Source organism: Dromiciops gliroides, chromosome 1 (genome assembly GCF_019393635.1).
Source record: "Dromiciops gliroides isolate mDroGli1 chromosome 1, mDroGli1.pri, whole genome shotgun sequence".
Lineage (NCBI taxonomy): Eukaryota > Metazoa > Chordata > Mammalia > Microbiotheria > Microbiotheriidae > Dromiciops > Dromiciops gliroides.
This window is the reverse complement of record NC_057861.1, coordinates 580,384,151-580,456,239: the sequence shown is the minus strand read 5'-3', so window position 1 is coordinate 580,456,239 and position 72,089 is coordinate 580,384,151. Positions and strand designations below refer to the sequence as shown.

At 39.8% G+C, this 72,089-nt stretch overlaps 1 protein-coding gene across 1 annotated transcript; it reads left to right on the top strand.

Annotated features, from left to right (window-relative positions):
- The first annotated feature begins 46,679 nt into the window (after positions 1-46,679).
- On the top strand, positions 46,680-63,384 carry LOC122735652 (thioredoxin-like). The gene is made up of 5 exons (XM_043977375.1): positions 46,680-47,301; positions 56,013-56,117; positions 56,760-56,819; positions 62,443-62,508; positions 63,155-63,384. The coding sequence occupies exons 1-5, from the start codon at positions 47,278-47,280 to the stop codon at positions 63,215-63,217; spliced, it is 318 nt and encodes a 105-aa protein (XP_043833310.1). The 5' UTR covers positions 46,680-47,277; the 3' UTR covers positions 63,218-63,384.
- The last annotated feature ends 8,705 nt before the right edge of the window (positions 63,385-72,089 follow it).

Here is a 72,089-nt window from a genome sequence, read left to right as displayed (position 1 = left end):
CATCCTTTTTATATATGCTACCCATTTATTAGCTGGTGTAGTACCTAGAACATTAAAACTTTATCAGGGGGACAGCTAGGTGGCACAGTGGATAGAGCACTGGCCCTGGAGTCAGGAGTACCTGAGTTCAAATCTGGCCTCAGACACTTAACACTTACTAGCTGTGTGATCCTGGGCAAGTCACTTAACCCCAATTGCCTCACTAAAAACAAACAAACAAACAAACAAACAAAAACTTTATCAGGGCCTACAACTTCCACAAAGTTAACTAAGAAGAAAATCTGAGAAGGCAGAATTGTAATTGCACTAGCCATTTGCCCCCTCCCCCCATTATTATTGTTTCCATGTCCATTTAAGTTTGCTTCTTCTTCTTCTTCTTTTTTTTTTTTTCTGGGCAATGGGGGTTAAGTGACTTGCCCAGGGTCATATAGCTAGTAAGTGTCAAGTGTCTGAGGCCAGATTTGAACTCAGGTACTCCTGAATCCAGGGCCGGTGCTTTATCCACTTCACCACCTAGCTCCCCCAAGGTTACTTCTTCTAACCTCAACATATATATGTAGCAAAGTTTGATGATTAACAGGCACTTTATATGATTAGAGGGAGGAAAACAAGCATTAGAATGAGAAGCAATTAAGCAAGCATTTGGGCTCTCTCTATGTCCCAGGCATTAGACCTAGAATACTGAGGCACAAGTTCAAAAGTGGGAATCTTACCTTCTGCTAAGGGATTGAGCATGTTCACAGATGAGCAAATACAGATTATAGACTAAATAAATTCACAGTGATTGAGTCAGTTGCAGATAGCTAGGGGGAATCATGAAAGGCCTCTTGAAAGGAAGGGGCACCTGAACTGAGATTTTAGTGGAGTTAAGGGTTCCAACAGGCAGAAGGAGGTAGGGAGAGCTTTTCAGATTTGGGGGACCACCTGGGTAAAGTAAAGATAATGGAAGGTGAAATGGGCATGGAGAACATCAAATAAATTAGATTAACTAGAATTCAGAGTGTATGAAGGGAATTCACATGAACTCATCCTGGTAAAACAAGGTAGAGAAAGACTGGGAAAGGTTTTAAATGCCAAAAGAGAGGAGTTTGTGTTTTATTCTAGAGGCAATAGGAAATCATTGAATATTCTTGAGCAGAGAAGCGGCATGGTCAAACCTAGGCTTTAGGAATGACAATTTAGGGGGCAGCTAGATGGCACAGTGGATAAAGCAACAGCCCTGGATTCAGGAGGAACTGAGTTCAAATCTGGCCTTAGACACTTGACACTTACTAGCTGTGTGACCCTGGGCAAGTCATTTAATCCTCATTGCCCTGCCCCCCCCCCCAAAAAAAAAGGAATGACAATTTCAGCTGAGCAAAGGATGGATAGAAGAAGGGAGACCCTGGATGCAGTAAAACCAATTGGAAGGCTTCTGCAACAGTTGGGGCTGAGCTAGGGTTCATATGGTATGAATACAGAGAAAGGAGCAGATGCAAGATTTGTCAGATGTGAACATAATTTGGCAACTAATTAGATACAAGAGTTTAGTGATGGTGAAGAGTAGAATTCTGAGGATATGAAACTGGATAAATGGAAAAGCTAACATTTATATAGTACGTTAAAGCTTGCAAAGCACTTTTCTTATGTCATTTGATATTCATAACAACTCTATGAGGGAGGTCTTATTATGTCCTTTTACAGATGAGGAAACTGAGACAGACAGAGGCTTAGTGACTTGCCCAGGGTCATACAACTAGTCTAAGTACCTAAGGAAGGAGCTTGAACTTAGGACTTCCTGACTCCAAGTTCAGCACTCTATCCACTACACCATCTACTAGCTGCCTGGAAAGAATACTGGTGTTCCAGACAGAACTATGGAATATAGGAGAGAGGTGGTTTTAAGGGGAAAGCTGAGTTCGGTGTTTGAGAAAGCTATTACATTTTGCTTATTCTCCAGTTGCTCTCTCTTTGCAACCATCCACACCACCCTGAGTAAGGAAGTGGAGTCAGTCATAAGGCTAAATAACTTGCCCCACCCCTACTCCCACTGGAAAAACTTTGTAAGGGACTAAATACCAGCAAAACATAGGCCTTTCTCCAGCTCCAAGAACAAAGCATTCTCACAACTGTTACCAAGCCCAAGGGCAGGGCAGCATAGTGGGAACAGTATGGAACTAGGAAACAAGAGACATTGAGATCGTAACCCTAGCTCTGCTACCAACTAGCTATGTGACTTTGGGCAAGTCACTCAATCCCCCTGGTTTTCTCCTCTGAATTAAGTGATCTCTTAGAGCCTGTAAAAAGCCATTAGTTAAGACATTTATTTGTTAAAAGAAGTTGTAGCAGTTCACTGAATTCATAACTCACTTTATATAGTTAGGTGGTTCACAGAGCTAGCCATCACATTAAATACAGAAGGCTACCCAAAGCAAAGGAAAGCTCTTGTATGGGTTCACTTTCTCTTCTGCAATGACTCTATTTGCTTTGGCTTTTGTTGTCTGACCTTGACTTAAGGTGAATTATTTGCAAAACATTTTATTCTCCTTTCCTTGAGTAGCTTTTTACAAGAGTAGTGTAAGGATATTTGATAGTCCTTCAAAGAATTGTAGTGGATCTTAAAATCAATCAATGAACATTTATTAAATTCTTACAATGTGCCAGGCATTGAAGAAAATTTAAGGTTTTTGTTTTGTTATGTTGTTGTTTTAATGCCTAACTATAATTCAATCTCCAGCATGAAGAAAGTCAGAGGACCTGATTCATAGCTAAAAGAGAGCTTTCAAAATGAAGGAACTCTGTTCCTTTAGACTCTCTTCCCTTACCTATGTAGAATTAACTGGATCCTAATCCCAGGCATGTGGCAGCCAGGTGGCCCAGTGGATATCATGGAGGAGGCTAAAAAGGGTTAACAGATAACCTAAGACTTAATTAATAGTAATTAAAAGGGTTAACAGAGAAACTAAGGTTTGTGTTCTTATCAACAGTACTGTAACCAAGAGGGTTCAAGTCCTTATCAACCCTCACCATCAACAGAGACAATAACTAGGGACCATTAACAATTAATAGTCATTAATATTCCTAGATGACAGGACACCCAGAAACCAGATCTTAAGTAAAGAGATAGCATAAACACAGAGACCCTCTGACAAGTTTAAGCATGTCTTTAGGAACATGCGCAAAAAGGGCCAAATGTGTTCTTTGGGTTCACCTTATGATGAGTAAACCCAAAAAACACACCTCCAAGGAAAAAGTTGCCCACCTTGGGGGTTGTCTTAGGACCCCAGGAAGTCCAAATTAGAATAAGACCTCCCACGTGCCTTCTTAAGGAGGAGATTAAGATAATGAGGAGATAACCTACTTTTTCTCTATAAATATAACCATTTTCATCCCTCTATTGGAGATACCTATCTCCTTTGGGTGATTCTCCCTGTGACCTCACAGAAACTGAGTCACTTAGTCTTGTAATTCTTTGGGACGCCTCACAATAAATATGATCAATTAAATCCATCCCTACTTCATTTAGAGCACTAGGCCTGGAGTCTGGATAGACTTGAGTTCAAATCCAGCCTCAGATATTTAGTAGCTTTGCCACCTTGGGCAAGTCACTTAACCTCTATTTGCCTTAATCCACTGGAGAAGGAAATGGCAAACCATTCTAGTATCCTTGCCAAGAAAACTTCATGGATAGTATGAAACAGGGGGTCATAAAGAGTCAGACACACCTCAACAACAGCAATCCCATCCATACCCAAACAATAGGCATATACATTCTTGGTAAATATGCTATAGCTGTTTTATAAGTACAGCTTGCAGTTATTTGAATGAGTTTGAATTCTGTGCATTTAAATGAAGAAAAACTTGCAACTGAGAAACATGTGGCTGGCGACATGTACTTGATAAAGGTTACAATGTAGTCCTGTTGTGAGATGAGGGACCCCAACCTCGAAGAAATCCTTAAACTTTTGTCTCCAACCTCAGGAATGTGGTGTGGCCAAGCAAGACCCAGATACACTGATAAGCAATACCAAGATCTGAAAGATGATATGCAAGATATGGATGGGTGCAATATATCTTACTGATGCCCCATTATTCAAAAATTCCCTCCCAGTTGCTTTCTAATTCTATCCCCATTTTAGCTTTCTTTGTTTTGTAAACATACAAAAAAAAAAAGACCAAGGCCTTCTCTTACTCAGCAAGACAGTCTCCATGGTCATTCTGTCTCCTGCCCATATAGTCCTCTCTCCTAATAAATCTTTTTATTTTACAAGATTCGTGATGAGTCTCCAATTCTTTGGGTGAGCTAGCCCCCAATCCAGGTCACAAGTCCCCCCAACATTTCATTACGGTCTAGGATGACCTTTCTAAGTTTTGATTTAGTTTTGTTCTTGTCTTTTTCCCACTTGTTCAACTGCAGGGAAGACCCAAAAAGATCTTGAGGGATTGGGATAAGTTATAGAAGGGAGGCAGCCTAGTACAGCAGAAAGACTTTTGGATCTGGAATCAGAAGACCTGGGTTCAAATCCCACATTTCCTACCTTATTTATATGACCCTGAGTCATCTTTATCTTTCTAGGTTTCATTTTCCTTATCTGTGAGTTGGGGGTTAGACTAGAATATGAATCTATGGTTCTTTACCCACATAGCCCTTTGTAGTTTGTTGGTGTGAGGGAAAAATCCATCCTCTTCTCAATAATTCTCAGGAACTCAGCAGCGAGGTGACAAAGGCTTTATTTTCTTCTCATGAGAAGGAGGCATCCTAGTGTGCAGCTAATGGGTGCCCAGAAAGGGGGCTCGCAGGCCCTGTTTTATACCCTAGTCCCTAACGCGAATGGACCTTCCCCTTTTTCATCACTGGTCGGGGTTACAATCTACGTGGAAAAACTAGCTAATCGGAACGCAGTATTTCCACCCCTCTTCCTTGTATGGGCATAACTCAGGAGTGGACCTTATACTTCCTTATATGGACAGAACTCTGGAGAGGACCTAATTTAGACCAGGGCTCCTTGAACCATGTGACCTTGCTAACCTGAGGGGGAGGAGGGGATCTGAGACCTTTGTCCTACAAACAGGTCAGGGGAGTATGACTGACTGTTATATCCACATTGAGAGGAGACAATTACCCATTTCTCACAGTTGGGAAACAATGCAGGAAATTAGTTAAGATGTTTATCAATTGGTAATTAGGAATTAAAGGAGAGCTACAAGGGAGTTCTAACCCTAAGTCATCAAGTTGACTGGGAAAATGGACTGGGATTCAACTGAAGATAAGCAGTTTAAAAAGTAGAAATAATCTTAGCTATGGTGTTCTCCCCACCTTTTATTTGGCAGCTCTTAATTAGGTATAGGGGCTGTTAGGTGGTATAGTAAATAGAGCACTGAACCTAGGGTCAGTAAGACTGATCTTCCTGAGTTCAAATCTGGCTTCAGACACTTACTAGCTATGTGACCTTGAGCAAGTAACTTAATCCTGTTTGCCTCCTCAGGTACTAAATCTGTTTAAAAAAAAAAAAAAAAAACAGGGGCAGCTAGGTGGCGCAGTGGATAAAGCACTGGCCCTGGATTCAGGAGTACCTGAGTTCAAATCCGACCTCAGACACTTGACACTTACTAGCTGTGTGACCCTGGGCAAGTCACTTAACCCCCATTGCCCTGCAAAAAAAAAAAAAAAAAAACAACTGGAGAAGGAAATGGCAAACGACTCCCATATCTTTGACAAGAAAACCCAAAAGAGTCAATCACAACTGAACACAACTGAACAACAACAAAAGGTAGGTAGAGTGTCTCAGAGCCTCAGCCATGGACTAAAAGAGTTTTCAGTCTGTTTTTTTGTTTGTTTGTTTTTGTGGGGCGATGGGGGTTAAGTGACTTGCCCAGGGTCACACAGCTAGTAAGTGTCAAGTGTCTGAGGCTGGATTTGAACTCAGGTCCTCCTGAATCTAGGGCCGGTGCTTTATCCACCGCACCACCTAGCTGCTCCCTCAGTCTGTTTTTAAGAGCGAAAAGCTTTCTACTCACAGTACTTTAGCAGACAGGAAGCAAGAGGGCCACCATGTGACCCTGAAAAACTGAAGCTTAGTCTATGGACTCTGAACTAAAAAAACAATGGTCTACCTCCACCCCATCTTGTGGGGAAGAAATAGTACCTCAACCATGTACTAAAGCCTATCAGGTATCAGCAGTAAGAACAGCCCAGGAGAGGCAGATAGCATAAGACACATGATGCAACTCCCATGTGTGGGCCTAGAAGGGAGCAGCACCCAGTAAGGAGCAGGCCCAAAGAGACAATGTGAAAACATCAGCAGAAGAGAGTGGCAACCTGACACCATCAGAAATGGGAATTGCTTCTCCATGGGAGTCGCTGGGCAACATATGTTCCTTATGTGCTCTGATCATATGAATTCCATGACGTGCCCCTCCATCCATGTATGCTAGCCATGTTCCCTACATATATGAACGATGGGTTTGGCATTGGAGGTTCTTCACAGCCTTGCTCCACCCTATTTTTCCAGGCTTATTACAATATTATCCTCATCATGCATTTTATGGTCTCATCAAACTGATCTACTTGCTATTCATGTGTGACATTTCATCTCCTATTGATCTTCACTGAGGCCGTCCTACTTGCCTGGATTATGCTCCTTCCTCTCCTATGCCTCTAAAAATCCCTAGTTTCTATCTTTACATGTAATTGGGGGGAAAAATGCTATTTGCCCAAAAAAGAAAGAAAGAAAAGAAAATTAGCATCAGATTTTAGGAAATACAAGCAACAAGGTATTTCTTCCATTTTGATCAAAGGGTCTCTGGGCTTCATTTCAAGCCACTGAGACCAAGTGTGAAAATAAACTGAACTTTGGAACCTTCTACTTGCAGTGTCATAGTGTTAGACCAAGATTTTCAAAAATGTTCAATCACATTGCCTTCCCTAAAAATTATTATTAATGACGATATGTTGAATGTGGAAAAAAGGGATATGGGACCTTTAAGAATATAAAATTATTATTATTATTTTTTAAAAACCCTAGTTTCCTTCATTGCTCAGCTCAAACCCCACTTGCCACCTGAGGCCTTTCCTGATCTACCCTCTCTTCATTTGCTGGGGGTATGGAGAGTCAGGAAAGGTGTCTGCTTGAGTTCCAAGCAGTGTCTCTACCATTCACAAATGCTTTGGAAGGCCCACCAGGGTCACTGGGTCTGTACACAGGGTCTGATCTTCCAGCTCTGTCTGTGTCATTCATTTAGGTACTTAACAAAATACTATGTTGCTATTTAAATGTTACATCTGTTTAATGTCTAGGCTCCCTGGGTAAGCTTTAAACTCCTTGAGAACATGGCTACATATTTGGGTTTAGGATAGAAGGTGAATGTTATGAGTTAAAAATGCCCTATGGTTAAGCTGGTCCAGGCCTCTCATTTTATAAATAAAGAAACTGATACACAAAGAAAGTAAATGCTCCTGATTCCCAGGGCCAGTGCTTTTCCTGCTATGACATTTTATATTCCCGAAAGCCCTAATAAAGTATTGTGCACATAGTAGGGACTCGAAAATAGTTTTAAAAAGAAGCTCGTGGTTTTTTGGTTTTGGTGGGTTTTTTTTTTAAGCTGGAGTTTAAATATTCTTCAAAAACCTGACAATATTGCACTAAAAAATGTATGTAAGGAAGACATTTCCTGGGATCTAGTAATTAAGGCCTGATTCAATTTCACAAGCAACTATATTAATAAGCATCTGTGTTGTATAATTAATAATAATGATAAGTGAAAATTGATATAACTTTTTAGGTATGTAAAGTACTTTACATACATTATGTCATGGGGCGCAGAGCACCCCAGAATTTCTCTGGGGCACACCGAGGAATCTTCTCCTTGAGAAACTAAACCAGAGGACAGATAACGCCTAGAGGAACCAAATCGGACTGAGCTAGCTTGGGATTCCTACCCTTCATTCCGGTCTCCCTTACTCTGGAGAGATAAATTTGGGTGTGGCTTTGGCCTTTGTGTTCTGAAGAGGGATCCGTAGCCACCCCTCACCCAATTCCTTTAGTCACTACCAGTGGGGGATGGTCCTCCACTGCTCACCCAATTCCCCCAGCTACCACCAGTGGGGGATGGGTCCTTTCTCACTAAAGGAACTTTTCACGGGCAGATGGTCCACCCCCATCAGTCATCTATAAAAGTACCTTCCGGTCTCCTGTTCGAGGAGATTTGGTACCTCTGAGCCATGTGCTTTATGCCAAATCTCCCCATGAAAAGTCTAAGGATTTCTTTCATGGTTTCCCTCCCCCCACCCATCCCTTCCCTTGCTCCTAAATAAACTATCACCTCGTTCTAACTATGTTTTGTGTGCAAGAGGGTGTAATTCTTTAAAGAGGAATTCCCAAGAACCCCAACCCCAACCCATACCCCATTTTCCCACTATATCATCTATTTGATTTGAGCCTCACAATAATCCTAGAAGTTTGGTGCTATTATTTTTCCCATTTTATAGATGAAGGAAATAAGTCTCAAAGAAGTTAGATGACTTGTGCAGGGTAACATAGGCATTATGCAAGATACCAAGAAATTTAACACAGTCTATTCTTTAAAAAAAGCTCACAAAGCCCAGGAATAAAGATACCATTTGAGCACCAAACTGTTATTAGGGGTATTAGTAACTGTAAAGGGGAAAGCCCCCCCCCAAATAACCTGGGGTCCATGAACTTGTTTTTTAAAAATATTTTGCTAAATTTTGATATAATTGATTTCCTTTAAAATTCTGTCTTTTATTTATGTATTTAAAAGCTTTGTTCTGAGGTGTCAGTAGGCTTCACCAGACTGCCAAAGGAGCCTATGACTCATAAAAAGATTAAGAGCCCTGTTTTAAACTTTGTACATAAGGAACGAATTACTCATTTTAATTACTCTGGCCACACTAAATTCAGGAGAAAAAAAAATAGTAGAAAGAAGAGGCCACTTCTACAAAAGGCAAGGTATTAAAGTGATCTTGGATTTAGCACCTTATTGTTGGAAAGCCTTCTGTTAACATGGCTTTTATACTGAATCTTCCTTCTGAAATGTTCTATCAGGCTTAGGTTCCCTGTACCTACTGTCCTTCTGGGATTATAGATCTAGAATAAGGGTTCTTAAGAGGTCAGGGTCTGGATTTTTGCCTTTCTTTGTCTCCCCAACACATAGCACAATGCCAGGCACGTAGTAGGCACTTGGGGGGGTTTTTGTGGGTTTTTTTTTTTTAATTTTTATTTATTTATTTATTTTTAGTGAGGCAATTGGGGTTAAGTGACTTGCCCAGGGTCACACAGCTAGTAAGTGTTAAGTGTCTGAGGCTGGATTTGAACTCAGGTATTCCTGACTCCAGGGCCGGTGCTCTATCCACTGCACCACCTAGCTGCCCCCATAGTAGGCACTTGTAAATGCTTATTGACTGGCTGACTTCATCTTGGAACCACAAACTTTAGTCCATGACCTTTGATAGGGGAAAAAAATTGTATTTTTATTTTCACTAACTTCTAACTGAAATTTAGTGTTTCCTTCAAATACAAGCAAAAGCAACAAGTAACAAACAGTATTCTGAGAAGGAGGCCTTGTAGATTTTAACAAACTGCCAAAAGGGTCTGGGACACCCCCCCCCAAAAAGGTCAAAAACTCTGGGTACAGTTAATCAGAGCCAGAGGATGACAGATTTAGATGTTGAAGGGACCTCAAAGGTCATCTGTTCCGATCTTCTCATTTTATAGATGAGGAAACCGAGGCTGAAAGAGGTTGAATGACTTGTTCAGGGGCAGGATCTGAGCCTAGATCTTTCCGCCTCTAAGTACAGTATTCTATCCATTACACCATAGTACTTTTCCTCCCAGATTCAGGGTACATTTGCCTTTAGGTCAAAGAATTTTTCACCTTTTACTGATTTCAAAACCAAATTTCCTGAACCCTTCCTAGTGGCTGAGCCTACTTAACTCCCTGAGTTCAGATCAGAAGTATGTTGCATCCAGTCCTAATTACCTTTTGCCATATCTTGGCACTGTCAGCATAACCGAATGCCCATCTGCATTCTTCCCCCTTTTCCCTTTGCTATTAGATCTAGGGGTGCTCCACTATGGTTCAGTAATGCCTCCCTGGGTAATCTTATTCTGAATCAGAAATTAAACTCAGAGGTTCATGATTCAGAGAGACTGTCCTAGAGTACATCTGATCTTACAGCTTTTCATCGTCCTTGCTACCTATTGCAATATGTTGTGTTAAAAGGATTGGGAAGGGGGAATATAAACGACAGGTTCACAGCATAGTCCCCAAGTACAATCTCCATTTCTCACTCTATTCATCTGGCTCAGACTCAAAATGCATCTCAGATACTCTAGTTCTTAGTCTCATTCTCATCCACGGGCTGAAAAGATATACTAAAGCAACTACCCACTCTCCATTTATACTGCAGTGATAACAGATCTCTGGCAGACCTCCATGTTTAAATAAGCATTTCTAAATATTCATCCCAGCTCCCACCAGCTTTCCAGTGGCAGGTGAGAGGTCAGGGAATCTTCCCACAAAAATTTGGCCAACTTCAGTCTTCCCCTCTCAACTCTGCAGTATCCCCATTTCCTGAAACTTGGAGAATAAACTGGTTCCAGACACTAAGACTATATTACTATGGCTAATTTATTTATTTATTTGCCAATCGGTTGGCATTTTCATGAGGTGATTTTACAAGTGGGCTTTAGTAGAATCAAGCAATGCTTCCGGCATTAGATGCAATCCTGGCCCACAAGTCAGCACACTCCTTAGCAACAGGACCTGTGACGGCTGAACCTTTCATCTCGCCTTTATTGTTTACTATAACCCCTTCATTGTCTTCAAAGTATAGGAACACACCATCTTTTCTCCGATATGACTTCCGTTGCCTTATTACCACTGCTGGATGAACCTTCTTCCGGAGCTCTGGTTTCCCCTTTTTGACTGTGGCCATTACTATGTCACCCACACCAGCTGCAGGAAGCCTGTTCAATCTTCCCTCAATTCCCTTTCACAGAGGTACTCCTGAATCCAGGGCCGGTGCTTTATCCACTGAGCCACCAAGCTGCCCCTATTTTTCTTAAGTAATAAACATTTTTCTTTGTAGTTTTGAGTTCCGATTTTTATCCCTCTTTCCCTTCCACCTCCCTGAGGTGGCAAGCAATCAGATATGGGTTATATATGTATGATTATGTAAAACAATACTGTATTAGTCATTTTGTACAAGAAAACTTGAATAAAAGAAAAAATTTTAAATGAAAGAAAGTTAAAAATTACATGCTTCAGTCTGTGTTCCCTCAATATCAGTTCTTTCTTTGGAGGTGGCTAGTATGTTTTTTCAGTAGTCCTTTGGGATTGTTTTCCATCATTGTATTGTTGAGAACAGTTAAGTCATTCATAGTTCTCCATCAAACAATATTGCTGTCTCTGCACACAATGTTCTCTTGGTTCTGCTCACTTCACTATATATCAGTTAAAACAAGTCTTTCCAGGCCTCTCTGAAATCATCCTGCTTGCTTGTCATTTCTTATAGCACAACAATATTCCATCACCATTATATGCCACAGCTTGTTTAGCCATTTTGCAATTAATGGGTATTCCTTTGATTTCCAATTCTTAGCTACCACAGAAAAGAGCTGCTATAAATGTTTTTTTTTACAAAAAGGTCTTTTTCTATTTTGGGGGATGTCTTTGGGATATAAACCTAGCAATGGTTTTGCTGTATCAAAGGGTATGCACAGTTTTATGGCCCTTTGGGAATAGTTCCAAATTGTTCTCCAGAAGGGTTGGATCTTTTCACAATTCCACCAACAGTGGATTAGTGTCCCAGTTTTCTGACACCCCTCCAACATCCAATATTTCCCATTTTTGTTATATTTGATACTCTGATAGGTGTGAGGTGATACCTCAGAGTTATTTTAATTTGCATTTCTCTGATCAACAGTGATCTAGAGCATTTTTTCATGATTATGGATAGCTTTGATTTCTTTGTCTGAAAACTGTTCATGTCCTTTGATCATTTATCAATTGGGGAATGACATATTTTTATAAATTTGACTCAGTTTTCTATCCATTTGAGAAATGAGGCCTTTATCAGAGATATTTGTTTCAAAAATTAGAAGTGTATATATTTAGGGGCAGCTAGGTGGCGCAGTGGATAGAGCACTGGCCCTGGAGTCAGGAGTACCTGGGTTCAAATCCAGCCTCAGACACTTAACACTTACTAGCTGTGTGACCCTGGGCAAGTCACTTAACCCCAATTGCCTCACTAAAAAAAAAAAAAGAAGTGTATATATTTTTTAAAAATTCTGTCCCTGACTCAATGCTACCTCAGCTTTTTAGCCTATTCTTTATTTTACAAGATCCTTTAAAGATCAGAGGTATAGTACCAAAATATACCCACACAGATTTGAGTTCTTGTGCTAGATGTAGCTCATACTCAGTTTTCTAAAATTTCACTCTCAGTCAGGATGCTGGTACACACCCATATGTTTTATTTATTTATTTATTTTTTTGGTGGCAATGAGGGTTAAGTGGCTTGCCCAGGGTCATATATGTTTTACTTTAAGTCACTTAGCTGCCTAGGAAGCTCCTCTTTCTTCCTCCAAAGGAAGACAAAGGATCAAAGAAAAAGAAAACCTATCACATTCACTTAGCTTTTTTTAATCACCTCTATAACCCATGTTGGTTATAGACATACTATACCCAAACAGTATCATAAACTGAAAAATCATTTCTAGATATGACTTACCTACCAAATATCGAATCTCAGAACTGCCATGAAATTCTGGAGCAATTTCTACTACCATGTGTAATGTACTGTCAAACTTTGTCCCTGCTTCCTTCATTTCATGACCTCATTATATGTATTATATATTATATGTATTATTGTATGCTTTAATAATAATTGTAATAGCTGAATGTTTAGTCCAGGCCCTGATAAATGGACCTTTCTCATCTTCAATAACATACAGAGGGGTTTGGTTCTTTAAGACCTGAGTCCTTATTGGTCACTGACTAGGAAGAGCTAATGACTCAATGAATATTTAGAAGGGATGTAACCCCACCTTCTTCCCTTTTGTGGATCATGTCAAGACTATCTCTTTAACCATAAGGATATGTCAGGTAAAACACTTCTTGACAGTCTCTTAGGTGAACAAGTATCTATCCCAGCATGAAGATGTCCAGGCTTCAATGAAAACTTTTGAGTCCGAGAAGGCCAGTAGTCCGGGGTCCTTTCAATCAGAGCTGAATGGTAGCAAAGGGAGGAGTACTTGGCAACTATCCCAGTGCTACTAGAGAAGACAACTGCCACAACAAAAGGCTGGGACTCTAACCTGGGCCATTTTGCCAAGAGATGTGGATTTTCAGAGAGATAGTGCAGAGCTTAAGTGAAATAAATGGGAAATACTTCTTCCTCAGTCTAGCAAACTGCTTCAGGTTTAGATGGTTTTAAATATCAGCCTAGTGGCAGAGTTGTTAGTGCTTCCTTTTGTTTGTTTGTTTCTTTCAAATACATGCTTGTGAATGCTCCACAATTAACATTCCTTTTTTTGTTGTTTGTTTTAGTGAGGCAATTGGGGTCAAGTGACTTGCCCAGGGTCACACAGCTAGCTTACTGTCAAGTATCTGAGGCCGGATTTGAACTCAGGTACTCCTGACTCCAGGGCCGGTGCTCTATCCACTGCACCATCTAGCTGCCCCAATTAACATTCCTTTTGCAGGTCCAAAATAAAGACGTGTCCCAAACCTGAAATATACAATACAACATGTACTCTTTATGCCCCCTGCCCCTGCCAGTCATTTTTTTGAGGGAAATGGAAACATGACCTAAAGAGCTGAAGAGTATCAGAAAAGGGAAGTGCCTGAGCCTCAACAGACCTAAGTCCCAAGGGGACTGAATCCAGTTTGAGCTACAGGCGTGGGTCCAGAGCAAATACACCCCTCAGTGATGCCTTGATGTTATTTACCACAGCATACAATCAAAGAGCTATCCATCCATCACTCTCTGAATTTGTTGTCCAAAAGAACTTCCAGCCCAGCTTGGGAAAAACTTCCAGACCTGGCTTGGGAGGGTTAACTCACCCAAAGAATTGGAGGTTCATAGAAAATATTGTAAAATAAAGAAATTTATTAGGAGACAGGAATATATGGCTGGGAAATGGAATCACTATGGAGACTGTGTTGCTGAACAAGAGAAGAGTTGGTCTTTTATATGTTTACAAACAAAGCTGTAAAAACAACTGGGATGGGGGGGGCAGCCAGGTGACGCAGTGGATACAGCACCGGCCCTGGATTCAGGAGGACCTGAGTTCAAATCCAGCCTCAGACACTTGACACTTACTAGCTGTGTGACCTGGGCAAGTCACTTAACCCTCATTGGCCCACAAAAAAAAAAAAAGAAAAAGAAAAAAAAAACAACTGGGATGGGATTGAAACAACTGGGAGGGGCAAAACATCTGAGAAGGGAAACAACTGGGAAGGAGTGCCTGGAATATGAGTTGCACCTGTCCATATCAATATGTCTTCTTTCTTCCTTGCAGACGAGGGTTTTTGTGCTTAGCTGCACCACATTCCTGAGGTGGGAGGCAGAACTGCTTTTTCCTTGTGAAAGTTTAAGGATTCCTTGGGGATTAGGGTCTTTGGGTTTCTTGGGGTCCCATGTCCCACTACAAACTAGGAACAGATTTCTATCTTCTTTTCTGTAAAATCCAATCATGTGGGGCAGCTAGGGGGCGCAGTGGATAGAGCACCAGCCCTGGAGTCAGGAGGACCTGAGTTCAAATCCGGCCTCAGACACTTGACACTTACTAGCTGTGTGACCCTGGGCAAGTCACTTAACCCCAATGGCCTCACTAAAAAGAAAAAAAAAATCCAATCATGTTCTGCTGCCCTTCTTCTCTGATCTGCTGCTCCCTGTCCTTTGCCACTTACAGTCAGCAACAAAGCCTTGACAACACCAATTTTGAATCAGGACAGATTCCCTTCCTGCTAACTCAGACAAATTCCCCTTCCTCGCACTCACTCTCCAAAATGAACATGAATTTCCCTTTCTTCAATGAGACATATGTCTACAGAAGAGTGAGTAAAAGCTGTCTTTAGTTCACAGATGGAAGGAGAAGTTCTCTCAATCACTTAGACAGGTAATTTCTTCAGTTGAATAAGATGACTCACAGTCAGCAGATTTCCCATCCACCAGATGTCCCATCCAGCAGATGCAAATTTTGTCACACTTAAAAATGTTAACTGGGCTACCATGTACTGAAAGCTGTAGCACTCATTTCTTTCAACTTTTGGGTATATTTTTAGTGCCTTGAAGCATTTGTTTTAATACAACAAAAATATAAAATAATTTAGTCATTAAATTTGAATTTAAATTGTGAACTTAGACAACTTTTACTTATATATAATGCTGTGCTGTAAGGTATGGCTACCACAGAGATTCATACACCATTGGGCCTCTCTAAAGACTAAGGTTCTTTCTTTTTTTTTTTTTTAAGGGTTTTTTTTTTTTTTTAGTGAGGCAATTGGGGTTAAGTGACTTGCCCAGGGTCACACAGCTAGTAAATGTTAAGTGTCTGAGGCCAGATTTGAACTCAGGTCCTCCTGACTTCAGGGCCGGTGCTCTATCCACTGCGCCACCTAGCTGCCCCCAACTAAGGTTATTTCAATGTGCACTGGCTTGGATTCCAAGTCTAAAGCATTACACAACAGGATTCAGGTCTTTTGTCATATGACCTCCACCACAGAACTCCACAGTTCCTGTGCCTGCTAGATTGCTCAGATGAAAAATGACTTCAGAATGAAACAAGATGACTTTTTCAAAAGTGACTCATTGAAGTGATCATTGGGTTAGCTAGTTGGTTCCTCATACATGGCAATCTATTTCCCCAACTCTAATGCTTTTCCTTTGCTTGGCCCACATGGCTGAAATGCCTCTCCTCACATCTACCTCTTGGAATGCCTAATCTCCTTCAGGACTCAGGCCAAATGCTACCATCAACATGAGACCTTTCCTAATCCCCCTAACTTCCATTGTCCCCCCCCAAAAAAACCTATTTTGTGTACATGAGTGCATAGGATGTTATATAACATATATAAAAATATATAGTAGCTAACATTTATATAGTGCTTGCTATATGCCAGGCATTGTGCTAAGCATTTCACATTTATCTCATTTGATCCTCACAACAACCCTGGGAGGTAGGTGCTATTATTATCTGAACCTTATTGATGAGAAAACAGACAAAGAGATTAAGTGACTTTCCCAGGGTCATACAACTAGTGAGTGTCTGAGGCTGGATTTGAACTCAGGTCTTCCTGACCAGGCTCAGAACTCTATCCATATGCCATCTACATCTAGCTGCCAATATGCCCAATATATGCACACATGTATATCATGTGGAAATCTCAGAAACTATGCCTTACATAAACAGAACGAGATGCTCACAGCAAACAGAGCAAAGCACAGTTTAGGAAACCAGCACCATTTTATTTCTCTAACTAACAAAACAGGCATGCATGCAGAGTTTCTCCCAAAAGAGAGGAACTTGTTCTTCTTTGGGGAATGAAGGTATTTAAACCTTTCAGCCACAGTATTCATTAGGGGTAAGGGGGGTTGCAGTCCTTGGGTACCCAAATTTTAACTCTTTATTGGTAAATCAATCAAGTTCAGATTGATTAACTCCCTGCTTTCCGGTTTGTAACAGGATGTTCTGAATTCCAGTAACACTGTACAAATCAGTTCAAACCTTGAAAGCAAACAATATGACAAGGGAATATGAATCAGGAGGGCTCTTTATAGATAAGGATGTTTCTTGGAAGATCCATGACATCCCAGATGTTCCATGAATGTTGGGGAGGTGAGACAGAATGGCTCTGCCAGATTAAAAAGTGTTTACTGGGGACAGCTAAGTGGTACAGTGGATAAAGCAATGGCCTTGGATTCATGAGGACCTGAGTTCAAATCCGACCTCAGACACTTAACACTTACTAGCTGTGTGACCCTGGGCAAGTCACTTAACCCTCATTGCCCTGAAAAAAAAAAAAGTGTTTGCTGGAAGGGTTATAAATCACCAATTAACCTGGGGAGGGAAGTCTCCATATTTGCATCTGTTTATGAAGGTGTCTGTGACTGTCCCATAAAATTCCAAATGTTCTCAAGAGAAACTTCAATAGAGGAGAAAATAGTCCATAGATCCCAAATGTCTCTGGGTCAGCTTCGCACCTATTTGCATATCATCCAGGTTCAATCTCTCATGAAGTACCTTTGATTTGTTAGTCCAGGTTTTCACACAGCTCCTCTGGAAAGGAGGGGAGCTCCAACAAGTCCAAATGTATATTATTAATATACTCATTAATCATCTCATTGGTGCCTGAATTATTAATTTTTGCACAAGAACAATGATACAGTTTTTTACAACAGAATGAAAGTGTTATGGATCTGGTTACCTCATTTGAATGGCCCTAGGTACCTGGGGTATATCAAAGAACCTTCTCCTTGAGAAACTAAACCAAAGGACAGACACAACTAAAGAGATAAGTGGCACCAGATCAGGACTGAGCTAGCTCCAGTACCACCACCCTTCATTCCAGTCTCCCCAACTCCTGGGGAGATAAGATTAGGTGTGGCTTCTGCCTTTGTGGAGTGAGGAGGAGAAAGATGGCTTGAAAGATCTGAAGCCACCCTTCACCCAATTCCCCTAGGCACCAGTGGGGGATGGGCCTCCCCCAATAAGGGAACTTTCCACAGTCAGATGATCAGCTCCATCAGTCCTCTATAAAAGTATCTTCTTGTCTCCTGCTCAAGGAGATAGGTATCTCAGAGCCCTGACTCTATGCCATGCCTTCTCCCCATGAAAAGAAGTCCAAGGATTTCTCTCTTGGTCTCCTTTTCCTAGCACCCTAAATAAACTATTATTTTATTCTAATTGAATTTGTATGCAAGAGGGTGTAATTCTTTAAAGAGGAATTCCTAAGGACCCCTATCCCAAACCCCCACCTAATTTCCCCTATAACAAAACCTTCTAGAAGACAGGTCCTATTTCACTCCATATTTCTAGTTCCTAGCACAGTGCTGGGAACATATGTAGACACTTAATAAATGCTAATAACTGGCTTAGTTAATTGATTGGTGGCTAACTATGATTCATTCCTCAAGCAACTCAGCACCTTTTATTATGGGAATGCAGTGGGACCCCAATTAACCTAGAGATCCCAACCCCCAAGGCCAAGGGAAAAACAGCTCTCTCTCCCACCTGTTAAGGGCTAAAATTCTAGCTATTCTGTCTAAAATATCTAATGAGTGGTTGCCAATAAATTGTAAGCTCCAGCTTTAAGCATTTATTAAGGAGAATAAGAATTTGGTAAAGAGAGAAGAAAAGGCCTAGATTCCTATCTATTAAAGGGAGAGCACATTTCTAGCTCCGCTTTCCACCAGAGTCCAAAGGAAAGAGCCCTAGTCAGAGCGCCAGGTTCCTCCTTCTTCCTCCCCCAAGCAAATGTCACTTCCTGACGCCAAAGAAAAGACGCATGTTCTTCCCCTCAAAGACCTTCCTTTCATGGTGGAACTTTTCTACGGTAAGTCTCTAGCAGGTGGCATCATTCCTATCGTTACAACCTCAAGTATTGGGTGTGGCAGGATTAGACCCCAGTGTGCTGATAAGCAATATCAAGGGGCAGCTAGGTGGCATAGTAGATAAAGCACTGGCCCTGGATTCAGGAGGACCTGAGTTCAAATTTGGATTCAAACACCTGACACTTACTAGCTGTGTGACCCTGGGCAAGTCACTTAACCCTCATTGCCCCACAAAAAGAAAAAAAAGGCAATATTAAGGTCTTCAAGATGATATACAAGATATGGATGGGTGCTGCATATCTTACCAAAGCCCCATTATTTCAAAATCCCCTCCATACATTTCCCTCCCAGTTCTTTGTAATGTCCTTCCCTTCCCTTAGTTTTCTTTTCTTTCTTTCTTTTTTTTTTTTTTGGTGAGGTAATGAGGGTTAAGTGACTTGCCCAGGGTCACACAGCTAGTAAGTGTTAAGTGTCTGAGGCCCGATTTGAACTCAGGTCCTCCTGAATCCAGGGCCGGTGCTTTATCCACTGCACCATTTAGCTGCCCCCCTCCCTTTAGTTATGTAAAGATACAAAAAAGACCAGCCTTCTCTTACTCCAGTGGGACAGTCACCAATTATTTTTTTAGTATAGTTTTAGTATATTTAGTATGTAGTATTTTTTTTTTTTGGCGAGGCAGTTGGGGTTAAGTGACTTGCCCAAGATCACACAGCTAGTGAGTGTCAAGTGTCTAAGGTCAAATCTGAACTCAGGTCCTACTGAGTCCAGGGCCGGTGCTCTATCCACTGAGGCACCTAGCTGCCCTGGTCAAGTTGAATTTAAATGAAAAGAGTCAATACAGCAAAATGGAAGTCTTTAATTGAGGTAAGTGAGGGGCAACTTGGGTATCACACAGAAAGGGCTAGGGTACCCCTGGAGGGGGCTGGGAACAAGGTACTGAAGTGAGAGAATAACTAGGCTGCCGGTGGGAGGTGGGAGGGGTTAGGCATCTCACAGTTTTGAGAGGTAAGTTGTTTTGCATAACAAGCAAAAGTCCTGAAAGAAACCTAGGGAATTTCCTGGGGGGAGAATTTGAAAGATTTACAAAATAATCAGAGGCTGGAAATGATTTTGTCTGGTCAGCCCCAAGCAATTAATTGGTTTAGGAATGGAGACCAGGTCAGTTTTAGTCAATTCCTAGGGTGTAGTTCAGCTCAACCTAATGGAGAGTAAATATTTTGAGATTAGGAATGCAAGGATATTACTGCAATCCTGACATTGATCATTTATGGGAATGTAAGGTTAATGTTACGTTTGGAATTTACAGTTTTCTGTTATTAAATTAACATTTTTTTCTGTCACCTATCTGTTTTGTTTGGGGCATTTGTTTTGTTCAATATTGAATGTTTTCTTAGCCTGAGTACTTCAAAGTGAAGCCTAGGAACTGAAATTTCCAGGATTTTCCCAGGTGTTGCAGGCATAACCCAGAAAGGTTTTGTGAAAGGCAACCCCCACCAAATTGTGCATTGATCCTCATGTTGGAATGCTCTAACACCACAGTTATATTGGAGAATATGGTGGTTCATCCAAGATGATTTTGGGGGGATTGGGGGTTCTCTACACTAGCAAAGGCCAAGGTCAGATGGCATTTTAGAAAGCACCAATGCAGAAGGTAAGCATAGTTAGCAAAATTGGCTCACAGAGCATTCGTCTAAAAGCGAAATATTCCCCTTACTGCCACATCCAACTTAATGTTAGTGCCTAGGAATCATTGTACCATTACTCATTATTGAATGTGTTTGAGAGTGAGTGACCACCATGACTGCCCAGTTATTAGAAAATACTCAGTTATGCAACTGGACTATCACCCAGGCTAATAATTTGAGGATAGTCTCCGAATTGTGACAAGGACATCACTGAAAAGAATTCACATATTGCTGTGACTTCTTTGGTGTGTGTGTGTGTTCTCACACAAGCTCATGTGTGTATGTATGAATATACATATTGTGAGAAAATGGGTAGTTGTCTCCTCTCAATGTGGATATAAGTCATACTCCTCCTGACCTGTTTGTAGGACAAAGGTCTCAGATCCCCTCCTCCCCTTCAGGTTAGCAAGGTCATGTGACCATGTGGTTCTAGGAGCCCTGGTCTCAATAAGATCAGCTCCAGAGTTGTGTCCATATAAGGAAGTATAAGGTCCACTCCTGAGTTATGGCCATAAGGAAGAGGGGTGGGAATACTGCATTCTGATTAACTAGTTTTTGCGAATAGATTGTAACCCTTGAGTTATTGAACCAGTGATGAAAAAGGGGAGGGTCCATTTGCGTTAGGGACTAGGGTATAAAACAGGGCCTGTGAGACCCTTTCTTTGTACCCACTAGCTGCACACTAGGGTGCCTCCTTCTCACGAGAAGGAAATAAAGAGTTTTTGTCACCTCACTGCTGAGTTCCCAAGAATTATTGAGAAGAGGATAGATTTTTCCCTCACACATATAAAGTATGCAGAAGTAAGGACAATATAGTCATTGCCTTGTAATAACAGCCTAAAATTACAGCCTTACTGGCTGAGTCCCTAAAGAGAGAGGCAGAAAAGGCGGTAGTTGTGTTATGGGAATACTATGTGACCCCAAGAAACCTAAAGATCCCAACCTCCAAGACCAAGGGAAAAACAGATAATATACAAGATATGGATGGGTGCTACATATCTTACTGATGCCCCATTATTCTAAAATCCCCTCCCTGTTGTTTCATTTCCCTCCCAGTTCTCTGTAATGCCCTTCCCTCCCTTTTGTTTAGTAAAGATACAAAAGACCATCTTACTCTAGCGGGACAGTCACCAAGATGATCTGTTCCCTGGCCATATATTCCTCTCCTAATAAATTTCTTTTTATTTTACAAGATTTGTGAGCCTCCAATTCTTTAGGTGAGCTAACTCCCCAATCCAGGTCACAAGTCCCCCCAAATAGTTGGAGACTAGTAAATAAACCCTCAACTTCTGGCAAGGATTTGCCAAGCAAACTGAGGTTTCTCAGAGGAGGAATTTACTGCTGAAGGTATGAAGGGATAGGAGGTGAAAGACATGTCCTCTCTGGCCAGAAACCTGCTATCGACAGAAGTATGGGCCTAGATCCTAGTACAGGCCATCAGTGGAGCAATATAGCATGGAAGGGACCCCCTAAAGATGAGTAGTTATTTGCAGGGAGAGCATACCTTCCTATATAGGAAGTCTATGAACCATGCTTAGAAGATGGCAGGAGAGACTGCTGGAATGGAAAATGCCTGATACATAGAAATGTAATTTCTCCTTGCTGAAGCTGTGAAGCTAATAATAATGACACCTGGAATTACTCTAAAGTTCTACCTTATATCTATCAGATTGATAGATGACTGAAGAAGAAAAAAGCAATTGTTGAAGGAGCTACAGGTGATGGACACACTAATATTGGAACTATGAATTGGTCCAAATGATTCTGGGAAACAATTTGGAACTCTCCCCTCCCCATCCCTGCCCCAAATTACTAAGATATATACACCCTTTGGGCCAATGTTACCAGTTATGGGCCCTTATGGACAGTTAGGTGACACAGTAAATAGAGCATTGGACCTGGAGTTAGGAAGACCTGAGTTCAAATCCAGTCTCAGACACTGTGTGACCCTGGGCAAGTCACTTAAACCTCTGTTTGATTCAGTTTCCTCCTCTGTAAAATGGGGATAATAATAGCATATACCTTTCAAGGTTGTGGGGATCAAATGGGATACTAATAAACACTTAACATAGAACATGGCACATGATAGACACTGTATGAATATTATCATCATCATCATCATACCCTAAAGGGGTCAAAGACAGAAAGAATCCACATGTACAAAAATGTTTATAGCAGTATTTTTTTTTGGGGGGGTAGCAAAGAAATGGAAGCAAAGTGGATGCCCATCTGTCAGGTAATAGCTGAACAAATGTAATGAAATACTATTTTTGGACCATAAGAATAACAAATAGGAAGGATTCTGAGAAACTTGGGAACACTCATATGAATTGTAAATACTAAAGTAAGCAGAACTAATCAAGTGATCTGTATAACCACAATGATGTAAAAGAAGATGATTGAAAGATTTTAAAAATCTGGTCAATTCAGTAACCAACTGTGATTTCATGAGAATTATGTTGAAACATGCCTCCTGGCAAAGAGATATTGAACTGGAGGTGCATAATAGAATTTAATTTTTCACACATAGTCAATGTGGTGACAGTTTTGCTTGACTAAACTTACCTGTTACAATGGAGGGCTTCTATTTGGGGTGGGAGATGTGGAGTGATAGGTAGTAAAAGAGAAATAAGAAAGAAAAGAATATCAGTATTTTAAAAACACAACAGAAGAGTAGGAGACAAAAACTGACAAGATGATTTTATTATTACTTTGTCAAATTAAAAATCACTTGTAAAATTAAAAAAACCGCTAATGCAGGATAGAAATCAAAGTTCTCATTTTACTCTTAGGACTGCTCCCGGACACCAAATGATGGTATGGCTCCTCTACCTTCCCATACTCCACCTTGCCTGGCACATCTGCTACATCTGGTCAATTACATTGCTCAGATAAGCAGGAAGTCACCAACTTTAATTTTTCCAATAAGATGGAGAAACATGGGACCTTACCATCTCCCTGCCACTGTATACTAATTTCCACCAGGCATTACTATCTACCCTTCCATAATGGAAGGCCTTACTATCTGACCTGCTATCATACCCACTAGACACTCAGGCATTGCTATCTGACCTGCCAACACACCCTAAGAAGCTCTGGACCTTGTCATCCACCCTGAGACTGCCTCCTCAAGATGACTGAACCCTTCCATCTGCCTTTCAGTTGAGCCCTCCAATATATGTCATCTTATCCCACCCTTGTGGCTAGGAGGGGAAAAAATGAAAACATTTATTACCCACAATAAAGGTTTAAAGGCTTTTTTTTTTGACAAGACCAGCTATCAAAAGACCAGGATAAAAAAAAAAAAGAAAGGAGGCGGCTAGGTGGGCAGTGGATAGAGCACCAGCCCTGGAGTCAGGAGGACCTGAGTTCAAATCCGACCTCAAACACTTGACACTGTGTGACTCTGGGCAAGTCACTTGACCCCAATTGCCTCACCAAAAAAAAAAAAAAAAAGACCAGGATACAGAGCAGTGGGCACACACTTTATGCTTCTCTGTATAATCAGTTGTTGTTGTTTTTTAATTTCTGCATTAATACCTTAGGGATGAGAAAGATTTTCCAGAATACACACTGGGGCAGCCCTATTTCTCACTGCCTGGCAGATGTGGAGAAGCCAGGGACAGGAGGATTCCTGTAGCAAGGATATGAGTTTTGGGCTTTCCAAGTTGGAAATCTGAAAGCTTTTTCCCACGGAAACATTGTTGCACCATGACTTTTAGGTCCTATGTATATAATACAAAAGGAGTCAGCATGGTGCGGTTTTTAAAATTCTAGATCTAAATCCTGGTATTGAACCCCCTCACTAATCTTTACTAACTCTGTGATCAGGACCAGGTCACTTAACCTTTTTTCCCCTGTAAAGTTGCTATCTGTTATGTGGCTAAAATTCTAGCTAGTCTGTCTAAAAAAATCTAATGAGTGGTCACCAATTAAATTAGGAGCTTTATCAAGAGTTTAGACTTTTAAGCATTTATTAGGGAGCATAAGAATTTGGTGAAGAGAGAAAGAAGCCTAGATTCAGCTATCTATCTCAGGCAGCCACGTCCATCTCCCACCTCACCCTCTGCGCCCCCCTTCCCCCCCCCCCCCCAGGTCCTGGCAAAAGAGAGAGACCCAGAGAGAGACCCAGAGAGAGGCACAGAGAGAGGCACAGAGAGAGACACAGAGAGAGAGAGACTGAAAGAGACCGAGAGACCGAGACAAAGAGACTGAGAGACAGACAGACAGACAGACAGACAGACAGAGAGAAAGAGAGAATCTCGCCCCTTCTTCGCCCCACAAGCCTCCTGACCTTCCAAGTCACATGGCTGGCCCTCAGATGCCTTCTCCTCATGGCGAAGCTTTCCTATAGTAACTCTCCAGCAGGTGGCGTCACTCCAATTGTCACACCCCATTCTGCAAAATGGGCTAATAACAATACCTATCTCTGTTGTGAATATCAACTGAGCTAATATACATACAGGACTCTGTAAATTAAAACACTATATAAATGTCAGGTATTATTTCTTTCCTTTAGAATGTATGCTCTTGGAGTGCAAAGACTGTTTCCTTTTTAGCCTTGTATTTCCAGAGCTTAATTCAGTGCCCAGTACAAGGTTATGTGCTTAATCAACAGGTATTGAATTGACTTAAATTGTGTTTTCTCAAGTTTATGCATCTGTTGTGGGGGAAATGAGTGGGGTGTTTGGGGTAGGGGTTCTTAGGAATTCCTATTTAAAGAATTCCTCTTGCACATAAATCCAATTAGAATAAAATAATATTTTATTTAGGTACTAGGTAAAGGAAACCAAGAGAGAAGTCCTTGGACTTCTAGTGGAAGAAGGCATGGCACAGAGGTGTGGCTCTCTGAGATACCTATCTCCTCCAGCAGGAGACAGACAGATAGAGGACCAATGGTGGTGCGATGGGGTCATTATCTGATTGTGGAAGGTTCCCTTGTTGGGTAGGTGGGTTGGAAGCAGTCTGGTTGGGGGGGGGGATTGTTCTGTCCCCTCACACCTAATAGGGTTAGTCCTGAAGTTATCTCAGTCCAGATTGGGTGCCCCTTATCTCTTTAAGTGTGTCTGTCCTTTGGTTTAGTTTCTCAAGGAGAAGGTTCCTTGATTTCCCCTAGAAAACTGAGGTAGCCCAGGCCCATAACAGATCAAATAGGCTTTCCTCAGGATTAGCCTGAGAATTTGGCCACTGTTTGTAATATTGTCCAATTTCCAAAAGATAAACTTGCAAATGAATTTTTAGAATACAATCAGTTAGGAAAACGGGGTTGCCTACACTAAGCTCACCATTTCTATTTTGTTTTTAATCTTACCTTTCCAGAACATATTTTCTTTTGGGTACAATCCATGGTTGTATTAATTTACATAGCTGTCACACTGTAGTTTGGTGAAATAACTTAATTAAAACAGTACATGATTCTGTGAGGCTATTCTGTAAAACTGTAATGAGTGAACTGAGCTTTGTCCCAGGGTACAAAGAGCAATTCAGTTCTGCTGTTTTGAAACAAACGAGCTTGGCATCTAGTTCACAAGTTAAAATAAGAAGATATGAGATAGTTTGCTCCTTCTTCACCCACATCCAGCTCTTATACCACAAGTGTGGTGCGAAGTTCCTATTATAGCCCACAGGGGTGTACTTACCAGCTTTAAACAGCTGGTTGTTAAATGTTCAGTGTGAGTATCTTGGAATTGGGCAAATGCTACAAATCAGGGCTTGATTTACTGGCTTGTTGATTTTCTAGACTCAAGAAAGTGATCAGGAAAATGTTAATAATATTGCATATTGCAAATAAAATAAAATAAAAAGAAATAATACTGTATAGAGTAAACTTAGAAGTGAATCATGGACACATCCTCTACCCTACCCCACTTCCCATTGCCCACTGCAAAAAAACATTTATCAGCACACCTCTGCCTCACTGTGACCACAGTGTTCTTTGGTCTCTTGTCTCCCTTTCTCCTTCCTTAGAGTTTGATTTGCCTTAAAAAGTCGATCTGGAGGAAGGAACTTTTTGTGCTACTTAGTATTGCTCCTCTTTTTTCTCTTTTTTGATGAATATAATAATTTTTAGAAGCATACCAAATATTGGAAAAGTCACAGATCTTAGGTGTGGTTACTACACAAATTTTTTTTTTTTACTACACAAAAATTAAAGACAGTCTGTGACTGAGAGTAAGGGTAATTGGGAAGTTGGATGGAGCCCAGAAATAACACTCTCTCCCACCCCTATCCTCCTCTACCTTTTTTTTTTTAATCATAAAAGTATTTTTAAAAATTTTCTAGTTAAATGTTTATATTTCTAAATTATATTTGTTTTATAAGATTTCTAGTTCTAAATTTTTCTCCCTCCCCCCCCTCTCCAAGACGGCAAGCAATCTGATATAGGTTATCTATGTACAATGACATTAAACATATTTCTGCATTAGTCATTTTGTGAAAGAAGAATCAGAACAAAAGGGAAAAACCTCAAAAAAGAAAAAGTAGAAAACAGTTATGGTTCAACCTGAATCCAAATTCCACAGTTCTTTTTTTCTGGATGTGGAGAGCATTTTCCATCATGAGTCCTTTGGAATTATCTTGGATCACTGTGTTGCTGAGAAGAGTTAAAAGTTGATCACTTGATCATCACACAATGCTGTTGATACTGTGCACAATGTTCTCCTGGTTCTGCCCCATCTCTACTTACAACCAAAGAGATCAGAACACAGAACAAGATGGATTAGTTTGGACAGCAGAGGTTTTTATTTTATCATAAAATTATTTTATTATTTTCCAGTTACATGTAAAAATAGTTTTCAACATTTGTTTTCATAAGATTTTTAGTTACAAATTTTTCCCCCACCCTCCCTTCCATCACCCCTCCCCAAGACATAAAGCAATCTGATATAGGCTATATATGTACAATCACATTAAACACAGTTTTGCATTAGTCATGTTGTGAAAGAAGAATCAGAACAAAAGGGAAAACCTCAAAAAAGAGGAAAAAACAACAAAAAAGAAGAAACAGTATGGTCCATTCTGCATTCAGAATCCACAGTTCTTTTTTCTGGATATGGAGAACATTTTCCAATTCTTTGGAATTGTCTTGGGTCACTGCACTGCTGAGAAGAGCCAAGTCTATCACAGTTGATCACACAATGTTGCTGTTACTGTGTACAATGTTCTCCTGGTTCTGCTCACTTCCCTCAGCATCAGTCCACTTAAGTCTTTCCAGGTTTTTCTGAAATCTGCCAGCTCATAATTTCTTTCTTTTTCTTTTTCTTTTGTTTTTTCTGGTGGGGCAACGAGAGTTAAGTGACTTGCCCAGGGTCACACAGCTAGTGTCAAGTGTCTGAGGCCAGATTTGAACTCAGGTCGTTCTGAATCCAGGGCCGGTACTTTATCCACTGTGCCGCCTAGCTGCCCCCTCATAATTTCTTACATTCATATAACATCACTTGTTCAGCCATTCTCCAATTGGTGGGCATTCCCTCGATTTCCAATTCTTTGCTACCAAAAAGAGGGCTGCTATAAATATTTTTGTACATGTGGGTCCTTTTCTCTTTTCTATGATCTTTTTGGGATGCAGACCTAGTAGTGGTATTGCTGGGTCAAAGGGTATGCACAGTCCCATAGCCCTTTGGGCATAATTCCAAATTGCTCTCCAGAATGGGTGAATCAGTCCACAACTCCACCAACAATGCATTAGTGTTCCAATTTTCCCACAGCTTCTCCAACATTTATTATTTTCCTTTTTTTGTCATATTAGCCAATCTGATAGGTGTGAGGTGGTACCTCAGAGTTGTTTTAATTTGCATTTCTCTAATCACTAGTGATTTAGAGCATTTTTTCATATGGCAATAGATAGCTTTGATTTTTTCATCTGTAAACTGCCTATTCATATCCTTTGACCATTTCTCAATTGGAGCATGACTTGAATTCTTATAATTTTGATTTAGTTCCCTATATATTTTAGAATGAGGCCTTTATCAAACACTGTCTGTAAAAATTGTTTCCCAGCTTTCTAACAGCAGAGGTTTTAGCAATATTTGGAAGTTCTGATATCAGAAGACTCTGAAGGGGCCGCTAGGTGGCGCAGTGGATAAAGCACCGGCCCTGGATTCAAGAGGACCTGAGTTAGGACCTGGCCTCAGACATTTGACACTTACTAGCTGTTTGATCCTGGACAAATCAAACCCAAATCAAAAACCCTCATTATCCTGCAAAACAAAACAAAGAACAAAACAAAACTAAAAAACTCTGAAAACTATGTATCACATTATAACCTATATAAATGAGAGACCTGTGATTATAGGTCTGAAAACTCTGAAAGGAACTCTTGACCTTATGACCTCTCCCTTCAATCATTCTACAGATTCACAGAATTTCAGAATTAGAAGGGACCTTAGTAGTTGTTTAGTTTGACCCATAACTGAAAAATAAGGTTGTTTACAACATTCCTGACGAGTAGTCCAATAGTTTTTGCTTAAAAACCTCCACTGAAGGAAGAAGCTCCTACCTTCCAAGTGATTCATTTATCAAGGGAAATGCACGGGCAGGTATTAACACACTCTATATGAAAATGTCTTTTCCCTTCTTATATTTTCATGTATGATAATCTCAATACACTTATATATAATTATAATAATACATTATAATATATAATCATAATACATTATATATCATTCACAAAAAGGTTTCAGATGAGGATATAGACATATAGATTGGTACAGTAGTTTATTACTATCTTTTCAGTCACTTTTTATTTTTATTTATTTATTTTTTGATGTGGCAATTGGGGTTAAGTGACTTGCCCAGGGTCACACAGCTAGTAAATGTTAAGTGTCTGAGGCTGGATTTGAACTCAGGTCCTCCTGACTCCAGGGCCAGTGCTCTATCCACTGTGCCACCTAGCTGCCCCTTTTCAGTCACTTTTTAAAGGTAGTAATATTTTCCATGATATATTTTTCTACTTTTGATATCTTTCTCCCTTGGAGATGTATTGTAAAATTATACTTCAATGCTTTTATCCAGAAGTTTAGTCTTTTTTTTTTTTGTGGGACAATGAGGCTTAAGTGACTTGCCCAGGGTCACACAGCTAGTTAAATGTCAAGTGTCTGAGGTCACATTTGAACTCAGGTCCTCCTGAATCCAGGGCTGGTGCTTTATACACTGTGCCACCTAGCTTGCCCCCTTCAATGATTTTTGTTTTTTTTGTTTGTTTGTTTTTGAAGGGCAATGGGGGTTAAGCGACTTGCCCAGGGTCACACAGCCAGTAAGTGTCAAGTGTCTGAGGCCAGAGGTTTTGAACTCAGGTCCTCCTGATATCCAGGGCTAGTGCTTTATCCACTGTATCACCTAGCTGCCCCCTCCTTCAATGCTTTTTGATTGTATCATCTCTAGGGCAGATTTCCCTAGTGTGTCCTTGGTCTGGTATAGCCCCTCTTCCTAACTTTGTCTTCTTAAGCATCATGTCTAGTTCCCTGAGTCTTTGGAAGCTCAGTTGTCAGTATTCCAATATGGCGTGGTTTCACTTTCATTGATGATAAAAATAGGTAATGAAAGAATTTTACAAGTTGTTCTATTTTACTTCTATTGATCATCCTCTTGCCAGCTTCTTCTATGAATGTCCTTGAGACAATGGGATTTAGTTTGACAAACTAAATTTGTGGACAAACTTTTCTTAATACTGATTTTTTGCTGGTTTAAGTGATTCTGCTTGTAATCATCCCCACTTTCTTCCATAGTGTTTTTTTTAAAATTAATAATTTTTTTAGTGACGCAATTGGGGTTAAGTGATTTGCCCAGGGTCACACAGCTAGTAAGTGTTAAAGTGTCTGAAGCCGGATTTGAACTCAGGTACTCCTGACTCCAGAGACAGTGTTCTATCTACTGCGCCACCTAGCTGCCCCTTTTTAAATTTTTTATTTTTTGCCCATAGTGTTTTAGTGTAAGTTAGTATTTTAAGAAACAAAATTGTCCTTGCCGCTCTTTTTTCTTTGCTTGGTAAAAAGATTAAGTGTTTGCTTGCTTAATGCAGTTCTGTTTGTTTGGGTTTTTTTTGTTGTTGGAACTTGGTTGTTGTTTGTTGTTGTTGTTGTCTGGTTGTTTTTGTTTTTGTTTTGTTTTGTTTTAGTTAAAAAGTTTTTTATTTTTTTCATTTACATGTAAAGATATTCATTTTTAATAAGATTTTGAGTTTCAATTTCTTTCTCCTGTTCTCTCTCCCATCCTCTCCACAAGACAGCAAGCAATCTGATATAGGTTATACATGTGCAATAATTTTAAACACATTTCCCCATTGGTTATTTTGTAAAAGAAGAAAACAAAACAAAAGGGAAAAAAAACCATGAAAAACACAAACAAGTAAAAATCTTCATTCGATTTCAAACAATTTAATCAAACAAAGCTTCAATCTAATTTCTGAATCCATAGTTCTTTGTGGATATGGATACTATTATCTATCATGAATATTTTGGAATTGTCTTAGATTATTGTATTTCTGAGAAGAGTTCTATCTATCATAGTTGGTCATTGCATAACGTTGCTGATACTGTGTACCATGTTCTCCTGGTTCTGCTCAATTCACTCAGCACCAGTTCATGTAAGTCCAGGATTTTTTTGAAATCCGTTGTTGGCCTTGTTACAATAACATCAATTAAACTTTTGTGGAAAATTGTGATGATCAAAGTCAATATCTTTGTCTTTTATCCATATTCCCATATTTTGGCATCAACAACTTCTTTGAAAATTACAGAATGAAGTTGAATGATTGTACTTAGTATGTTCTCATCATGATCTTTCTAATTTTATGTTAGTTTTTACTTTTACTCTAGTAGTGAAAATGACTGCACAGAGATAGTTGATCCTCATATGACTCTCACATCAGTATCTATTCATTTTCTGAACTCCCAAAGGAGCTTGTGAGACAAGCTTCCATTAGACTACAACTTCCATTTGTCTTCTGGTTCAATTTTTTTGTTGTTGCAAGAACTTTATTATTGTGATTCCCTTCCTACAGGAATGTAACACTTCTTTATTCAAAGAATGGACAAAGATTTCATATTTAGAGGACTGACATTTAAGATACTGCATATAGGTAGTATATGTGTGATTCTTAGAATTCTCACCTTTTTCCACCACTCCACCACTAATGCTGAGGGAAACAAAATGTCCATTTTTGTTGTTGTTTTTTTGCGGGGCAATGGGGGTTAAGTGACTTGCCCAGGGTCACACAGCTAGTAAGTATCAAGTGTTTGAGGCTGCATTTGAACTCAGGTCCTCCTGAATCCAGGGCCAGTGCTTTATCCACTGCACTCACCTAGCTGCCCTCCATTTTTGTTTTATGCCTTCTCCTACAGAAAAAAAAAAAAGATCAGAGAAATTATTTTCATAATGTCTCCTACAGGAAATACCAGATGATAGACAGGAAAAAAACATAGTACCAGTTTATTTGTCCCAACAACAAGCAGGCATGAATCATGCAGAGACCCCTTCCAAAGACGGAGCTTAAAGGACTCCCTTTTTTCTTAGGGTATATAAGCATTCTTTGCTCACTGGTTACAGGGTGTTATCAGTCTCATTAGCATGATACAAATCAACATAAAAGCAAATACTATGAAAAGAATGAATAATTCAAATCAGGTTAGCAATTTCAGTTATAATAAGTATGTAGGAAATATCAATCAGTTTGATAGTTTGATTTAACAGAAACACTATGAGCAGATTATATGATTCCCAAAAAGGGGTTTGGCAAGAAGGAGGATGCCCAGATACTTTTACAAGACAGGGATTTACTATCCTGGGGAAAGAAGTCAGCAGTTAGGGACTTATCGGCTAGCTATCTGGGTTCAGTTTGAAGTTCAGTCAAAAGGCATTTTGCTCCTATTAATCCAGGGTTTCAAAAAATCCTTTTGGATGATAAGGCAACTCCATCAAATCCATACATTCATCATAACAAAAAGAAGGCTACAGAGGAATGAAGGTCTTTTCAAAAAAATTTTTTTCTAGGTTTCATGGGATACCACAACCAAGGAATTCATTATCTAGTAGCTAATCTATGGGTTATGGAACTGTCCATATTTAGCTAGGGTCCCCAGACAGTAAACTTGGTCTCTTGTTGGAACAATGCTCAAAGCCTCTTCAACTTGTTGGTAGAAGTTTTTTTGGATTTAGGCCCTGTTAGTATAGCCTTCAAGGTTATTTCCATGCTATGATGAGATGTTGGAGTAGGACTTTGCTGAGACAGCTTTCCAAATATGACTTAGTCCCTAGAACTTCTATCCTCTCTGTCTCTGTCTTTCTCTTTCCCTCCCACCTTTCTCTCCCTCCATCCTTGGATTGTTTATGAATCAATCACCAGGATAATAATGAGTGAATTTTTACCTGCATAAAGTTTAATTTAATATTCTCTTATTATTTTTATGCATCTGTGCTTAGAATAAACTCTCATTCAGGGGCAGCTAGGTGGCACAGTGGATAGAGCACCGGCCCTGGAGTCAGGAGGATCTGAGTTCAAATCCAGCCGCAGACACTTGACACTTACTAGCTGTGTGACCCCTGGGCATGTCACTTAACCCCCATTGTCCCGCCAAAAAAAAAAAAAAGAATATACTCTCATTCAAAAGAGCTTTCTTTCCCCAAAGACTTCACTGTTTGTACAATGGTAATTAATTGGGGGGGAGGGATGGTAAATTAAAAAATTTATTTTAAACTTAAATACAAAATAAGAAAAGAAAAAAAGTTGCCATGTATACAGCAAAACAATAAAGTTCCATTTCAAGCAAACCTATATAATAAATGCTACAAATTTTTTTCAAGGCTACACAGCTTTTCTTTGTAGGTTTTCTTTTGTTCTCTGCTGTGTACTTCTTACTTTGTCCCTCCCCTCCCCACAAGGCTATAATTAAACTCAGATATAGATAGAAAGAGATATAGAGATATATCCATAAATAAATATATACATATACAATCATATACATATATGTGATATGTTTATTCCCACTTGTCATCTCTTTCTCTGAAGGTGGATAGTATCTTCCTTCATAAGTCCAAGTTTTTCTAAATCAACCAATTCATCATTTCCTACACCATATTCCAACCCAATCACATCCTATTTGAGAGATTGTCTATGAAAGCTTTCCCCCGATTTTCTGCATTCCTTCTATTCTTGGCTACATTGGTTTTATTCATACAAGAACATTTTAATTTAAAATAATCAAAATTATCTATTTTGTGCTTCAACAATGCTCTCACCTTAGGGGCAGCTAGGTGGCGCAGTGGATAAAGCACTAGCCCTGGATTCAGGAGGACCTGAGTGCAAATCCAGCCTTAGACACTTGACACTTACTAGCTGTGTGACCCTGGGCAAGTCACTTAACCCTCATTGCCCCAACAAGAACAAACAAACAATGCTCTCACCTTATAATACAGTTTAAGGCCTGCTATTGTTGAATCTGCTTTCTTTCCATCTTTTTTCCCTACTTTCTTTGACATTCCTGACCTTTTGTATTTCCAAATGAACTTTGATTTTTGTTTTTGGGGGTTTTTTTTGCAACTCAGTAAGACAATTTTTTAGTACTTTAATTGGAATGGCATTGAATATATAGTCAGGTAAAGTTGCCATTTTAAAATTTATATTGACTTAACCTACTCACAAATAATAAATATTACTTCAATTATTTCAATGTGACTTTATTTGTATTAAAAGTATTTTATGTTTATGTTCAAATAGTTCCTGTGTCTGTTTTGGCAGGTATATTCTCAGGTATTTTATATTAATGATAATTGTTAATAGCATTTGAAATAAGGGATCACTCTCAAGAGGAAGGGAGGAAAGGGGTAGATATTGGGAAATGTAGGTGATATAAAAAGAAGAGATAGCATTAAAATTTTAAAGGAAAAGCAGGAGCATCTCAATGTGCTGATAGTAGGAGGGATCATTATTGCTATCCTTTCCTACCCCCAATCTGTGTGAAGAGGAGCTATGCTGCAATCAAGGGGTAGGAAAAGCAGTCTCACTGCCTTCACCAATATTCCTTAGGGATGTACAGCAAGTGAGATTTCATTAGGTATCCCCACTAGCTAAAAAGCATCACAGCTGTCCCTGTAAAGGATACAAGAAGGCATCTACCCCCTTACACCTTCTTTGCAGAGGTGGAGGACAATGTATATGGAATACTGCATATAATGTCAGAGTTGGTTAATTTTGTTGAACCATTTTTCTCTTTATAAAAATTCATTGAAGGGGCAGCTAGGTGGCGCAGTGGATAGAGCACCAGCCCTGGAGTCAGGAGTACCTGAGTTCAAATCCGACCTCAGACACTTAACACTTACTAGCTGTGTGACCCTGGGCAAGTCACTTAACCCCAATTGCCTCACTAAAAAAAACCAAAAAATTCATTGAGGGGGCAGAAAAAAGGAATATATTAGAAAACATAAGTGATTAAAAGCAAAAGGTATCAGTAAAAATTAATTTCAGAAAAGTCAGTCATTATTTGAAGACCAGATAAAGTATTGCTGTTTTCTCATTTTCTCCTAAATTTGCTATGTTGTTTAAAAGGTTCAGGGAAAAAGTAGGAGTCCAAGGGTAGACAAGAGAGTGCAGGAATGGAATGGAATTGAGGATCTGGATTAACAGCAATACAACTGTCTTGATTTCTTGGGGATGATAAGTATTTTATTTTATTTTGTGGATAGAAAGAGAAATTGAGAGTAGGGAGCTGGTGTAGCTAAAAGAGTTATTTTCCTAATTGTGCTTTCTTCAGCTATCTTCTATCTTGCCTTATCTGAGAAAGGGGCAATTAGGTGGTGTAGTGCATAGAGCACTGGCCCTGGAATCAGGAGGACCTGAGTTCAAATCTCACCTCAGACACTTAGTAGCTGTGTGACCTTGGACAAGTCATTTAACACCTATTATGGTAGTCCCAGAAGGCTCTAGGACAGAGAGTGAGTTTGACCTTGCAATACTGTAAGGATCCATTATTCACCAGTATATAAGTATCCATTCTACCAACACAGGTTGCAACCCTCCTATATGGATAGCTTCTGAGATTTGTTAGGACAAAGAAATTAATCACTTTATAGCCAACCAAGGAGTGAGTATATTCAAATTTAGCTAGGCTAGTAATGCTTGGATGATATACATGCAAGGTATAATCAGGCATATGTATGAAGCCTGTTCAGCTTGGTGGAACTTGTCAGAGCTTGCTTGCGCTTTATTGAAGTCAAAGACTTAACAACAACAGCAACAAAAAAAGACTTACAGAACCCAGGTGTCCCTTTATGTCACAAGGAGGGGAATCAAAGCTTTACTTTAGTGGAAGTAAGACATGGTTCCTGGCCTCTGCTCCGTTATGTTAGTTGAGTAGGCATGTAGCACTACTTAAAGCTCATATAAAAGCTACAATTCAGCTTTTAAGATTGTATATAACATGATAATTTAAGTTTAGCCAGTTTTTTTCATGGGGGTGGTAGTGACTAAATTTTTTTTTTTTTTTGCTTTTTGTGGGGCAATGGGGTGTAAGTGACTTGTCCAGGGTCACACAGCTAGTAAATGTCAAGCGTCTGAGGCCAGAATTGAACTCAGGTCCTCCTGAATACAGGGCCGGTGCTTTATCCACTGCCCCACCTAGCTGCCCTAACTAAAACTTTTTTTTAAAAAAGATCCACAGAGGGCATGGAATATGATATTCCAGAGGGCAAAGGAATTGGGATTACAACCAAGAATCACCTATCCAGCAAAGCTGATTATAATCTTTCAGAGGACAAAATGGGACATCAATGAAAAAGAGGACTTTCAGGTATTCATGATGAAAAGACCTGAACTGAATGGAAAATTTGACTTTCAAACACAAGACCCTAGAGAACCATAAAAAGGTAAACAGGAAAAATAAATTTAAAGGGATGTTAAAAGGTTAAACTGTTTACATTCCTTCATGGGAAGATGATACATCTAACTAATAAGAACTTTCTCAGTATTAGGACAGATGGTAGAAATAAATTTAGACAGAGAGCACAGGTGAGAATTGATTATGAAGGGATGATATCTGCAAAGTATTTATTTTTTGTTTATCTCTCTTTGTGGGGTGGTTAGAGTTGGGTGACATGCCTGGGGTCATTCAGTGGGTGAGTGTCTGGTGTCTGAGGCTGGATTTGGGCTGGGGTCCTCCTGGGTCCAGGATAGGTGCTCTGTCCACTGTATCACCTAGCTGCTCCATGATGACATCTTTAGGGTAAAATTGAGGGGTGAGACGAATGCACTGGGGGAGGGGGAAGGGGAGAGGTAGCATGGGGTGAAATCCCACAGGAAAGGGCATATGGAGTGGGGGGAGAGATGGGGGAGGAGCAGGGCAGTAAATGAACTTTATACTCATCAGAATAGGCTCAAAGACCTTAATCTCATCAGAGTTGGCTCAAGGAGGGATTAACATCTGTACCAAATTGGGTGGAATAATTTATTTAAACTGGGCAGTAAATGAGCCTAACACTCATCAGAATTGGCTCAAGGAGGGAATAATATACACACTCAATTGGGTGGAGTAATCTATCCTTGCAGGAAAATAGGAGGGGAAGGGGATAAAGAGAGAGGGGCAAAAGAAGGGAGGGCAGATTGGAGGAGGGGGCAGTCAGAAGCAAATCCCTTTTGAGGAGGGATAGGGTGAAAGAAAATAGATAATAGAGTAGGGAATAGGATGGAGGGAAATAGTTAACAATAGTAATTGTGAAAAAGAGAAAAGGGGGGAAAATGTACAAAAAATATTTATAGCAACTCTTTGTGGTGGCTAAGAATTGGAAATCAAAGGAATGTCCATCAATTGGGGAATGACTGAAGAAGCTGTGGTATATGATTGTAATGGAATATTAATGTGCTTTAAGAAATGACAAGCAGGATGATTTCAGAAAAACCTGAAAAGTCTCATATGAACTGATATATAGTGAAGTGAGCAGAACCAGGATGACATTGTGCACAGTGATTGTTCTATAAGCAATTGTGAATGACTTGACTACTCTCAGCAATGCAATGATCCAAGACAATCCCAAGGGACTGATGATGAAGCATACTATCCACTCCCAGAGAAAGAACTGATATTGAACACAGACTAAAAAAAAAAGAGTACTTGTGGATTGTACATATATAACCTATATCAGATTGGTTGCTGTCTTGTGAGGGGGAGGAAAGGAAGGGAGGGAGAAAAATTTGGAACTCTAAATCTTATGAAAATGAATGTTGAAAACTACCTTTACATGTAACTGGAAAAAATAAAATAAATGTTTGTAACAGTAAAAAAAAATTATAATAAACATTAAGTGCCCCCCCCCCCCCCAAAACAAAAAGATCCATGGCCAGGTGTGGTGGCATAAGTCTCTAATGTCTGCTACTGGGAGAGGCTGAGGCTGGTATTCTGCTTGAGCTTGGGAGTTCTGTGCTGCATGGGTTAAGAAGATTGAATGTCTACATTGTTCAGCATCAAAATAGTGAGTCCCTGGGATTTGCAGCTACCAGACTTCCTAAGAAAAGAAGAAACAGTCCAGGTCAGAAACAACCCAGGTGAAGATCTTGTGTCAATCAGTAGTGGGACCATGAGTGGCCACTGCACTTCTAGCCTGGTGGATAAATGTGGTCAGTATAAGTACACCATGTTCAGGTTGTTTAGAGTTTTTTTTTTTTTTGGGGGGGGGGTACTGTTCTTTCTTTTTACATTGTTGTAGATTTATATATTATTTTCCTGGTTTTGCTTACTTTACTCTTCAATAATTGATGTTTTCCCATACCACTATGTATGCTTCTAATGTATCATTTCTTATGGTAAAGTAATACAATATAATTAAAAAACACAGTTTGTTTATTTTTACCTAGTTGATGGCACTTAGTTTCCAGTTCTTTGCAATCTCACTTTTACACACACACACACACACACACACACACACACACACACACCCCTACAATATCTTTTTTTCTGTTGTTTTTTTTTTTTACCTGATTTTTCTCTGTTTTTTATTTCCTTGGGGATGTATGACCAGCAGTGGGATAGTAGGATCATTGGGTCAAAGGGTACATTTTACTCACATTTTTTTTGGGCCCTCTTCAGAAATTCTTTTTAAATGGTTGGACCAATTTGCAGCTCTACCAACAGTGTATTAGTGTACCTGCCTTCCCTCAGTCCTTCCAATATTGACTATCTGCCAATTTATTAGATATAAGCTGAAGCCTCTGAGCTTTCTTTTAAAATAAATTTTATTAGAGAAAAAGACCTATTTGTACAAAAATATTCATAGCAGCTCTTTTTGTGGTGGCTAACAATTGGAAATCAGAGGAATGCTCATGAATTGAGGAATGGCTAAACACACTGTGGTATATGATGGTGATGAAATATTATTGTGCTATAAGAAATGATAAGCAGGATGACTTCAGAAAGGCCTGGAAGGACATGTATGAAATGGTGCATAGTGAAATGAGCAGAACCAAGAGAACATTGTACACAGAGACAGTAATATTACTGGACGAAGGACTGTGAATGACTTGACTATTATCTCTCTCTCTTTTTTTTTTTAAAGAGCAATGAGGGTTAAGTCACTTTCCCAGGGTCACACAGCTAGTGTCAAGTGACTGAGGCTGCATTTGAACTCAGGTCCTCCTGAATCCAGGGCCAGTGCTTTATTCACTGCACCACCTAGCTACCCCCATGCCACTTCACTGCCCCAACTATTCTCAACAATACAATGAATGATCCAAGACAATCCCAAAGAACTATTGATGAAACATACTATGCACCTCCAAAGAAAGAACTGATATTAATGGAACACAGACTGAAGTATGCTATTTTTCACTTTCTTTCATTTTTTTCTTTTAATCAAATTTGCTTGTACAAAATGACAAATATGGTAATGTTTTACATAATCATACGTGTGTAACCCATATCTGATTTTTGCCACCTCAGGGAGGGGAAAAGGGAATGAGGGATAAAAATTGGAACCCTAAACTATAAATAAAAAAGTTTATTATTAAAGCAAATAAAAATAGATTTTATTGATATCTTTTGTTTTTTATTTGACCTACATTTCACAATAAACTTCCATCCTATATAGAACAAAGAATAAATAAACAGAATAAAAATAAATATAGAGAAATATAATAAATTAATAATAAATAATAATAATGTAAAGAATAAAAAGAGGGGGGAATCAAGTAAGCAAAACTAATCAACATGTCTAAAAATTTTGATAACACATGGAATATTCCATACCTGAGAAAGGAAAAGGGTGGGGAGAAAAGGTGCTATCTCCTACCTCTTTTTTAAATTAATGGCTATTGAATCAATGTTGGCAGTAAGTATTTATTATTAAGGAACCATATATCTTTTTTTTTTTTTTTTTAGTGAGGCAATTGGGGTTGACTCCAGGGCCCGTGGTGCTCTATCCACTGCGCCACCTAGCTGCCCCCTCCTACCTCTTTTTAGGGACCAAGCTTGGCTATTCTAATTTCACAGCATTCAGTCTCAATTGTTTTGTGACTGTTGTTCTTTCTTTTACATTATTCTGGTTTTTATTTTTATCATCTTCTGGGTTCTATTTATTTCACTTTGACTCAGTTTATATAAGTCTTTCTTTTTTTTAATTAATAAAGTATTTTTTTCCCATTACATGTAAAGATAGTTCTCAACTTTTGTTTATACAATATTTCCAATTTCAGATTTTTCTCCCTCCCTCTCCTCCCTCCCCCCTCCTCTAGACAGCAGGTAATCTGATATAGGTTTTATATATATATACACACACACACACATAATAACATTAAACATATTTCTGCATTAGTCATGTTATAAGAGAAAAATCAAAGCAATGGCGAAAAACCTCAAAAAAGAAAAACATCAGCACCAAAACCAAAAGAAATAGTATGGTTCATTCAGCATCTATACTCCACAGCTCTTCCCTCCCCCACCCCCCTCGATTTGGAGTTCCCTGAAACTCTTCTGTACCATTGCATTGGTGAGAAGAATATAGTCCATCACAGTAGATCAACACTCAATGTTAATGATACTGTGTACAATGTTCTTCTGGTTCTGCTCATCTCACTCATCATCAGCCCACGCAAGACCCTCCCGGTTTCTCTGAACTCCTCCTGCTCAGTGTTTCTTACAGCATAATAGTATTCCATTGTATTCATATGCCAAAACTTGTCCAGCCATTCCCCAATTGATGGGCATCCCCTCAACTTCCAATTCCTTGCCACCACTATATAAGTCTTTCAATTTTTTTGTAAATTCATTGTATCCTTTGGGCAGCAAGGTGGTACAGTGGGCCCAGAGTCAGGAAGACCTGGGTTCAAATTTGATCTCAGATACTTATTAGCTGTGTGACCCTGAGCAAGTCCCTTGACCCTTGACGCCTCAGTTTCCTCATCTATAAAATGGGAGTATTAATGGCATCTACTTCCCAGGGTTGTTGTGAGTCTTAAATGAGCTAATAATTGCACAATGAGAAAATGATAGCACACTGTCTGGCACATAGTAAGCACTGTATAAATGTAATCTATTTCAACCATTTTTTTACAGAACAGTAGCATTCCATTTCATTCATGTACCACAACATGGTTTGCCATTTCCTAATCTGTGGGGACTTTGTTTCTAATTCTTTTCTATTACAAAATGTGCTCCTGTGAATATCTTGATCTACATACTTTCTTTTAATCACGACCTCTTAGATATATGTGCCTAGCAGTGGAATTTCTGGGTCAAAGAGTAAGGACATTGTAGTCATTTTCTTAAAATAATTGCAAATTACTTTCCAGAGAGGTTGGACCAAGCCATAGCTCTACCAACATGCAACTCATCTTTGCCCAACTCCTTTGTGTGTGTGTGTGTGAGGCAATTGGGGTTAAGGGACTTGCCCAGGGTCACACAGCCAGTAAGTGTTAAGTGTCTGAGGCCGGATTTGAACTCAGGTCCTCCCGACTCTATCCACTACGTCACCTAGCTGTCCCTCCCCAACTCCTTCAACAGTGAATGTTCCTCTATTTTGTCATATTTGCCAATTTGCTGGATGTGAGGTAAAACTTCAGAGTTATATTGACATGTATTTCTCTCATTGTAAGTTATTGAGACCATTCTGTAATATGGTTATTAATAGCTTGCAATTCTCTTGAAATAAAAATCTGTTTATATCTGTTGGTCATACCCCCTGGAAAGGATATTTATGTTAATTCTCTCTATGTTGAATATAATATTATCAAAGACGTGAATGTCTTTGAAACACAAAGTTTTTTGCTACTACAAAGTTTTCTCCCAGTCAGCAATTAGGATAGACATCTCCATATAAAATATTACATAGTTCCATTATTAGTGGGTTCTATCCTGAGGTCTCATTGTAATGTGGAGATTATCCTACTTGTGTAGAGTTCAAAATCTAACAAGTCCTCCCAAGCTGGAAAGACTTTGAGAGACCTAGGGATTGACTGGATGTAGGTCATTTGAAGATTGGACTAACTAAACTTCAGAGACTCAACAGGCTGGTGAAAAAAATAGAGAATTTTTTGTTTGCTGAAATTCTCTACCAAGAGCTGAAGGAGTTGCGATCAGCATGTCAATGAAATAAAGAATTCTTGAAGTATTGGGAATAAAAACATGTATAGGACAACCAATGCTAGCCTGAACGTGAATTAGTGATGATGAATCTCTTCTAGGGGAGGAGGTTTGTGATGTCATTAGTTTAGTAAACTCCCAAGTGAGGAAACTCACTCTGCTAATGCAAGTCATCACCTACGGTCTTAGAGGGTTACCTAGAGCACAGAGAGGTTGTGACTTGCCCAGGGTCACACAATGTGTACCAGAGGTAGGATCTGAACCTTTTAGAAGTCCTTCCCAATCTATCCTAATTCTAGATCTTTCCCTTTAGGATTTACTCCAGTTTGTCTTGTATGTATCTTATCTGTATGTTATTTGCATATTATCCCTCCCATTAGATCAGGAGCTTTTTTTTGTTTGTTTGTTTGTTTTGTTTTGTGGGGCAATGAGGGTTAAGTGACTTGCCCAGGATCACACAGCTAGTGTCAAGTGTCTGAGGCTGGATTTGAACTCAGGTCCTCCTGAATCCAAAGCTAGTGTTTTATCCACTGAGCCACCTAGCTGCCTCCAGATCAGCATTTTGACAGGTTATTGTCTTCATCTTCCACATCATGGTCCTCCTCGTTGTTTGTCTTTGTAATTCCACCAACAGTGCCTTGCACTGTTAATTGTAAGTAAGCTCTTAATACATGCTTGCTGACTGGCTTCAGGCCCAGCTTTCTATCCACTACACCATGCTGTTTCTGCCTAATTGTCTTCTAGGATCAAAGAATTAAGATTGTGAAGACTTGTTTAACCAGTTTTTGGTCTTTATCTTTTCCACTTAACTTCTTCAGAAATGCTAATAATTTACCAGGTACTTCTTGGAAAGCAGTGACTCAGCAAAACTCCAACAGAGCAAACAAAGACCACTTTAAAGAAAAGGGAGGAATATATGGAGGTAGGCCCAAACCCTGGCCACTTCTTTTTTATTTTATTTTATTTTTTTTCCCCTGGCCACTTCTGATGATGTCGGTGGTATACCTGGAGCATTTCTCATGTTCCCATGTGCTGTCCCCTCTCCCCCCCAAAGAACTGCATCCAAAAGAGAACTGGCACTGAGAAGCAAGAGCTGTCCACTCAGGAGACTTTAAAAACAGAGACAATTCCACTCTATTCTAATTTCCTCTCTTTTAAAAGTGTGGCTTAAAACAGTTATCCTTCTCCACCCTGCCACTTCCACCCTACTCCTCTATGCAGACTGCTTGCATTATGGCTAGGGATAGTTCTTTTCTAGGTGAGCCTGAAATAACAAGGCCCTAAGCAATCTCTTGTATTACTTTCCTAGAGCAAAGGTTACCAGAGAGTGGTTATAAGGGATAGGCTTTTCAAGTCTGGTGGTTATCTTGGGAGTTTGGGAGTTCCTAGGTTGCCCTGAGAGAAGTGTTGAGATGACCACCTAGGAAAATGAGCTGTGCATGTCAAGATGGCCAGAAGATATTCACTTTGATTTGCATGGATAGTGTTTTTTTCGCTATTCATTCCATGCTTTAAATTTTGGTCAATTCATGCTTTTGTATTTTTAAGCATTTCTTTTGTGGTGGGAATAAATGTCTATTTTATATATGATCTACTGTGGAAACTGAGCACCTTTAGAGAAGGGATCCTAGGATCCTGTTAATGCCTTTTGGGGAGACCTGAGTCTTAGAAATGAGTCAAGCCTAAATAAATTAAGAAACTGTCACCAGAGTTATATCCTTGGGTGAGGCCACAATGAGTGAGAGAATATAAAGAGAGGCTGACTCCTCTCTTTGGGGCCAAGATCTCCTAGGACTGACTGCATTTGGTCCATGTGAACCAAGAGTTAGACTTCTTAGTAGAAGGGGTGTCCCGTCCCCCCGGGTCCATGGGTCTGCTACAATTGTTTCAGAATTGTTTAGACACTAGTGAATGGCACTGCAATAGGTACCTATATAATTTAGAAAGCCTGTTTCCAAGTTCCTGGACTCATTTAAGGAGCTTGCTGCTGGGTAGTTAGCTACTTTTAAACCATGTTAGGCTACAAAGAAGTATTTTTAAGCAGGTTTTCAAAATGCTTTCACTAGCCTTGATCTGAATGACTTTGGAAACTTTAAGTGAAGAAAAATATCCTAGCAATGCAAATAAGATTAAAACATCAAAATCCATCAACTTGCCCAATCCTGTACATACCACCAAATAGGGAGGAGAATCTTAGGAAAGGGAAAGTACAATGATGCTTATAATGCTTTCTTTTCCATGGTATAAAATTCTATTGCATAACATCAGTGAAATGTATATACTTCACACACATATACATACACACACATTATCAGTGTTTTTGTAGGTGTAATATGATTAAGTGGAAAGACCTCTGAATTCTAGTTTAGTTCTATCATTAACTACTTATATGACTTTGGACAAGTCATTTCATATAATGGAGTTGGAAGAGACCTCTAGTCCAACCTGAATCTGAACAAAAATCGTCTCTGTAATATCCCTGACAAGAGGTTTTACACCTTCCATTTGAAGATATCCTGTAATGCACATCTCACTACTTATAAAGGTAGCTCACTTAACTTTTTTATAAAGCAAACATGTGCTTCTCTGTAGCCTCTCTTTTTCCTAGTTTTGCTCTCTGAGGCCAAAGGAGAATAAGTCTGTTAAATAACTAGGTTAGAGTTGCATACGGGTAGTAATAAGTATTTGAAATGAGGATGAAAGCCCAGTTTGTCATTCTGCTGTGATAGAAAGACAAAAAAGATTCAGTCCTTATCCTGAATAATACAGCTTAAATATGATAAGGAAGTGATCACACACAAACATAGGTTAATATTTCATAATTCCTAGGGAAGAGTTAAAAACAGTGTTATGGGAACTATGGTGAAGGAGAGGCCACTTCTCCTTTGGGGAACAGAGAGAAAGAAGAAAGGTTTCATGGAGGAGACATCATTTGAACTATGGCTAAGATTTTGCCTGAGTCCAGAGGGAGAATTCCAGGCAAATAAATTTAGTTTAGAAGAAGCCAGGAAACACACCGTTCTGGAATTAAGGAGTAATATATGGTTTCTTCAAAACAGGCAGGACATAAAGCTAGAAAGGTTGAAACTAAGATATGGGAGGCCCTGACTACCTTCCTAAGTAATCTGGACTGTTATTTTGACTTTCTAGAGAATCATGGAAGATATCTGAAGAGAGCTGTGACATTGTTTGAAGGAATGCTGTACTATGTTGGTAAAATACTGCTTTGGACCATTCTATTTACAATTCAGCTCACATCAGTTTACGGCTCGGATTTCAGTTTTATGACTTTTTTTACCTTCACTAGCGATTTTGTTTTTTGGGTTTTTTTTAGAAAAATCCGATTTCTTCTAAATATTACTGAGCAGCACTTGCTTGTAGATCCTGCCATCAGCCCTTTCCCAAACACGTGCTGCCTCCCTCAATTGTGTCACCGTGGACAGCACAGGTAGGTAAGACTACCTCGCTATTTGATATTGCTTGTCCCTTGAAGGGGGTGGTGAGTGACCTGCTCAAGCAGCCAGAGCTAGCTACACAAACCAAAGCCTGGTAAGATCATAGAAACGCAAAGAGGGACTGGCGGAACAAACAATGGAATTGGCACCTTCAGAAAATTCTTAGAAAAGGAGCTCTGAAGGATCTCAGTTCGGAGCATGGCCGCCTCGGAGTTCCCATCTAGGCCCCAGGAGCGGGCCCTTAGCTTTCCTTAATCTTTCCCGCTCCCCCGCACAACCACTAGGGCTAATCTGCTGTGTCACCAACAGTAATTTACAGAAAAATGAGAAGGAGAAAAGGAGGGAAGGAAAAGGAGCAAAATAAGGCAAGTTCCGGGAGGGAGTGGCCGGGGGGAGGGCGGCACACCACTGATACTTCCTGATCATCGTTACGCAGCATTTTGTGCCCGTTTTCCGGGGCGATTTTGACCAGACACCACACGGACAATGTAGTAAAAGTGATTCCCGCCCACCCACTCCCGCCGGGGTGGAGGCCCGGGCCCCAACCTGGGGCAAAGATGCCCATCCCCCTCTGCTTTTAGGTGAAATGCTTGTGTGTCTCCTCCATTTTCCCAAGGTGGCCCCAGAGCCGGGGGCTCAGTCCACCCAAGAGGACCGCCTCACTTTCCACGCCCTCTCAGGCAGCCCTGCCCATGATCGAGAGCGTCCTAGCAGCCACCCCACCGAGCGCCCGCCGTAATTCGGCCCAGGGCTCTTGTACCTCCTCCTGGAGCCTGGTCCTGGGGGTGCCTCTGCGTGTGTGCGCTCATTAGGGGTCGGGAGCTGAGCTGGGGGAGGGGGCTCCTCCAGCCTTAGGAAAGGGAGGTTTTCCCGCCCTCCCCCCCCTCCCTTTTTCTCCCCCTCCAGGGCTGGCCGAGGGCAGACGCGGGCTGCCTGGAGCAAAGGGCATTTTCCATGAAATCGCTTTCACACGTAGCATAATTCAATTTCTGGCGGCTCGATCGGTTCGTATTGAAAATACCGCCCAGTTTTCCACGCTCTTCCCCGACTGATCCTCGAGGGCAATGGGACGACCATAAACCCGGAAAAGGAGCAGGGAAGGGAGGAGTAGGCGAGACTCAAGTAGGCTGAAGATAGGCCCACCGGCTGTGCCAGCCGGGGGCCACTTAGGCCCGGGGCCGTTTACATGGCGAGGGGGCGGGGCGAGACTGGCGGTAAAGGCGGGGCTCTGCTGTGCCAGCCCCGGGAGGCGTGACGCAAGACGTGGCGCGAGGCTGGGGCAGCGAAGGGGGCTGGGGGAGGGCGTTCCAGGAAGAGGAGTGCCGAGGCGCGCGCCGCCTCCTTCCCTCTTCTTTTCGTTGCCCCCCCCCCTTTCTCCCTCCCCGGGCTACTATAGCCTCGGCTCTAATTCGACCACTTTATAAAAGGCCCGTGAGGCGGAGCCTACACTTACTTTCTTGCATCTCCCGCAGAGAGAAGCACCTACTGGCAAGGTTCCGGCACCCAAATCACCCGGACCTACCAAGTCACCCGGCCCTACCAAGTCACCGGGACCTACCAGGTCACCCGGACCTATCAAGTCACCCGGAAGCAAGTTACTCGGACTCTTCAAGGCACCCAAATCTCTAGCTCACCGCCGGACCAGCGCCCCGCCGCCGCCGCCGCCGCCGCCTCCTCCTCCTCCTCCTCCTCCGCCTCCGGCGCCTCCCGTGCCTGCAGCACCTTCCGCGCCTCCCAAGCCGCCCGCGCCTCCCAAGCCGCCCGCGCCTCCCAAGCCGCCGGCGCTTCCCAAGCCGCCCGCTCCTCCTCCCGAGCCTCCAGCTCCTCCCAAACCGCCCGCTCCTCCCGAGCCGCCCGCTCCTCCCGCTCCTCCTAAACCGCCCGCTCCTCCCAAGCCGCCCCATCTTCCCGAGCCGCCCGCGCCTCCCGAGCAGCCGAAGCCTCCCAAGCCGCCCGATCTTCCCGAGCCGCCCGCGCCTCCCAAGCAGTCGGAGCCTCCGGGGCAGCCCGAACCGTCGGAAAAGATGGTGAAACAGATCGAGAGCAAGGTAAGAAGTCAGGGGGGCTCCTGTACTAGGCGCATGGCCCCTGAGCTGGAAAGGCAGGACCCGGAGGAATCACCACCCTCCACCCCCCACCCCCCGGCCGTGGATGGCCCCGTGTGCTCAGGTCCCGTTCCCTACCCACCTGGTGCGCTACAGAGCCGCGGTCCCCTAGGCTGGGGGTGCACCGCACCCAATGCTTAGCCTAGGGACTGGCACTTAGTAGGTGTTTATTAATTTGCTTTGGTACCCACACTCCTTCCTGCCCCCCCTCCCCCAGCTCTTAAGTCAGCCTGGGTTGTGGTCATTTCCATGTGGCGGAGGCTGCAGGGAATGTCTGGGCGGGCCCTGGCGCCACACGTTCCTGCTTTGGGTCACTTTGTCCACCCCTTCTCACTCCCTCTGTTCCTGCTCTTGCGCAGATGTGGCTATCTCTGGACCAGGGTCTGGGGTTAAGAATTTGCTTTTCTCTCCCGGTTTGGGCGACCGGGAGGGTGACCCCGAGTAAGGACCCAGTGGAGCTAAGGGCGTGGGAGCGGTCACCAGTAAGACTAGCTAGCCCCGATCTTGCCGCCAGGGCCTTGCTGGCAAAGGCTCTTGAACTCCCGGAGTCATTTGGTCATCAGTTTTTATGCTGCTTTCTGAACCTTGGCTTCAGAAAGAAGGCGGGCCGAGGACTGTTGGGATGAACACCTGACTGGGTTGCTATTTCCTCTGGCTCCCTCCCCGTAGGGTTTTAGAATCCTCAGGACAGTGATTCTCTTACTGTTGGCAATATTCATTTCTTGAAGCCAATCACAATATATTTGTTTCCTTTCTATCAATTCAATTCAGTTCCATAAACATTAATTAAAAGCACTTTTGGACATTTTGGTATAATATGGAGACAACACTTAAAGATCATTGACACTGGGTCAGACATCCCCAAAATGGAGCCTCTTGCTTGAATACAGCGGACTAGCTAGGGTAGTCACAGATGAAAGGCAGGAGGGAATACAGCTCAATTCAACAAGTATTTGTTTTAAGGGTCTCTTATGTACTGTGGGAAAACAGTATAATGCTGCTTACAATTGAGTAGGGGAAATAAAATATGATAAGTATTGATAAAGGTAACGAGTGAAATAGAACACTAGGAAAATGCAGTGGAAGATTTTAAGGAGAGATCGCTTTCAGCTACCGAATGAGGGGGTCAGAGAAGGTTTCACAGAAAGGGCCTTGGAGGACCAGAGAGGATTTTAAAAAGTACACATGTGGAGGGGAGTGCATTTCCACGCCTGGACGTTGGAGAAGATAGAGAATAGCTAGTAATAGTTTCTCTTACATACAGTGATTGAAGGAGAATATAATGAAATAAGGCTTAGAAATATGGGTAGAGGAATATGTGTAGTAGGTAATCTAATCCTGCTGTCATACTGAAGTCTGTCAGCCCTCTTTAAAAGATCCATCTAATGTGCAGTAAGCAGTCCCTCCTCTGTTTTAATATTTTATGCAAATCTTTTATCTCTGGAAATCTTTATATCTGGCTATTGCTAGAGCACAATCTACATTTTTGGCTCACCCAGTGGTGTATTGGTATGTTTAACCACAACACACACTTAAGTCTAATCTGCATGATTTTATTTTTATTTTTATTTTTTATTTTATTTGTTTATTTTTGCAGGGCAATTGGGGTTAAGTGATTTGCCCAGGGTCACACAGGTAGTAAGTGTTAAGTGGCTGAGGCCAAATTTGAACTCAGGTCCTCCTGAATCCAGGGCCCGAGCTCTATCCACTGCGCCACCTAGCTGCCCCCCTCAATTATATGTAAAGATGATTTTAACATTCATTAAAAAAAATTTTGAGTTCCAAATTTTCTCCCTCTTCCCCCTCCCCCCCATTTGATATCTTATACATGTTCAGTCATACAGAATATATTAACATATTAGTCATGTTGTGAAAGAAGACAAACCTAAAGGGGAAAAAAAACCCACAAAAAAAAATAGAGTGAATTTGATCTGTATTCAGGCTCCATTAGTTCTTTCTCTGGAAACGGACAGCCTTGTTTTGGAATTGTCTTGGATGATTGTATTACTGAGAAAATAGCGTTCAGTTGATCATCATACAGTATTGCTCTTCCGTTTGTTCACTTTGCATCAGTTCATATAAGTCTTTCTAGGTTTCTCTGAATGCACAGCAGTATTCCATCACAATCATACCACAGTTTGTTCATCCATTCACCAGTTGATGGGCAGCCCCTCAATTTTCATTTTGCCACTACAAAAAAAAGCTGCTTTAAAAATTTTTGTACAAATAGGTCCTTTCCCCCCTTTAAAAAAATCATCTTTGGGGTACAGACCCAGTAGTGGTATTGCTGGATCAAAGGGTATGCAGTTTTATTTATCTTTTTTTTTTTTTTTTTTTGGTGAGGCAATTGGGGTTAAGTGACTTGCCCAGTGTCACACAGCTAGTAAGTGTTAAGTGTCTGAGGCCGGATTTGAACTCCTGACTCCAGGGCCGGTGCTCTATCCACTGTGCCACCTAGCTGCCCCATAGCTATTTCTTAATAAGACAACAATGAAGTTTTTGTCCCATCGAGTGACTTCCTTTCACTTGAACACTTAGAAGCCATTGTAGGGTTATTGATTGGTCTGATTTCAGTTGTGTGTGTGTGTGTGTGTGTGTGTGTGTGTGTCTGTCTGTCTGTCTGTCTGTCTGTCTGTCTGTCTCTGTGAGAGGAGAGAGAGAAGGCTGTTGGTTGGTTCATGGAACAGTTAGAAATTTTTCAGTCTCATGTGGGAGTGATTTGTGGCAATTTCACAATTAAAATAATAACATCAATCACACATCACCATACCAGATATAACAGTAATGAAAAAGTTTTGAAAAAGTGTAAGAACTGCCAAAATGTGAAACACGGACATGATATGAGCATAAGCTGTTGGAAAAATGAGGCCATTAGACTTGTCAAGGCACAGTTGCCACAAACCTTCAGTTTGTAAGACAGTATCTGTCAAGTGCAGTAAAGCTAAGTCCAAAAAAATGAGATATGCCATATTTCATTTAACATTGGATAAAACTGAGGCCCATATAAGACCCTGTTTGCAGTCACACAGATGCTAAGTAGCAGAATCTGGACATAAACAGTTCAGCTCTTTCTCCAAATCCAGTGTTTTTTCTAGTTTACAAGGAGAAAAGTTTCAGTGAGGGAATTTCTGGGACTATTTCTGCTGCTTCATTGTAGCAACTGTTTCATCATTCACATTCCTAAGAACAGGTGAGATTCAATGACCTTACTTTTGACCCATCCCCATGTCTTAGGATCGACAGCTTCTTTGAGGAGGTTGTTTTGGAGCTGATATAATAGCATCTACCATCTTACTACCTTTCTTATTTGGTATTGATTTTGGTCTTGGCTCTAACTTGCTGATGACCTGTATGAGAATTGGAATGACACCCCCTGCTGGGAGGGACATTGTGAGCTCTGGCCTGAAAAGAAACCATGTGACTTAGTGTATGTGACCTTTCTGAAGTTTCAAAGGTCAGGTAGTCTTGTCTATCAAAGTTACCAGTCAGTTAGCTTGGAGCTGTGTGTGTGGATGGCCCTGTTTCCAGTTTCACAGAAGGTTTCTGGGAGAAGCTGGGGAGGGGGGTGTGTGGTGTGAGGTCTTTTTTGTTTTTTTTTTTGGTTTTGGTTTTCTGTTTTTTTTGTGAGGCAGTGAGGGTTAAGTGACTTGCCCAGGGTCACACAGCTAGTAAGTGTCAAGTGTCTGAGGTTGGATTTGAACTCAGGTCCTCCTGAATCTGGGGCCAGCACTTTATCCATTGTGCCACCTAGCTGCCCCCAAGTGAAATCTTTTCCATTCTGGACTTTGGCATGGTAGGGGACTGCTAGGAAGGTTTTTTTTCTCTCTGGCTATACCGAATAGATCTAAACTAGGATTTTCCATGCTATAAGGAATTTGTTCTCAATCTCTCTTTTCACTAACTTCCAATACACTTTAATAAATACTTAAAGGCTAAACTCTTGCTAAAGTTCCTAATTTAAGGCGACCACTCATTAGATTTTAGACATGTCAGCTAGAATTCTAGACCTTTACACCTGACCATATGCAGATACCCTATTCTGAAATTATTTATTTCCATGTCAGTAACCAGTTGTTTGCTGTTGGTGTTACCCACACCTACCATTTTCTTTCATGACACACATATGAGACATGAATAAGTCCTTGGCCTTACTGATTTGATGATCAAGAACCATATTTTCCAATGTATTGTTTTTGATCATCTTCCTTAAGCCAGCCTTACATTGAAGGCACTAAGTAACAAGGTATATGGTTGAAGATCTTGTCAAGTTGCTCATAGACTGCATAAGTACCACTCTATAAACACTGATGGACAGAAAATGGAATATATACTGAATAATGTCTTATGTTTGGGTATACATGTCAAACTCTGCCAATAGATTTCTTTGCCTCTTCAAGGACAACTTCAATCTTGTTTTTCCATTTAGCCATAACTTTTTTTTTGGTGGGGCAGTGAGGTTTAAGTGATTTGTCCAGGGTCACACAGCTAGTACGTGTCTAGTGTCTGAGGCCAGATTTGAACTCAGGTCCTCCTGAATCCAGGGCTTGTGCTTTTATCCACTGTACCACCTAGCTGCCCCTGGGCATAACTTAATATGAATGTAGTTAATACCCTTCAACTCTACATCAGTTCATTTATTGGACAAAGCACATGTCAAGAGTACCAGCTACTAATGTTTGTCAAGCTAAGAATTAGGTGATTATTATTCTTTGCTCCTTTTTCCACTTTTGCCACAGTTACTGTGGGAGTCATACTCCCAGCTCGTCTTATTTTATCTATTATGGATAGCTGTGGATAACAAAAATATCCAAGTGACCAATTAACTGGTGGGGATGTTCTCTGTACCCTAATAATGATGGGTTTTGGCGAACAATTGATTGAAAGACTTTCTAGCTTGGTAGAATCTGCCAGAACTTGTGTTATATTGGCATAATTTATCAGAACCCAGGATTACCTACACACAATGAGGACTGGAGCTGGATCTTAGATTTAAAATCCTAGTTCCTAGTCCAAACCCCCTCATTTTTTAGATGAGGAAATGGGTCTAGGTAGTGGCAGGTAAGATTTGAACTCATTCTCCTCTGACTAAATACAATGCCTTTCTACTGTACCACCTACCTCATCACTTTCATGGATAAATGGGGAGCTACCTGGGTGGGGGGGGGTCAAGACTGATTTAGTCATTGGAAAAATTAGTTTTAATGGCATTGTGAAAGATGGTTTGAATGGTGATGAGAATGGAAGTCCAGTTAGGAATTGATTATAATAGTTTATTCTAAAGGGCTAGAAAGAATGGTGTAGCAGTGTGAGTAGGGAGGTGGGCAAAAGTGGGGGGGAAGTGCCAAAGTATACAAATACTTATTTAGGGAGCTTAATTACTCTGAGATATTGTGGCCTGAGAAGGAAGTCTGATGTTGTAGAAAGAGAAATGGACTGGTTTTGAATTCAGGCCTTGCCCCTTACTAGTTGTGTGACATTTCATTTTACCACTTAGCCTGTGCTTTCTCATGTATAAAGTGAGGCTCTACCTCCACCTCATGGACTTTGTAAATAGCAAAAGCCTTTGCAAAAAAAAAACACCCTGTTTTTGTTATTATAACGTCATTTCTTTCCTGACATGATAGGTGGTAGCTTTTAGACATGGGCAGCATTTCTAGATTTCAGCAACTTGTTGAGTTCTGAAACATTGGCTAGAATGATAGATGGATTCATATAGTTGTCACCAGATCCTCCCAAAATTATTGCTGTCAGCTCTAATAAAAATCTCTTGTAGAGTGTTCCAGAAATTAGTCCTTGGTACCTCATGTGGTGGGTTTTTGGATAATGGTTATTTGGATGGTGTCAGAAATATGCAACCAAATTTTTGGATCAGTAGATAACTGAAGAATAGCTAACAAGTTGGATAATAGAATAGTGATTCAAAAAGATCTGTCGGGGTTAGGATGGTGAGTCCTAAACTTAGGTTTACAAAATCAATTATTCAAGATGGGCAAGTATTTATGGCTAAAAAATTATTAAGAAGGACCACCTGAAGGGCAGCTTACATGGTGCAGTGGAAAAAGAACTGGCCCTGGATTCAGGAGTACCCGAGTTCAAATCCAACCTCAGACACTTGACACTTACTAGCTGTGTGACCCTGGGAAAGTCACTTAACCTTCATTGCCCTGGGGGGAAAAAGACCACCTGATCTTTTTGATAAATTGTGGGTTAAAATTTCAGTATGATCAGCACTTCGGAGCCAAAAAAAGCTAAAGTGCTCTTAAATTATATGAGAGTATTCAGAATAGGGAAGAGATAATCCCTTGCTGGAATAAACTTTCTGTAGAGCTTTGGTCAAGTATCTTTCTCAAAATGCTTAGAAGTTCAGATTCTTCTAGCATTCAAGGCTTTCAGTCTATTTCCCACTTATCTCAAATTGTTCAGTTGTGTCTGACTCTGTTTTGGTTTTTTAATGCATAAAATAGGAATACAGACTACAGTTCCAAGTGAAAAGTAAAATTATTTAGTAGAAAGAAGCATGACAAAAGCACAATTAAGTGAATGTTGACATTTAGGGGGAGGACCCAGAAAAACTAAAGCAGAAAGAACATGGCAGTTCAGAGTCATTTAATGTAGGGGCAAAATAGCCTACTGCACCTGGAGAGCATGTAAAGAAAGTTCATAGTATTGCAGCCCAGAATGACATTTAATGAAACCTTTGTCTTAAGATGTGCAAGGATAATCAACTATTCTCTCTTGTACTCTCTCCCACCTTAACTATGCAGTGTAGTATTTTTTTCTCTTACAGTGTTCCCAGTAGGTACTCAAAATTGAGAGAGGTAATCTTATTGCCTGGGGAACTCATGCTAGGTAATTAGGTATTGATTTTTCCACTATGATTGTTTTATTCTCTCCCCTCCCCCCCAAAGTCAATAGCATAAACATATTAAGCAGCTACTAGGTGCTAAGCACTGGGCTATGTGCTAGGGAGAAAAAGAGGCAAAACCAGCCTGCTTTCTTCAAGAAACTTCTTTTTGTTTGTGGGGTTTTTTTTAAATTTTTTTGCAGGACAACAAGGGTTAAGTGACTTGCCCAGGGTCACACAGCTAGTAAGTGTCAAGTGTCTGAGGCTGGATATGAACTCAGGTCCTCCTGAATCCAAGGCCAGTGCTTTATCCACTGTGCCACCTAGCTGTCCCCTAGGGCTATGCTTTTTATCCACTGTACCACCTAGCTGCTCCCCAAGAAGCTTTTAATCTAATGGAAGGAGACAATATAGAAGCAACTTTCTTTGCATGAATCTTACTAGATTACAGAATGAGAGTCAGGATTATGGATCATAAATCTGGAGCTGGACAGGATTTCAGAGACCATCGAGTTCAGTTCCCCATATCTTACAAATGGAGAAACTGAGGCCCAAGAAGGTCCTCATTAGTTTTTAGTTATTTTCTTTCCATGGCTATAGTGTCAATGGTCATCAGTAATCAAAAAGGATTAGTTGTTGGTAAAATGTTGCCTTCAGCTTCATTCCTATTAAAAATGCTTGAGGAAAATATTTACTTAGAGGTCAGTATACTGTGTTTAAAACAGCAGAAGTAGTATTGCACCAATGTACAGTTTAGTCAAGGCTGAAGTTTGGGATGAACTTTATATTTATGCATCTATTCATTCATTCATTTATTTTTGGCGGGGCAATGAGGGTTAAGTGACTTGCCCAAGGTCATACAGCTAGTGAGTGTTGAGTGTCTGAGGCTGGATTTGAACTCAGGTCCTCCTGAATCCAGGGCCAGTGCTCTATCCACCTAGCTGCCCCTGGGATAAACTTTAAAAGTAAAACTGCATTTCTCATTAAAATTTTAATCTAAAAGAAAATTGGATTAGAAGGTATGAGAAATAGTGAATCTCATTTGCAACATTTATTCTACTATAAAATGTTAAATGTTACTTTAAAAAATATCTACAATTTAAACTTAAGTTGTCAGTGGTATAATAGCAGTGTTGAAAAACTCATTAGGTGAATTGAAACCTTTGGAAGGTTTCTTTATACTGTGTGTAGCAAGTGATACAGATATTGTAATGATATTAGTCATCAAAGATGACTTCAGAAACCTGAAGCAACTTCAGTTGATGTTCAGTTAATTTATTAAGCCTCTAGTATGTGTAAAGCACTTGGGTAAAATGAAGAAACACAACTAGATAAACTAAACATTTTGAGTACAGTGTAACAAATGAAGAGTTTTTTACAAGTATTGTTGACTAAGAAAATGATTGGTCTGGGCATTCACTTTTAAAGCTCATCCTGATGACTTTCAGGTGAAGTGCAAAATGTGTATTGGAAGAGTTTATCTAAAGAGAGCATAAAGGGGGCTCATTGCAGAAGGTCTGATATTTATATCTTCTTTGGAGAATTGGGGGAAGAAGAGGACCTACCGAAGCTGAATTAAATAGAAATGATAATGAAGAAATTCCCAGCCACCCCAAATTCTACTTGCACAACTACTAGTGGTAGTGATATTCACTGCTACGATCTAACTTGCAGATTCACATGGGTTGTGCTTATATAGGACTAAAAACTGGTGTTCTTCAGGTTGATTTTTATCATTCTTCCTATATAGACTGTAAGGAAAATACTTATTTACATAGATTGACAAGCTTCTTTTTTCTTCCTTCTATAGGAAAACTTTGACTCAGAATTGAAAGATGCTGGAGGCAAATTAGTAGTAGTTGACTTCTCAGCTACATGGTGTGGACCATGCAAAATGATCAAGCCTTTCTTTCATGTGAGTATTAAGCACTTTCTATTTAAAAGAGAAATATTAAATGTCCATGTTAGTGTTTGTTCTGTCACTGAACCTCATGTTAAATAAATCTTTTGTTTCCTAAATTTTTTTAATGAGATCTTTGAAATAAAATGGCTGACAGATCAGTTGGTAATATAGCTAGGAAAGAAAAGTTGGGAAGAAGAGATTTTGATGCCTATGTATGATAAATGTCAAAATATAATGGCTTCTTGCTACTGACTCTTGTAAAGGCCTAAAAAAGAGCTCTAGATTTAACAATTTCTATAGCCTTGAATGAAATCTGAGAATTATATACCTTATTGGTGGCTACTTTTAGAAGCTGATATTTTTCTAAATTAGCTTGTTTTTAAAGTTTGAAACTTGAACCATAATTTAGAATCCAGTCCATCATTTTGCCCTTATGGTTAGAAACCAATTGAAGAAAATTTTTAACTACTCAGCCCTAGTATGAATCTTAATTGAATTACTAGAGAATGCTTAACTTATTCTGTACTTTTATTGAGACTTTAGTTGATTCTTAACTATTACCTTCAATTAGCTTAATTCTAAGAGTACCTCCTCTTCCTTGTTTTTGCTGTTGTTATTATTTTCATTACCATTGTTATTATTTTCATTTAACAGTCACTTGGTGAAAAGTACCCAGATGTGGTTTTCCTAGAAGTGGATGTAGATGACTGTCAGGTAAGTAGTTGAAGAGTATGGCGCTACCTATAGACTTGCTTTTTCTCCAAATTATGGTTTAGTTAAATTATAATACTAAAACCATAACTAGTCTCAGTTAAAAATGCCTAAAGTAATTAAATTAGATATTTATGCCTGTTGGTAGAGATTTGTGTTCTCAGAAATATGAAAGTTAGAGTACAAAAACTCTCCCTCCTTCTCTCCCCCTCTCCCTCAGAGCACTAAGAATTATTAAATACCTTGGGGTATTCAGTAAAATGTAAATTGAATTAGGAACCTTAAGTTTTATTTCTTGCTTTTTCCCTGGGGGCCTGTTCTATAAGTACCTAAACTTGGGAGCAATTAAAATAGAGAACACAGTGGCAAGTTTTTAGGGCTGTTGGAAAGATGGGAAAGTATGATGATGGCATTGTGGTCAGCCTGAGGAATCAAATGTTTGGAAGAATAACGACAAGAGTCACAGGCAGGAGATAAGCCAGATAGGACAGCTGAAAGAACAGATCTTGAATCAGCAGTCACCCCCAGGCAAATGCTTTTACAAGACTGTAGTCCCTAGTTCTGTCTGTAGCATGACTTACTGCCTGCTGGGCTAAACTGGAAAATGTTAGAAAGGGAACAGATAGAATCAGAGCTGTCCAGGCCAGCCTCCTCAGGTGTGGCAATCAAAGATCAGGGCGGGAAAGTGATTTGCTTAAGTTCACAAGGTGACTGCAGAGATTTGAACCCAGGTTCTTGAATTTCAAATTTAATGCTCTTTTCAGCACGCTAGCCTGTCTCCCCTTGAAAGCAATAACAAGTCACCCAAATCATAACTGACAGTATAGATTCTTATTCACAAGAGTGGACTGCTTTTTGATAAACTGAACAAATCAAGTCAACAAATATTTATTAAGCACTCAATTATGTCATGTTCTCCTATGGAATTTTAAAATAAGAATGTATTATGTTGACATTTAAAGAAGGACTAGGGATGATGAACATTTTTGCTTATGGTACTTTGGGGAACATGTATATGACTGATTTCTAGAAGCTATCCTTTCTGGTTTTCTACTCACCATTAGAGCTCAAAAACTGTCAACACTCAGTGGAAAATTACAATACAAATTCATGTCATTCATTTGATCTTCTTGGGTAAAGCAAATGCATGAATACAATTATTTAACTTGTATTCTTCTATATAAAACACTTAAATAAGTGCTTAAACATTGAAAGTGCTCATTAATAATAAGAAAATGGTACGTAAACCTATTCTGAAACACACAGGCGTGCCATAGAATAACTTTTCGTAAGTGAAAAATTTAGCATGTGAATTTAAGGCAAGTTTTATGACAGGGAAGGCACTAAATTCTGAATTCTTGTTTGTTTTTGGTGAGGCATAATTCTGAGTTCTGTACATAAATAATAAATAGGTAGGGCAGCTAGGTGGTGCAGTGGATAAAGCACTGGCCCTGGAGTCCAGAGGACCTGAGTTCAAATCCGGCCTCAGACACTTGACATTTACTAGCTGTGTGACCTTGGGGGAAGTCACTTAATCCTCGTTGCCCCCCACACCAAAAATAAATAAATAAATGGGTAGATGGAAAAAAAAAGCATAGGTATAAGTGAAATTTTTTAAAAATCATATTTCCAGGCTGTAGCACTCAAGATGAAATAGAATTAATTACCAGTACTCTGAAGTGTAGAAGTACTCCCACCTTGCTTACCTTGGTACTGAAAGACTGGGTCTTGAGCATGTTTGCAACAGGCTCTTCTTCATACTGCAGTTTGGTAGGTGGCTGAGATGACTTGATGTGGAGAAGGTTAAGGAAAACTTGCCTATCTTGGTAATGAGTTAAAGCTCTTCATTTTGTAAGTGAAGAAAATAAAGAGTTAAAAATGCTTTATCCAAGTTCACACAAGTAGTTATTAGAGCTAGACCTAGAAAACTTCTGGGCTCTTACACTGTTTGTCTGGGCTCTTACACTGCTTTATTTTAAGGTGCCTCTCCTTTAAGTTTCTTTCTTTCTCTCTCTCTCTCTCTCTCTCTCTCTTTCTTCATGATTGATATTTTTCAAAAGTGTAGCATCCCTCTGCTAATGCTTCTTTCCACACATGCATCTCTTCAACAGACTGCACTTAGGAGCTACGTTGGTTGTACAAATGCACTCCTGTGTGCTTCAAATGTGTCTTTTTTTTTGGGCAGGGCAATGAGGGTTGTGACTTGCCCAGGGTCACACACAGCTAGTAAGTGTAAAAGTGTCTGAGGGTGGATTTGAACTCAGGTCCTCCTGAATCCAAGGCCAGTGCTTTATCCACTGTGCCATCTAGCTGCCCCTTCAAATGTGTCTTAAAGCCAACAAGAGAGAGAATTAATCTGAGAATGAAGTATATTAATTGTCTTAGCTAATCATAGAATTTAAACTTCAGTAGCTGTCAAGTACAATCTATACCTGACAGGTACTTATGAAACCTCATAGGTGGAAAACCTTTTAAGGCAACCTTCTATGATAGTTCTAAGGGTAAAATTTTTTCAGAGTAAATGATATCATTGTAAATAATTCAAAGATGGCTAATATATCTTCCCTTGAGTCTTCCAGCATTCCTTCTGTTGTCCTGGATTCTTTTTAGTTTTTTTTCAATGTCTTTCCTAATACAGAGTAGCTCCTTGAGGACAAGGGCTCTTTCATTTTTGGTCTATTATCAGCACCTTGTATGCCAGCCATTAGCCTGGCATATGGCAGGGACTTAATAAATGAATGTGGGGCAGCTAGGTGGCGAAGTGGATAGAGCCACCAGCCCTGGCGTCAGGAGGACCTGAGTTCAAATCTGGCCTCAGACACTTAACACTTACTAGCTGTGTGACTCTGGGCAAGTCACTTAACCCCAATTGCTTCACCTCCCCCCCCCCCCAAAATGCTTATTGATTAGCTCATGTTAATGTGATCTGAGACTGCATTATTGCCCTGTGGACATGTGGAAATTGTAGCCCACTAAAAAGCCCAGATTTTTTTCAGGTAAATTGTCATCAGACGCTTCCCCTAATTTTTTATTTATTTTTTAACTCACATGTATTACTGTTTTGGTTTTTTTTCCCCTTTTTTTTGCAGGGCAATGAGGGTTAAGTAACTTGCCCAGGGTCACACAGCTAGTAAGTGTCAAGTGTATGAGGCTAGATTTGAACTCAAGTCCCCCTGAATCCACGGCCAGTGCTTTATCCACTGTACCACTTAGCTGCCCTCACATGTATTACTGTTAAGATTAAACTTAATAGGTGATAAATGGTACTCTCTTGCTCCTTCAACTGGCCTTTGTAAAATTGTTAAGTGTATTAATGAAAGGTACTGAGAGTACTACATCACAAAAGACTGAATTATCTTTAAATTTTAAATGTGCAGCTAAGTCCTTTGGAAAAATAAAGTTTCTGGAAAAACAAAGCTTTGTGTACCCTCCTACCTCTTGTTATAAGTGTAATATTGTCAGCCAATGTTAAATGTGTTTGTTACATGTAAAAATTATTGCAGGGAGAAGGGATCTCAGTTCATGTCTGGTTAAGTTATGCTGAACTGCTTCTGATTAAATCCCGGGGACCTTTGGGGCAAGAAGTGACCATTGGCAAAGCAGTCCTGCTCGCTTCATATTTAGAAGATGATTTAGGAGAAATTTAGAAGATGTATATTTTTAGTGGGAGGGTCCCCAGGCCACAGTAAAAAAAATAAGTGGCCTATAAGGAACATCAAGTGTAGCAGGAAGTCAATGGGGGTTTTAAGGTTCTCCTCTTGAATTACACACCAAGTGAACTGCCAGGAGTCATAAGAACCACAAGAGGTGATTTGTAAGCCTTTATAACAACTCCTTTATGTTTACAAGTGAACATTCTATTTGTCATTCCTTTGACTTCAAAACATTCTCATCCAAGAGTGCTGTGACCTAATTTTTTTTATTTGAAGCAAATTAAAATTTAATTTTGTTTGAAGAATTTTGTGATACCCTTTGAGAGAATATGTTTATCAGATTTCCAAATGACACAGCTGGGAGGGATCATTAATATGATGGATGATAGGATCAAAAAGATCAGTATCAGAAAAATGCCAGAATACTGGCTCATCCAGAAACCAAGTAGGAGAAATTTAACAGTACAAGCAGTTGCTCAAGTATAGGATACAAAGACTAGGCTTAGTAGCCAAAGGTAGAAGGGTATACGAAGCTTTGTTTTTCCAGAAGCTTTTTTTATGTATGGTTGATGCTGCATGCAATGCCTATTAAAATGTCCATATATATCCTGCATAGAACAAGGAAATGAGTCAGTGGGAGAGACTACACAAGTTGTATTCTTAACTTGTTTTATGAAATAATGGGAAATTCCTATGTACAAAGTGATATTGCTTTAAATGAGCATGTGTATTTATAGTGGGGTCAGGGAAAATGGCAGGGGGAAGCAGTGTAGTCTAGGAAAGATTACTATATAAGGAGAGTATAAGATGGAAGGAAGATAGTGGGAGACGGTTGTTGCATGTCTCATTGGAAAGAGGAGGCTGGGTTTTGAGTCAGAACTAGCCCTGACACTTATTAACATGTGTTACCTTCAGTAACTCAGCTTCATTGGTTTCTTCACCTGTAGCCAAACCAACACCAGCCTTTTTAAGTGCCTACTATATGCCAGACATTGGGGACACAAAAGAAAGGCAAAAGCAATTCTATTCCTCAAGAAACTCATTGTAAAAGGGAAAAATTAAAGGAGCTGGAAGAAATGATGCATCTATGATTATTAATGTTTTCAGTTTAGAAAATAAAGTGTTTTGTCTATACGGTATAGATACATACACAAACTCAATAGTTGTGTATGTATAATACAATAATAATAGTCTGAATATTTTTAAGCCACTTCCTCCTTTGTTTTTCCTTTATAAATTATCATAGATAAGCCTTGCTTGTCAAAGGTACCACCTAAATGAAAGGATTTTTGTTTTGTTTTTGGGAACATACATGTTGGCAAGTTATATCAGGTGGCTCCTGAAAAGAAATGGGGAAGAACCCATGTTGGATTAGAGCAAAAAAGCCATAGGTTTTATTGCTCAGAAATTAGGGAGCAAATAAAGAGGAGGTATCAGGAATTCATCCTGCCATCTTCTGGCTAGACCAGTGTGAAATAGACTCATCTTTGCCATCATTTTCTGTCAGGACAGTTTAGCATTTCCTTCCATGGCTATTGGCCTTCTCTAGTCTAGATGGACATTAGCAGTCATGGTCTTGTTCACCTTCAGGAAATAAGAAAAGTTAAAACAAACTCTTTTACACGGTAAGAAGAATTCCATATCCTAAATACTAAACATTTGATATTTTGAGTTAGTAATGCACCTGAGTCCAAGGTACATATGGTTTAATTAGAGGTTATGTTAATGTGCTTTGTATAAAAGTAACACATAGGAAGCTCTTTTGGATTCAAGGATGATTAGCTAAATTTCAGAATTAAAGGTGGCAAAACCATTTTTTTCCTGTCTAATTCAAGGTGGTGATTTGTTCCTAAAGGTGGAAATAGGAATATTATCTACTGAGGTGTAGTGCCAAAGTTTGGGATATGGGATTTAAAGTGACATTCTAGACTTGGATTTATTCATGACTAAAATTGTCTTTTCTCTGCTTGCAGGATATTGCTGCAGAGTGTGAAGTGAAATGCATGCCAACATTTCAATTCTTTAAAAATGGAAAAAAGGTAGGATCATCTCATCTTCAAGGAAGATCCTCTGGCTAATTTTGCCCATTTCTAGTCAATGAAGGGGAAAATAATGTTAAGTGTTAGGTGGGTTACACCAACACCAAAAATAAGGGGTTCCTTCCTGAATTAGGAAAATACTTTGAGATGAATCAAATAAATGATATGAGAACATAGGCAGTAAACTTATCAAGCCTAGAAACCGGAAGTTTGCTGCTTCTCTTTTATGGCTTATGAAAGGCTTTGACAGCTCCTTAGACCAGAGGAGCTAAATTATGCATGAATAAATTTATTTAAAATTAAAATTAATTTGTCATTTTAAGCTTAAATCTTCATTCCTTGTGAGTTTTTGTTCTTTTCCTTAGGTTTCATTTCCGTAAGTTATGCCATAGAATTTTATTGTGAGCAATTCTCCTTTTCTGCCTAGCTTTCCTGGTTCAGCCACCCATAGCTTTTAAATACTAAGAATACAAAGTCTGAGTACTGTGCTATATGCTGTATCAGCTTTTGAAATTGTATACTTTGAAATAACTGTTATTCTGTGGGAGGCTATTTTAACAATTCATTCCAAACTGCCCTGACAATCTCCTAATTTCATAAATATGGTGAAAAAAGTGTTTTTAATGGAAATTTTTTAACTCAACAGGTGAGTGAATTTTCTGGAGCCAATAAGGAAAAGCTCGAATCAACCATTAATGAATTTAAGTAATTGTGGATCCTGTGAACAGTGTGAACAACTGTCAGCTGTCTAAATTATATAGCTTATAATTTTTTTCTATTTCCAAAAAAAAAAAAGATCAAGTGTAACAAGAGTATGTATCCAAATAACATTTGACTGTAAATGACAATAAAATGTAAATCCTACCCTTTTGAAAACTGCCTGGTGTTTTAATTAGCTTGTCTTAATTCAGTGAATAGTGGCAATTATAACCTCATTAAATGACTTCAAAATCTGAAGACTTAGGCTGTTAGGAAGAGCTAGAAACTGAAGTACAAGAATTTTACTTCCTCCTGAACTTTGCACTATATTCTAGTTCTTATCTAGGATGTCCATTTTTTTTTTTTTCAGTACCTGCTAATAATAGATCAAAATAATACATTCACTCATAGGTTATCTGAGGTATTAGGATATGGAAACCTTTGTAATTTTGGGGTAAATCACTCAGTGATAATGAGCATTTCCTCATCTGCAAAGTGACAGAGCTGAACTAGGTGAACACTATATCCCAGACCCTCCTGGTCTTCAGTTCCAACACCACTGATTTGGGTAGGGGGAACTCTCTAGAGTCATGATGAGCACTTGAAAAAGGCAGACTGTAAGTGTTATAATAGAAGGGGCAGGGGGGGAAATCCTGGAATAAAGGAAGAAGTATTTGGGTAGGGATTTAAAAGGTTGGGAGAAATTTCAACAGACCTAGGCAGTGAGGAGGAGTTCATTCAAGAAATAAGGGACAGGGGGCAGTTAGGTGGTGCAGTGGATAAAGCACTGGCCCTGGATTCAGGAGGTCCTGAGTTCAAATCCAGCCTCAGACACTTGACACTTACTAGCTGTGTAACCCTGGACAAGTCACTTAACCTTCATTGCCCCACCAAAAAAAAGCAATAAGGGACAGCAGTAGCAAAAGCAGGGACGTTTGGCAGCTGGGTGGTGCAGTGGATAGAGCACCAGCCCTGGAGTCAGGAAGACCTGAGTTCAAATCTGGCCTCAGACACTTAACACTTACTAGCTCTGTGACCCTGGGCAAGTCACTTAACCCCAATTGCCTCAAAAAGAAAAAAGGGGCAGGGAGGTTGTCTCAAGAATCTCCTTGGACCTATCTTATGTTCATCATTTTTCTTAGAGCATAGGTGGCACTTAATGTTTGAAGTCAGTGCCCCAGTAACAATGACTGTTCCTTCCCAAATGAAAAACTTTTCCCAGTTCCCAGCATGCAGAAGCACAATTTTAGAAACCAAATAGGATGGGAAGACTACTGGAATTGGGTTCGGAGCACCCAGGTTCAGTTTTTGATTCTAGTACTTTAGTCTTGAACCAGTCACTTAACCTTCTGGGTGTCAGTTTCTTCATTTATTAAGTAGAGCTAGACTGGATGACTTCCAAGGTAAATTCCACCTCTAAATCCATGATTCTAGGGGTGCCACTGTTCAGCACTTGGTTTCTTTTTTCTCTTCTCCAATACATCACAGTTCTTTTATTATTTAAACTTTGGTTTGTGAACATGTAGAAAGGAATATGGCAGCCTCAAGGATCACTAAAAAAACTAGGCAGAAAGCTTCAATATAATACATGAGGAGCTAGGGGTTAAACCCAGATCATCCGCTCTTTAAGAGCAGATCATGACTGGGGCATAAACTGATGCAGAATGAAGTAAGTATAACAATGAAAACATTCAATGGCTACAGCAATGTGAATGGTAAGAACCTAAATTGACCAAAAATTACCGAGGTTGGTGCTAGAAAAATAAGTTGCAGAGGTGTGGGAGGTTACTTTGGTTGTGGAGCATTGTTTAAATTGTCAGATTTCATTAACATGTTGGTAAGTTTTGTGATACTTTATTTCCTCTCTTGTTACAATTTGTTTGCTCACTGGATAGGGAGAAATGTATTCAGAAATAAAGATGATGTAAAAGCAAACTTACAAGGAATAGGTCATGCAGCAACATTCAGTAATATGAAAAGAAACAAGGTGTAGATGGTGGAAGCAACTGAGGATTGGGGTGCAACGTTTGAGTGGTAATGCTTTGGCTTTTTATCAGTCTCCTAAAATATGGAGAAAAGATCAGTATTCCAGATGTGCTATGATCAGGACATTTTATTTCATTTATTTTTATTATTTTTAATTGTTTTTTGATCAGGACATCTTAAAACCAGGCAGAATGGCTTTTCAAGGGCTATGATAAATTTTCTGTAAAGGGATGATGGAAGTATGTTGACAATTGGAGAGACTTATTACTTGAAAGTTAGGCACCAAGCAATGAAATTTTTTGGATGTAATATTTATGGAGACCTGGAGTGGTTAGGGACAATTAGGTGGTGTGGTGGATAACACAATCTGAGTTCAAATTCTGTCTCACTTAAAGTAATTGTGAGACCCTGGATAAGTCACCTGTTTGCTTCAGTATCTTCATGTAAAATGGGGATGATAATAATGGTACCTACCTTGAAGGTGAGGACAAAATAAGATTTGTAAAAATGCTTCAATGTCTGGCACATAGTAGGTGTTATATAAAATCTATGCAGAATAAATTACAGATCCTTGATATACGTGTCAGATAGCATTGGCTTTTATGGCTGCCATGTATATATCACAGTTGATTCATTGAATTTACAGCTCACTAAAACAGTTCTTTTCACTTGTAACTATCCTTTGCTCTGTCTGTCAAGAGATGTGTCAGGAGAGGCACTACTATGATATAAAGTTATATATCACATTAAACATTTCTGCATTAGTCACATGAAAGAATCAGAACAAAAGGGAAAAACCTCAAAAAAAGAAAAAAGTAGGAACAGTATGGTTTCATCTGTTTCTAGATTCCATAGTTGTTTTTTTTTTTCTGGATGTGGAGAGCATTTTCCATCATGAGTATTTGGACCATTGTATTGCTGAGAAGAGTTAAGTCTATCACAATTGATCACACAATGGTGTTGATACTATGCCTACAATGTTCTCCTGGTTCTGCTCATGTCAACTCAACATCAGTTCATGTAAGTCCTTCCAGGTTTCTCTGAATTCTGCCCGCTTATTGTTTCTTACAGCACAATAGCATTCTATTACATTCGTATACTACAACTTGTTTAGTCATTTCCCAATTGATGGGCATCCCCTCAATTTCCAATTCTTTGCCACCACAAAAAGAGCAGCTATGAATATTTTTGTACATGTGGGTCCTTTTCCCTTTTTATGATCTCTTTGGGATGTAGACCTAGTAGTGTATTGTGTCAAAGGTTATGCACAGCTTTATATAGCCCTTTGGGTATAGTTCCAAATAAGGCACTATTATGAACCACAAATTAAATTAGCAAGTCAGGAGTGAAATCTTAGAACAAAAAACAAAAAATAAAGGGAAAAAGCAGTTGAGTGAAACTAACCAATACATCCATCAAGTTTGCCAGTATTTGCTGTTTCCTACCTTCATAGTTGTCAACATTTGCAATAAAAGGAGGGAGCTTCATTCTCATGTCTTTTTACTGGGGGCCAAGCTTTGTTATAATTTTACAATACAACGTAATTCATTTTTCATTTTTGTTGCTCTTTTCATTTCCATTGTCACTGAATATTTTCTTGCCTCTGCTTAATATATTCTGCATCAATTTATTTAAATCTTCCAGTGCTTTCTTGTATTCTTCATAATTTCTTATAAAGAAACATACCATTCCATTCACAATTTTAACCCATTCTTCAATCAGTGGACATCTTTTATTTCTTTGCTATCATAAAAGTGCTGCTAACAGTATTTTTATGTACACGGGATTTTTCTTTCTATCCTTGGGATATCTGCCTAGCATGTGGGGATCTCTAGGTCAAAGTATATAAGTAAGACATTTTAGTCACATTCTTAGCATAATTACAGAATGCTTTCCAGAATAGTCATAACAGTTCTTCCATCAGTTTATTGGTGTGCCTGACTTCCCACAATGTCTCCAGTATTCACAGGAACTGTTAAACATCCCTGACTGCCACTTGCCTGTGGTGCTATCCTGAGCAAGTCAAACTTCAATCAATCAGCACTTATTAAGTACCTCCTATATGCCAGCTGCTGTACTAGGCAGTTTATTTACCTGGAAAATGGGCCTAATATTTGAATTGCCTCCCTTGTTGTGGACACAGTACTTTGTAAACATTTAGTATTAAGTCAGTGTAGGGGATGGAGAAAGGGACAGGATTGGGCTCAGAGCACTGATGGGGTAAGTGCTTTCTTTATTTTTCAGGGTGCCTTCATGTATTGTTTCCTTTCCCCTTAAATATGTGCACTACCATGAATGAGAAACTAAATTAGTAGGTCAGGAAGAATCTGCTTTATCAGGAATGAATCACTTTTTTTAAAAAAAATTAATTTCTTTTTTCTTTTTAAAAATTTTTTGTGTGAGGCAATTAGGGTTAAGTGACTTGCCCAGGGTCACAGAGCGAGTAATTGTTAAGTGTCTGAGGCCAGATTTGAACTCAGGTCCTCCTGAATCCAGGGCCGGTGCTCTATCCACTGTGCCATCTAGCTGCCCCAGGAATTAAGCTTTCAAAAGTTTCATATATAATCTTTTGGATCGTCTCTTCAATAGTATTTTCTTTGACAATTGGTACAAATGTGATAGGTGAGTGTACTATAGATGAGTATCTAATTTTTGTTCTCTAAAAAAATTTGGTTCAGCTCTGTAGGGCCAAAATAAATTCTCATCAAACACTTCTAAGGAAAACCCTATAAGGCCACCATCTGAATTTAAAAGGATCCAAGTGAGTATGGGGAATTAATACACTTAAGTTTTCCAGATTACAACAGTTTACTTATTTTTTTGGGTTTTTTTTTTTTGGTTGGGCAATGAGGGTTAAGTGACTTGCCCAAGGTCACACAGCTAATAAGTGTCAAGTGTCTGAGGCTGAATTTGAACTCAGGTACTCCTGAATCCAGGGCCAATGCTCTATCCACTGCACCACCTAGCTGCCCCTAATTAGAAATTTCATTTTTTTATTCAGTCAATAAATTTGTATAGATTGCATATTATTTTTTGTTTTGTTTTGTTTTGTTTTTTTTTTTTGCAGGACAATGGGGGTTAAGTGACTTGCCCAAGGGTTACACAGCTAGTGTCAAGTGTCTGAGACCAGATTTGAACTCAGGTCCTCCTAAATCCAGGGCCAGTGCTTTATCCACTGAGCCACCTAGCTGCCCCCCAACAGTTTACTTGTATAAATAAGTTTCTCAAACTTTTGAGAAGTTGAAATCTAAACTTTGACCTCTGAATTAAGTAATAAGGACTTATTAAGCACTATAGCACTATGTGCCAGCAGCTATGTTAGGTGCTGAAGATAAAAATAATAAAAATAATAAAAAAGAAGTAGTCTTCTTTCAAGAACCTTAACATTATAGTAGGTGGCCAGACTGGCTACTGAAAAAGCAATTAAGCAATTTAAGCCAATATAGTTTTAAATATGGGCATTTAAAAACTAAAATTTCCCTTCTAAAAGCTTCGGGTTTTCTTTGATTGTAGGACTTTAAACCAGCAAAGAACCTTAGACCACATGGGAAAACTGCCTTATTTTGAATGAAATTATGGCCTAGAAAAGAGAAATCTCAGTCACGAGCACTTAGCAGTGGAGCTCTATACTCCTGTTCTCAGCTATTAGCTACAGAATCTGTACTTTGAACATGACATACATGGACAATCAACAAAGCTTTATGGTCAATGTTCAACAAAAATCCCACCCTGACCTTTCACTGGGGTCTATACAGATTTGACCTCTGGTAGTCCAAGGCTTTTCCAGGAGAAAATGAGCTCTGACAGGTTCTGCCAAGTTGACAAGGTTTCAAATACAGGAACCAAATTGTACTGTGTCTGTTGTCTGAAGGTCAGTCACCTTAGCTAAACAGATACTCATTTCCAGATGGTTGGCTAGTAGGAATGATTTTTTTGTTTTTAGTCATAGCAACTCATAAAGCATTTGTAGTGGTTCTTAACCTGATGACTGAACTTTTTAAAAAAAATATTTTGTTTATTATTTCAGTAGAACTAATTTCTTTTATAATCTTATGTATTTTATACATTTAAAAACATTCTGTGAAGGGGTCCATAAGCTTCAGAGTGTCAAAAGTTAATATGGAAAATGTTTGATTGGAAAACTTAAATGTCTAAATCTGACTTTATGTAACTAGAGATTATTTAAACCCAGAATGTTGTCCTGATCTCAGTAACTCTCCAAGAGTGGGAGAGATGGCTACAAGGAATTTTTAGTTTCACCTAAAACATTTGTTTTGGGTCTACTTATTCAGTTTTGGGTCCATCCAACCTTGTGTTGGGTTCTCCTTGTGTTTTGACTTCACCCAACTTTTACTGATTGTTTATGTTTACTGATATCCATCTCAACCAACCTTGCTTTCAAGCTGCCCTCTCTGCACGTGTGGGTACCCATGTCTAAATTGTATATAATGTAAACCATCCAGAGCCTGGAGGAAAGGGAGCTACACCCTTTCTTGCTGGATGTCCTGTACCAAATAACAATAAATTTATTTTTAAAACTACTTCAGATTTTGTTCGTTCTCATGACAAATCAAGAACACACAAAAAAGGTTAAGAACTCCTGATGCAAGGTGTAGAGTATTTGGAATCTCCTGTTAGTAATTGTTTTGTTCAGTTGTTTCTGACACTTAGTGACCCCCATTTGGGATTTTTTTGGAAAAAATACTCTAGTGATTGGCCATTTCCTTCTTTTTTTTTTTTGGTGAGGCAATTGGGGTTAAGTGACTTGCCTAGGGTCACACAGCTAGTAAGTGTCAAGTGTCTGAGGCCCGATTTGAACTCAGGTCCTCCTGAATCCAGGGCCAGTGCTCTATCCACTGCACCACCTAGCTGCCCCAACAATGCAGTTCTACATAACTAAAAAAAAATGGTTAAGGTGTACAGGGTGATGATTGTTCTTTCTAGTTGTGTTTACTTTCCATCATCATAGAAATCTTCCTATACTTATCTGCATTCTTCATATTCATTATTCCTTATTTATTTATTTATTTTTGGCATGGCAGCGAGGGCTAAGTGACTTGCCCAGGATCACACAACTACTAAGTGTCAAGTGTCTGAGGCCGGATTTGAACTCAGGTCCTCCTGAATCCAAGGCTGGTGCTCTATCTACTGTACCACCTAGCTGCCCCCATCATTTCTTATTAAATGAGGTTTTATTCCTTACATACCTTAAAGTACTATATGTGTTAATTATTAGAGTAATCTACTATTTATGTGTGTACAGGTTATTTAGCCATTTCCCAACCAATATGCATTTACTTTTTCCCACTTTGCTATTTTTTAAAAAGTGCAACTATAAATATTTTGGTGTATATTTCTGTCTTTGATCTCCTTGGGGGTAAATATCTAGGAGTGGGATGGGGCAGAAGCATTAACAATAGACTGTACAATAAATAATTCACTCTGAATTTATAAAAAATTATATTATTTTTCCATTTAGACTTGTGTTGCATGTCCTGGGGCCAGAATTGCTATTTTTAAGCTCTACAAGTACTCAGTCCTTTACTATATACTCAACTCTTACCTGAGAGGCTCTCGAAAGGATGAAGAGCTTCTCATTCAAGCACAGGAATTTAAAAGCCCTTTGTTTGTTGTTGTTTTTATAGATTCTTTATGAAGGTAAACCCATCAAGGCCTCCTATATTTAGTAGTCAAGTATGACAAAATTATCTATTAAACTCCAACTGGGGCCCCAGACCTTGGGGCAAGAACATTAAAAAAACAACTAGGAGACTCACACAGTGCAACTGTTTATTAAGGGCCTACTATGTAGAAAGGCACTGAGCTAGGAAATGGCACTATACAAAGCAAAAAACACAGAAATGGACCCTGTTCTCAAAGAGATAAGAAGAAAGAACCCATGAAAGTTTATAATAGAATCCTTAAAAAAATCAATCTCAGATTCTCATGTCACTAAGACATCTTTCCCCATTATTTCCTCCTTTTTTACCTATCATATAAAGAAATGACCATTATCTTTTCCAAGAAAAATGGCTCTACATATGCAACCTTGATCCCGATCCCCATCTTATGCAACAAATTGCTCTCTCTAGCTCCCACACTATCCATCCTTCACTCATTTATCAATAATCTTCCTATTCAGGAAGATCCTATTCCTATGCCATTCCCCTATTCAATAAACTCCAATGGACTCTAGGGTCATATTACATAACATCTTGTTTGGCCCATTTTTTTTTTTTTGGTGGGTCAGTGAAGGTTAAGTGACTTGCCCAGGGTCACACAGCTAGTAAGTGTCAAGTGTCTAAGGCTGGATTTGAACTCAGGTCCTCGTGGATCCAGGGCAGGTGCTTTATCCACTGTGCCATCCAGCTGCCCCATGTTTGGCCCATTCTTTTCCAGTACACATTACTTCCCTCTTCACATACTTTAGAGTCTACTGACTAGCTTCTTTGCTGTTCATCCTACACCATCTCCAATTCTGTACTTTCCTTTTTGCAGGGCAATGAGGGTTAAGGGACTTGCCGAGGGTCACACAGCTAGTACGTATCAAGTATTTGAGGTTGCATTTGAACTGAGGTCCTCCTGAATCCAGGGCCGGTGCTTTTATCCACTGTACCACCTAGCTGCCCCCTCCCCCATTCTGTATTTTCACTGGCTGTATGCCTAGAAATTTTCTCCCTCCTCACCTCTGCCTAGCTTCTCTCAAATATCTCTTTCCACAGGAAGTCTTTCTTGATTCTAGTGCTTTCCTTTTGTAAATTTTTTCCACTTCATCCTGTGTATAGCTTTTTTGTACAAAGTTTCTTGCATGTTGTCTCCCTCCATTGGATTGTGAGATCCTTGAGCAGGGAATGTCATTTGCCTTTCTTTGTATCATCTAACAATCCTTGGTACAG

What these genes read in the sequence shown, in the direction of transcription:
- LOC122735652 (XM_043977375.1), top strand. Translation starts at nt 47,278, where the DNA reads ATGGTGAAACAGATCGAGAGCAAG. An exon ending in TGATCAAGCCTTTCTTTCAT is followed by an intron (nt 56,118 to 56,759) that starts GTGAGTATTAAG and finishes TTCATTTAACAG; the next exon opens with TCACTTGGTGAAAAGTACCC. An exon ending in TGGATGTAGATGACTGTCAG is followed by an intron (nt 56,820 to 62,442) that starts GTAAGTAGTTGA and finishes CTCTGCTTGCAG; the next exon opens with GATATTGCTGCAGAGTGTGA.